Source organism: Bos grunniens, chromosome 23 (genome assembly GCF_055505025.1).
Source record: "Bos grunniens cultivar Pamir isolate PY7600 chromosome 23, Bosgru_T2T1.0, whole genome shotgun sequence".
Lineage (NCBI taxonomy): Eukaryota > Metazoa > Chordata > Mammalia > Artiodactyla > Bovidae > Bos > Bos grunniens.
Window position 1 is genome coordinate 23532659 of NC_141187.1, and position 72089 is coordinate 23604747.

At 37.1% G+C, this 72089-nt stretch overlaps 1 protein-coding gene across 1 annotated transcript; it reads right to left on the reverse strand.

Moving 5' to 3' along the window:
- Positions 1-291: 291 nt before the first annotated feature.
- On the reverse strand, positions 292-28874 carry CRISP1 (cysteine rich secretory protein 1). The gene is made up of 8 exons (XM_086370748.1): positions 28811-28874; positions 17237-17304; positions 11606-11734; positions 7865-7955; positions 6420-6568; positions 2488-2579; positions 2215-2303; positions 292-1001 (listed from the first exon to the last, which is right to left on the reverse strand). The coding sequence occupies exons 1-8, from the start codon at positions 28872-28874 to the stop codon at positions 874-876; spliced, it is 810 nt and encodes a 269-aa protein (XP_086226874.1). The 3' UTR covers positions 292-873.
- Positions 28875-72089: the final 43215 nt, after the last annotated feature.

A 72089-nucleotide genomic window follows, 5' to 3' on the forward strand; every position in this document is an offset into this window, starting at 1 on the left:
TGAAATGAAACAAAATACCAGGTATTGTGCTCTCTGTGTAGCCATATGCTTCACTAGGTTTCTTTAATATTCCAGTTCAGTTGGAAATAAAGGAGGGAATATCCTCTATGTATGGATTACCCCTTGCATGTAATCCATGCTGAATATTTATTTTGTTAAACTAAGCACTCACACAGTTTTCTTGCCCTGCTCTACAAATGTGTATAGATATGGCAGAGAAACAGTGAGACCTTAAATCACTTCCCATTAACCAACATTTACCTTTCAAGTAATGAGACTGGATTCTTTGTTTGCTTTGTGGATTATTTTAATGGTTGATTTAAGGTAGACATGAAGTTAAGAAGAGATGAATTATTAGTGTATGTTAATTGTGCAGGGAAGACAAATACCAGGGAAATTGGAGACCTGGGAAAGCAGGAGAAGAAGTTAAACAGGGAAAGACCCTCCTTTAGCACAGTTTAGTGAATCAGTTATCCAATCCATTGAATCATGTCAACCTGAGAACTAGACATCACATGATTTAAATATGAGGCAGGTGTTGAACTCTTCATATTTTAATCATATTTCATTCCATATTTCATGGTTCTATCACATTTCATCAATCATATTTCACTCAAGTTTTAAGAAAGTTTAAAACAATGTTGCTTCACAATGTATCAGAACAGGAGTGAAGGGCATTGTTGTAAATATACTGATGCCCATATATGATCCATGGGATTGCAGAGAGTCAGACACAACTGCGTGACTACACTTATATATGATTAGTGAAAATTAGTATCTCAGGTGTAATTAAAACCAGTTGAAATGCATCAGAAGCTGCTGGAGCAAAGGAAGGATGATCCAACAGCACATTACAGTTGCAAATAAAAAAGGCTATTTTATCTCAGTTTGACACATACAACTAGCTTTGCAGAGTCTTTGAACTGACAGGTGGTTGCAGCCAAGACGTTGAGTTTGTGTATTACAGTTATTGTATTCATCGTAGTAGATGCAGGGGTTCACTGAAAGGAAAGAGCAAGGTTACACCATATCGACTCAAAAGCTCATCTCTCATCTTCTTATGCATTTGTAGGTGAGTAAAAGGCTTAAGAGATGTATATTCTGTGTTATAGAGTCAATATTATTAAGTAATACTTTTTTTCTTTCTACTCTCATTTTACTTCTGTGGCATTTTTCATTCCATTCTAGACATTGATTTTGTCTCTTGGATAAAAACAAAACAAAACTACTCCATTACCCTGTAGCAAAGATAATTAGTAGATATTTTATCTTTCTTCAGCTACATTTGTTTTCAGAAATGAGTTACTAAAGTGACAGGAAGAAGAAGAAGGAAAAGAAGGAGAAGAATGACAGAGAAATTGATAAAGGAAAAGAGATTGCATTTTTCCTTGCTTTAAAAGCAAATGGAATGGAGTGGTCAGGTGAAGGAAAATAAACCTTTTAGTCTTCCAAATCTGCAGATAAAGGATATTTTTTGGTGGTGGAGGGGGGAGGTTTATTATTTCTCCATAAACTTTCTGAAAGTTAAGTTACAAACATATCCCCATGGACTAGTAAATTATGCCTGAAGAAAACTTCAAAAAAAGACACTTTTGTTACCTAAGGAAATGAACATGGAATTGGAACCCATTTAGTTAATATTACATTTTAGGTAAGATTTGCTTAAGAAATAAAAAGATGTACGGTAAATAGTATGATCATCAGCTCATGTCTTCCAATGTGTCCATGGAAACTTAAAAGTATAAGGATCACTCAGTAAAAAATTACTACCTGTTCTGATAAGTGGACAGGCAGGTAGAGGGGTTATGGCCAAAGAGCAACCTGAGAACCCTGGTAACCTGAAAGCAAGATGTCTAACTTCAGGGCTGCAATAACAGAGCCAAGAAACTTTTTATATAAAGAGCAGAAAAAAAATTATATTAACATCTTATCCAAGATGCCCTTATTATAGGGTGAGAACTTTAAGTTTTAAGGTGGAAAGTTGAGTTTAGACATGGATGTTCTAATTTCCAATCCAATAGATTTAATCATTGGTCTTCTGGGTCACTTTGGGAGTGGGGGAAGGGAAATCAGATAATGTTAATTATTCCTTTGGGATGATTGAGAAAAGAGTAATATTATAGAAAATTGTAATATTATTAAACATTTGATTTTAATGACCCATGGCTCCTAGATCAATGATCAATATTAAGCACACTGAGATGTAAAACTTACTACATAGTTTATCTTCACAGTTATTTGGACAGTCTCCACATGGACTTCCCTTATTATAAGGTACATTCTTCTTGTCAGGATCATTTCCCCTTAAAAAAGAACAAAGGAAAAAGTGGTCTAATAAAATTCCTTTTTGAAAAATGCAAATAAAATTTTCCTCACTCTTGAAAATCAGTTAAAATAATTTAAAACAAATGAATTTTGAGAAACTAGATGAGGTAAGGGAAATGTATTTCTAAAAGTTATGTGAAACTAAAGCTGTATAATACATACTCATGACAATAGTGACAAATGTAGAGATAGTGAATTCCTTTATGACACGATGACATGCCACAGCCAATAAGATAAGAAGTGGCCCAAACAACCTGTAAAGATAAGATTATTATATTAATAATTTGGTGTTTTGTTACATGATTACAATATGAATATTGTTATCCATGATTGAAAATAAACAAAATTACTAGAGCTAATCAATGAATATAGTAAAGTTGCAGGATATAAAATCAACACACAGAAATCCCTTGCATTCCTATACACTAATAATGAGAAAATAGAGAAATTAAGGAAACAATTCCATTCACCATTGCAACAAAAAGAATAAAATACTTAGGAATATATCTACCTAAATAAACTAAAGACCTATATATAGAAAACTATAAAACACTGATGAAAGAAATCAAAGAGGACACTAATAGATGGAGAAATATACTGTGTTCATGGATCAGAAGAATCAATATAGTGAAAATGAGTATACTACCCAAAGCAATCTATAGATTCAAGGCAATCCCTATCAAACTACCAACGGTATTTTTCACAGAGCTAGAACAAATAATTTCACAATTTGTATGGAAATACAAAAAACCTCGAATAGCCAAAGCAATCTTGAGAAAGAAGAATGGTACTGGAGGAATCAACCTGCCTGACTTTAGGCTCTACTACAAAGCCACAGTTATCAAGACAGTATGGTACTGGCACAAAGACAGAAATATAGATCAATGGAACAAAATAGAAAGCCTAGAGATAAACCCACATACCTATGGACACCTTATCTTTGACAAAGGAGGCAAGAATATACAGTGGAGAAAAGACAATCTCTTTAACAAGTGGTGCTGGGAAAACTGGTCAACCAGTTGCAAAAGAACGAAACTAGAACACTTTCTAACACCATATACAAAAATAAACTCAAAATGGATTAAAGATCTAAACATAAGACCAGAAACTATAAAACTCTTAGAGGAGAACATAGGCAAAACACTCTCTGACATACATCACAGCAGGGTCCTCTATGACCCACCTCCCAGAATATTGGAAATAAAAGCAAAAATAAATGGGATCTAATTAAACTTAAAAGCTTCTGCACAACAAAGGAAACTATAAGCAAGGTGAAAAGACAGCCTTCAGAATGGGATAAAATAATAGCAAATGAAGCAACTGACAAAGAACTAATCTCAAAAATATACAAGCAACTCCTGCAGCTCAATTCCAGAAAAATAAACGATCCAATCAAAAAATGGGCCAAAGAACTAAATAGACATTTCTCCAAAGAAGACATACAGATGGCTAACAAACACATGAAAAGATGCTCAACATCACTCATTATCAGAGAAATGCAAATCAAAACCACTATGAGGTACCATTTCACACCAGTCAGAATGGCTGCAATCCAAAAGTCTACAAGCAATAAATGCTGGAGAGGGTGTGGAGAAAAGGGAACCCTCTTACACTGTTGGTAGGAATGCAAACTAGTACAGCCACTATGGAGAACAGTGTGGAGATTCCTTAAAAAACTGGAAATAGAACTGCCTTATGACCCAGCAATCCCACTGCTGGGCATGCACACTGAGGAAACCAGAAGGGAAAGAGACACGTGTACCCCAATGTTCATCACAGCACTGTTTATAATAGCCAGGACATGGAAGCAACCTAGATGTCCATCAGCAGATGAATGGATAAGAAAGCTGTGGTACATATACACAATGGAGTATTACTCAGCCATTAAAAAGAATACATTTGAATCAGTTCTAATGAGGTGGATGAAACTGGAGCCTATTATACAGAGTGAAGTAAGCCAGAAAAAAAACACCAATACAGTATACTAATGCATATATATGGAATTTAGAAAGATGGTAATGACAACCCTGTATGTGAGACAGCAAAAGAGACACAGATGTATAGAACAGTCTTTTGGACTCTGTGGGAGAGGGAGGGGGGCATGATTTGGGAGAATGGCATTAAAACATGTATAATATCACATAAGAAACAAATCACCAGTCCAGGTTCGATGCAGGATACAGGAAGCTTGGGGCTGGTGCACTGGGATGACCCAGAGGGATGGTATGGCGTGGGAGGTGGGAGGGGGGTTCAGAATGGGGAACACATGTACACCCGTGGTGGATGCATGTGGATGTATGGCAAAACCAATACAATATTGTAAAGTAAAAAAAAAAAGAAAAGAAACACACATCCTTTTAGGATGCTTTGAGCATGGCTTGTTAGGAGGTCAAAGAAACAGAAAGATTCCCATGTGTCTAGATATCGTGCATACATATATGCATACTTGGGTGCCATCACTGACCCTGAGTTATGTTCTTCTTCTTCTTATCAAATCTGTATGGAAAATATAGTAACATGATGAAGACTGGTGATTGCATAAAAATTAGAGCATGGCAGCAACCTTGCTTAATCATCAAAAAAGTGTCATGGTGGAGAACAGTGAGTGGGCCCTTGAGAAAAAAAATAAGTCAGGTTCAAAATCCATCTCTGCCACTTCCTGGTGGGATGGTATTTACCAGCTTGTTTTATGTCTCGAAATCTCATTTTATTCTTTGTAAAATGAAATATAATAATACTAGCTTCTACATCATAGGTATATGGTGGGGATTGAATAAAAAAAACTTTCACGTGTTTGGAAGAAGAAATATTAAATTACTGTTTCAGAGTAATAGAGCTCATGTTCTTTTGATGGAAATAGTGGGTCTAGTCTACTTTTACCTAAAAGAAAAGGAAAGTAGGAATTGTTGTCTCACATTGTCATATTTTCAGCTCTCTGGGTAATAATTTTATTTTTATCCTCTGATAGCATAAATTATAAATAAATGGTCTGCTGCTCCTAAGTCACTTCAGTCATGTCCGTCTCTGTGCGACCCCATAGACGGCAGCCCACCAGGCTCCCTCGTCCCTGGGATTCTCCAGGCAAGAACACTGGAGTGGGTTGCCATTTCCTTCTCCAATGCATGAAAGTGAACAGTGAAAGTCTAATGTTATACTATTCTCAGATTCCTGGCACATACTACTTGTGTCCAATGATATCGATCTTAAAATAAGAATGCTATAAGCATGTCCCTGGTTGTGCAGTGGTTAAGACTGCACTTCCACTGCTCAGGGTATGGGTTTGATCTCTTGTTGGGGAATTAAGATCCCACATGCCACGTGGCCAGGTAAATAATAATAATAATATGGAAGAAGAATTCTACTTGCTAGTCTTTATTTAGAAATGTCTGCTTTGCTTTAGAATAAGTGATTAAGTTTATGTTTTTTAAATGTGCTATCTTTGTAAGCTTTTAACATTAATCTTAAGTAGGTTTTATTGTGAGTAGATTTTATTACAGATTTTGTGTCACAGCTGAGTCTTCTGCTTGGGGCATAACATTGTTTTATCATTTGTATTTCTTGCATATTAAATATTTAAATCTATCCATTCTGGATGAGTTTTGTTAATTTACATCTTGTTGGAAAATAAATCACCTGATTTAGATATTCAAAGTCATTTTTGTAGAATTAATTTATTACCTACACTGAAGCCCAGTGGTATTTTAAAAGTATGAATCAGGTTAAATCATTCTTCTGTTTAATGACTTCTACTACATTCAAAATACAAGATAACATTTATAATAGCTAATATGGCTCCAATGATAAGGCCCTTCCCTCTGTGTTCATCTCCTTCAGCTCTTGAAGGTATCATGGTTCAGTCTCCTTCTCCAACCCCTTCTTTAGTTTTTTCTAAACTAAAGAAGTCCTTGAACATACCCAGATCCCAGATAATGGTTTCCAAGTATTATTTCCCACTAAAAGTTAAGAAGTATCTTTGAAGACAGTAAATTTGCAAAAAATGGGTAGAATGATTTCCCATGGTTCTTATTTGCCTATTTTCCACACACCCTTAGAGTCACTTAATCAACAGGTATATTGGCCAGCACACAGTTTACCTGAGTGTAATGGTCAGTTGTCACGTCATCATCTGTCAATGTCCATTCCCCATACTGGAAATATTTAGACTCACTGTACCAGATCCTGATCACATTTGACCATGAGATAGGATAAGATGTCAGATGCATATTTTCTCCACAAAAAGTATCTAAGAGGAGGAAAAAGGACTAGGTTATACTTTACGAAGCTTGGAAACATTTTACAAGGATACCTTCCTCACTTTTATTTTAGAAATGTTTCACTGGTCATCCAAACAATGTTTGACAAGAGGAGGCCAACCCAGCTATATTTAGCTAACAATTTTCTTTCTCATTAATGAATAAACATGTGGTGCTCAGGTTTGCTGAAAACTGATGGTAGGAAATGATCTGCAAGCTTGGAAATCAGATCAACCAACATTTTAGTTTCTGCCATGTCCAAGCTGATGGAGAAAGACGAAACCAATCAGAACAGTCTATGAGTTGTAACCAAGTCCATGCCTCGAAAGCAACCACATGAAGTATTCATCATGCAAAGACCTTGGAATAAACATTTGCTCATTTGGCCATCCATTCACTTGTGATGTGGGCTCTCAATCAAACGTGATGTTTGGTAGTAAACTGCCTTCCTCTGGGGCAGGGAAGACTCATATTGCCAATTCACAGCTTAACAGCATTGAGTAAAGATGCCCCAAAATCTTTAAATACAAAGTGTTATTAATGTCTGCTCATGTAGGAGACACTAATGGCTTTTCAGGAAACTAGCAGTGATCAACCTAATATATATGCCATGAGATGGGTTTATTTTTGAGCATCTAAACTTGTTCTTATGGGCAGCTCCATAGAGTTGAATATGACTCACTTCTTAAATAAAGATAGCTCGTTCCAAAGGTAAACATAGTCCCATGGTAATATTGTGAGTAGCTGAAATAACTATGGGCTTCCCAGGTGGCGCTAGTGGTAAAGAATCTGCCTGTCAGTGCAGGAGATGTAGGAGCTGCGGGTTACATCCCTGGGTTGGGAAAATCGCCTGGAGGAGGGGATGGAGAGGAACCCACTCCAGTATTCTTGCCTGGAGAATCCCACGGACAGAGGACCTGGTGGGCTATAGTCCATAGGGTCACACAGAGTTGAACACGACTGAAGTGACTTAGCATGCATGCACAAAATAACTACATGGAGTGGGAACCTTCTAGCTATACAGCTTTTCATCTGTTATTATTGTATTCAACTATCCTATGATATTGAGAGCTTTGACTCTTTTCTTTTGGTGATCAGAATCAGGAATTTGAAAATTTGAATATCCAAATTCAAAAATTATCAGTAATGAAATAGTGCTATGAGTCACTATTCATTGCCATTTATGGGGTAAGTGTAGACACATGCTAGATGACTTAACTTACCCTTACCAAGTTACTGAACAATTCCTGAGGACTTTTGAGCAAAAAGGTGAGTTGTATACCTACTCATAATTCGCCTCTTGAGTGCATTGCTTTGTACCAATTCACAATCCTTTGACAACATTCTGGCATTTTGTGCAGCTTCTTCACTCCAATTCTACAAGTGAAATACAAGCACATGGCCTTAATAACATTTCTATGATAAGATTCTAGTTCATTCTTTCTAAAAATACAAGGCTAGCAATATTTTCAATTGTGTAGGCTAACAATTGAATTCTCTTAAATATTTTGGTTGGAAGAGGAAGACAAACTTTCAGTCCATTGTTTTAACCCTTGAAGTTACAAGATCAAAACTTGATAATAATATTCAGATGTAGCATCTTTTTCTGAAATATTAGCATTTAAGTAAATGCTTCCATTAAAATAGGCAAGTTAGAAATCCATCCCATTATTTATTAATAGTTTTACCTTTGACACATTATTAAATCTCTTTGAATCACAGTTTCTTCATCTGTAAAATATGCCCCCTAATTCATACACAATAGTTTGTTCAAAAATTTTAAGTTTTTAATTTGGATAATTCATGCAATACAACTATGATATAATAAATCTTATGCTACATGCTCAATAAATAAGTATTGCTGTGATTAGAAACAAATATAGTGTCACATAACTCCATCTAAATTATGAATAATAATAGCAAATCATAATTCTATCAGTTCCTTTCTCTCCATGCCCTATGCATTATTTATGGAAAAACTCAATTCCCATATTGTCTTTTAAAATGTTACTCAGTTTTACTGGTGCACTTTATCATATTATTGATCTCTCATACCTTTGCATCTTAACACTTAAATATATTAATTTTATATATTCTATATATTCAATGCTGTGCTGTGCTTAGTCACTCAGTTGCGTTAGACCCCTTGAAACCCCATGGACTGTAGCCTGCCAGTCTACATGGGGATTCCCCAGGCAAGAATACTGGAGTGGGTTGCCATGCCCTCCACCAGGGTATCTTCCCAACCCACAGATTGAACCCAGGTCTCCCTCATTACAAGCAGATTCTTTACTGTCTGAGCCACCAGGGAAGCCCAAGAATATTGGAGTGGGTAGCCTATCCCTTCTCCAGGGGTCTTCTTGACCCAGGAGTTGAACTGGGGTCTCCTGCATTGCAGGTAGATTTTTTACCAGCTGAGCTACTAGGGAAGCCCATATATTTAATACTATGTTCTAATATTTCCTCTGTATTTACCTTGAATACACAATAATAATGTCTCTGAAATCAGAGACTATATTTTCTGTTCACTCTATAAATCCTTCACTACCTCCTAGCTACACTTATTTGCTCATCTTGAAACTGAGGATTTAGAACCCTGTTTGTCCTAAGGAAGGTAAAGTGTTAAGAGCTGGTCCCTGGAGCTGGCCATTCATATTTGAATCTGTTTTTATCCAGTACTTAAGACTTTGGATGAGATACCTAATTTCTCTGATGTTCAGGTTTACCATCTGTAAAACAGAGATGATAGTATCATTTGCATCACAAGATGATTGAGAGAATTAAATGAAGTAACGCAATAAGGCTTCAGCAATATGTGAACCGTGAACTTCCAGATGTTCCAACTGGTTTTAGAAAAGGCAGAGGAACCAGAGATCAAGTTGCCAACAGCCGCTGGATCATCAAAAAAGCAAGAGAGTTCCAGAAAAACATCTATTTCTGCTTTACTGACTATGCCAAAACCTTTGACTGTGTGGATCACAATAAACTGTGGAAAATTCTGAGAGAGATATGAATACCAAGCCACCTGATTTGCCTCTTGAGAAACCTATATGCAGGCCAGGAAGCAACAGTCAGAACAGGACATGGAAGAACAGACTGGTTCCAAACAGGAAAAGGAGTACGTCAAGGCTGTATATTGTCATCCTGCTTATTTAACTTATATGCAGAGTACATCATGAGAAACACTGGGCTAGATGAAGCACAAGCTGGAATCAAGATTGCCGGGAGAAATATCAAAAACCTCAGATATGCAGATGACACCACCCTTATGGCAGAAAGTGAAGAAGAACTAAAGAGCTTCTTGATGAAAGTGAAAGAGGAGAGTGAAAAAGTTGGCTTAAAGCTCAACATTCAGAAAACAAAGATCATGGCATCCAGTCCCATCACTTCATGGGAAATAGATGGGGAAACAGTGGAAACAGTGGCTGACTTTATTTTTCTGGGCTTCAAAATCACTGCAGATGGTGATTGCAGCCATGAAATTAAAGGACGCTTACTCCTTGGAAGGAAAGTTATGACCTACCTAGATAGCATATTAAAAAGCAGAGACATTACTTTGCCAACAAAGGTCCGTCTAGTCAAGGCTATGGTTTATCCAATGATCATGTATGGATGTGAGAGTTGGACTCTAAAGAAAGCTGAGTGCCAAAGAATTGATGCTTTTGAACTGTGGTGTTGGAGAAGACTCTTGAGAGTTCCTTTGGACTGCAAGGAGATCCAACCAGTCCATCCTAAAGGAGATCAGTCCTGGGTGTTCATTGGAAGGACTGATGCTGAAGCTGAAACTCCAATACTTTGGCCACCTGATGCAAAGAGCTGACTCGTTTGAAAAGATCCTGATGCTGGGAAAGATTGAGGGCAGGAGGAGAAGAGGATGACAGAGGATGAGATGATTGGATGGCATTGCCGACTTGATGGACATGGGTTTGGGTGGACTCCGGAAGTTGGTGATGGACAGGGATGCCTGGTTTGCTGCACTTCATGGGGTAGCAAAAAGTTGGACACGACTGAGCAACTGAACTGAACTGAATGCAATAAGATTCTAGAAGAGTGTCTTTCAAACTATAGTAAGTATACTATGCTGTCAGTTACAATACTCACAATGCAAAAATGTGTATGCTGGCTGCTGGCTTTTATTATTTTGGGTTCTAAGGTGACCAAGAGATATATTTCAAGATCATTTTTCCATTTACTCTTTTCCTCCTTTTTTTTTTTTTTTTAACATTTGCCTTATCTTTTCTTATATATAAGCTAAGTTGCTTTAGTCATGTCTGACTCTTTGTGACCCTTTGGCCTGTAGCCCACCAAGCTTCTCTGTCCATTGTATTTTCCGGGCAAGAATATTGGAGTGGGTTGCCATTTCCTACTCCAGGGCATCTTTTCAACCCAGGGATCGAACTCAGGCCTCTTAAGTCTCCTGAATTGGCAGGAGAATTCTTTACCACTAGTGTTTGAAACAAGGAAATAGATTTGCCAATATTTGCTCATCTAGCTGCACCACCAGGTTAGACCATGGGCATCTTGATTCTCAGAGCATCTTAGCCTCTGGGCTACTGCCCAATGAATACAGCTATGAAATGCCTCTCCAAATGCATTGTTAAAGCATCTGTAGCATCTGCCATACTGATGATACTGACCAGCAGCACCAGCATTATCTGGGAGCTTGGAATGGTATCCATCTCAGACCTCCTGAATCAGACCTCAGAGTGTGGGGCCCAGGGTCCTGTGCTTCATTAAATTCTTCAGCTGACTCAAGCATACTAGAGTTTGAGAAACACTGTCCTAGGGTCCATTAAGAATGAAATTACACTTCCTGCGATGGATGTGGCTCTGTCACTTACTAACTCTGTGAGTTTGGGAAAGCTACTTACCTCCTCTGAGCCTCTGTTTCTTCTGCTGCTGCATTATAGGTTTATTTGTGAAGACCAGACTTTTAGTATATGGAAACCAAATAGCACTTAATAAAATCTCAGTAAACACCATTACTATCATTGGCATCATCATGGTTGCTGTTTAATTAATCTTACCATTTTCAGCATGTTGCTGGCTGGTGGAGATACTCCTCTCCTGAGGATGTTATGTGCAGTAACAATTTCTTCTTGGACAGCCTCCAGTTCTGTAAGGAGTGTATCATATGGAACTTTGGCTGGTTTTGTCTGTGACCAGAAAATTACAATTAGTCTTGCTTCTTTTAAGTGGAATTTGTAACACATAGTATATTACTTGTAGACTTCGTGAGATAAATTTATAGTTTATGTTGAATAAATAATGTTCTACAGCACTTTTCACTCTAAGACATCTCAGTAAGCTAGTTTCCGTTGCTCCAGTATTAGTTTTGAGGACTTTTGAATATCAATCTGACATTACACGAGTCTACAGAACAGTGCACTATGATAGGACTGTTTTTCAGATTTATAATTGGTATTTTGGACCATATTGAGGCACTTTTATTGGGCAATACAAACCATAGTGGAAAATGTTTTGATACTATTATACCTTTTACTGCCTGACTTCCCTTCCTTGGTGCATTCTCCACCCCATCTCCTGCAAGTGTTCTCTTTGCATCCCAAATAAACCACTCACACTTGAATATTGTTTAAAGATATGTGTCTGGGAGAATCTAAATATTCATCACTGAGTACAAAACCTTCAGCCCAGATTGTACATCTTTGTCTGAGTCATATGAGAAAACATTGATATTTGTATCAGCATATGTACACACAATATAGAATTCAAGTCAACTACAAACTAAAATGTTTCATTTGTTTACCTTTTATCCTGTAGCTTACTAAGAAGAACAATTAATGGCTTTAATATTTTAGGTTAGCATTAATTTGTGTAAAGAACATCTTCTTTTATGTGTGTGTGTGATTCACATGTATTTATACTATTTTTTTTAAGTGAAAAACTTATGTGGCATAATTTGAGTGGTATCTATGTATTTCTCAACTACCACAGGACTATCAACAGTTTCTGAATGGATAGGATTCAGCCATACTTTGCTCAAATATAGTAGTTCTTGTCTTATATTTTGTTTAGAAATTTAAGGATATTGGGAGAAGACAAAACTATAAAATCATTACACTTCTCTAGAAACTGTCCCCTGTGGATGTCATTTCTTCAAAAACACACTCATAAGGTACTATTTTCCTGTCATACTGCAAGTATCCTGGGCTAGATTAGAGGGATCAAACTGCCAATATCCAGTGGATGATAGAATAAGCAAGAGAATTCCAGAAAAGCATTTACTTCTGCTTCATTGACTACCCTAAAGCCTTTGACTATGTGGATTACAACAAACTGTGGAAAATTCTTAAAGATATGGGAATACCAGACCACCTTACCTGCCTTCTGAGAAACCTGTATGCAGGTCCAGAAACAATTTTAGAACCGGACATGGAACAACAAACTGGTTCCAGATTGGGAAAGGAGGACGTCAAGGCTGTATATTGTCACCCTGCTTATTTAACTTTTTTGCAAAGTACATCATGCGAAATGTCAGGCTGGATAAAGCACAAGCTGGAATCAAGATTGCTGGGGAAAATATCAGTAACCTCAGATATATAGATGACACCACCCTTATGGCAGAAAGCGAAGAGGAACTAAAGAGTCTCGTGATGAAGGTGAAAGAGGAGAGTGAAAAAGCTGGCTTAAAACTCAACATTCAAAAAACTAAGATCATGGGATTTGATCCCATCACTTCATGGCAAACAGATTAAGAAACAATAGAAACAGTGACAGGCTTTATTTCTTGGGCTCCAAAATCACTGCAGATGATGACTGCATCTATGAAATTAAAAGACATTTGCTCCTTGAAAGAAAAATCATGACCAAGCTAGACAGCATATTAAAAAGCAGAGACATTACTTTGCCAACAAAGGTCCGTCTAGTCAAAGCTATGGTTTTTCCAATAGTCATGTATGGATGTGAGAATTGGACCGTAAAGAAAGCTGAGGGCTGAAAAATTGATGTTTTTGAACTGTGGTGTTGGTGAAAACTCTAGAGAGTCTGTTGGACAGCAAGGAGATCAAACTAGTCAGTCCTAAAGGAACTCAGTCTTAAATACTCATTGTGAGAGAATAACAGGCAGGAAGGTTCAGTTCAGTTCAGTTGCTCAGTCGTGTCCGACTCTTTACGACCCCATGGACTGCAGCCCGCCAGGCTTTCCTGTCCATCACCAACTACTGGAGCTTACTCAAACTCATGTCCATTGAGTTGGTGATGCCATCCAAACATCTCATCCTCTGTCGTCTCCTTCTCCTCTCGCCTTAATCTTTCCCACTCCTCACACCTTCAAATTTTCCCAGCAACAGGGTCTTTTCTAGTGAGTCAGTTCTTCGCATCAGGTGGCCAACATATTGGAGTTTCAGCTTCAGTATCAATCCTTCCAATGAATACTCAGGATTGATCTCCTTTAGGATGGACTGGTTGGATCTCTTTGCTGTCCAAGGGATTCTCAAGAGTCTTCTTCAACAGCACAGTTCAAAAGCATCAATTCTTTGGCCCTCAGCTTTCTTTTTAGTCCAACTCTCACATCCATACATGACTATTGGAAAAACCATAGCTTTGACTAGACGGACCTTTGTTGGCAAAGTAATTTCTCTGCTTTTTAATATGCTGTCTAGGTTGGTCATAGCTTTTCTTCTAAGGAGCAAACATCTTTTAATTTCATGGCTGCAGTCACCATCTGTAGTTATTTTGAAGATCCCCCAAATAAAGTCTGTCACTGTTTCCATTGCTTCCCAGTCTATTTGCCATGAAGTGATGGGACCGGATGCCACAGTACTGATTTCATTTAGGATAGACTGGTTGGATCTCCAAGGCTAGGGGTCTCCAAGTTGAGGACATAGGCTTCAAGTGTCAGATGTTTTTTATCTCTCTTGAACTGGCAGGAGGAAACAAACTACAAGTGTCAGATTTTTTCCCTTCTCTATACAAAATTAACAGAGAGGGCGATGGCACCCCACTCCAGTACTCTTGCCTGGAAAACCCCATGGACGGAGGATCCTGATGGGCTGCAGTCCATGGGGTCGCGAAGAGTTGCTTTCCCTTTTCCTTCATGCATTAGAGAAGGAAATGGCAACCCACTCCAGTGTTCTTGCCTGGAGAATCCCAGGGATGGGGGAGCCTAGTGGGCTGCCGTCTCAGGGGTCGCACAGAGTCAGACATGACTGAAGCAACTTAGCAGCAGCATACAAAATTTAAAGGAGGTTTCTCTTAAAATTCTCTGATCCCATGATGACACCTGGTTCCACCTAAACTTAACTTTTCTCAAACCTTGAGCTAACCAATGCATTTTTCTTATGGAAATGTTTTTCTTAAGCTATGTTAATGAACTACATATTTACCCTAGACTCTGTCTTCAAGTTGGTTCCACCTAAGACTCAGAACTGACTTGACAAACCAGTATGTTTTACTCATACAATTGTTCTCCTAATCTATGTTAATGAAACCATATATTTGCTTGGAAACTTGCCTTTCTTCAAGAATCATGTCAATCATCTTATGGCCCTGGGGTGACACCTTGTGCCAATATTATCTCAAAATTCATGTTGTGGGTGAGGAGCCTGGTGCCACTCTGAGTTTTGAGACATTTCCTTTCTCTAATTAGCAGCCTGCTAGTACCTATATAACATCCTGCTAAAGACTAGCAAGGGAGCACTCTTTCTGCCCCCTTCTGATGTCTATGTCAGAAGCTTTCTCTTTCTCTTTTTTACTTTAATAAAACTTGATTACACAAAAGCTCTGAGTGATCGAGCCTTGTCACTGGCCCTAGATTGAATTCTTCTCTTCCAGAGGCCAAGAATCCCTGTGTCTTTCACGGCTCAGCAACAACCTTTCAATTGGAAGAACTGAAGCTGAAGCTGAAGCTCCAATATTTTGGGCACCTGATGAGAAGAACTGACTCATTCAAAAAGACCCTGATGCTGGGAAAGATTGAAGGCAGAAGGAGAAGGGGATGACAGAGGATGAGCTGGTCAGATGGCATCATTGACTTGATGGGCATGAGTTTGAGCAAGCTCTTGGAGTTGGTGATGGACACAGAAGCTGGGTGGGCTGCAGTACAAAGAGTTGGACACGACTGAGTGACTGGACTGTACTGAACTGGAAACCCACAAGAATTTCCTTAAGTTCCATATGATAATTCTCCCTGCTCCTCTTAAAATATGCTGCTTCAGTGAAATTCATGTCATTTAGCTCTAGCTATCTCACCTCTGAACATTTACTTTCCTATAGTGATTTTCCTGTGAATTCCTCTCATTGATAGAAATTGGGTCTCCTGAAACAATTCATCTTGTCTACCCCAAATTCTGCAGTCAACAGGAGTGACATCAGCATTCACATGGATGACTCAACCATCTCATATCCTGGGCTCTTGAACTTTAGTCTCTTAAACTTCTCTTCTGAGGCTTTTTAGTTTTCTACCATAAAGGTTGCAGCCTATATCTGATGATCACTTCAAAATGAAATACTTTTAACTTACCAGAGGATTTTTGGGTATCAGGCAAGAGCTCCATCTGATTTCTCATGGGGAAAGAAGTGTGAGTGATAAGATCCACATCAGCACCCCAGTAATCTCATGTATGTGGATTTTCTTTCATTTATTGAATTAAGCAGCTTTCACTTTTTTCCACTTTTGACTTTATCTAGCATGTGAAATTATAAAAACCACTCATGTTCTATACCAAAGCTATTAACTAGTTCATCATAAAAAATTTTTTCAGTACATTGCAATGTAATATTTTCCTTATATCACTGAGAATTTTTACAGGTACATATTATTGAATGACTTGTAAAATACTCAGAATTTATTTCCTCTTATATACCATTAAATGTTTCATTTCTGTTCTGTGAATGTTGAAACTCTTGTTTTTAAGTGAGATTCAAGCATCATATATTGACTCCATTGCTAACAGCTCCTCACATTTCTCTCCTTGCTGTTGGCATATTTCTTTTTTTATTTTTGGTTGTGATGCAAGGCTTGTGGGATCTTAATTTCCAGACAGGGACAGAACCAAAGCCCCCTGCAGTGGAAATGTGGACTCCAAACCACTGGACTTTGATGAAAGTCCTGGCACTTTTCATTTTATATTTAATTTGGATGTGTTAAATTCTTGTTATAGTCATAAATCAGAAAGCTCAGTTGGGATATTGATGAAATACTTACCTTTTCTGGATAAAAACTAAAAAACAATATTTTCCCCACTTTGTCATGGAAAATGTATGGATCAGTTGTAAAGAAGTAATTCCCACTCTACATTTTTAGCTTTTTAAATTATTCAGAGAAGTTTAATGACATAGGCATGGGCTTGTGAAGTAAGACTGCTTAGATTTACCTTCAGGCTCTGCCATTTCCAAGTTATCTGACCTTGGACACATGACTTAACCTCTTATGTTTAGTTTCTTTCTCTGTAATACGAGATTAAGAATAGTACTTGCCTAATAGAGCTATGGTGAGAACTAGGTGAATACCGGGCATGTGCCTCTGTGTGCTCAGCTGCTTTAGTCATGTCTGACTCTTTGCGACCCTGTGGACTTTAGCTGCCAACTGGGCATAGCATCCTCACAATAGTGCCTGCAACAAATTAAGTTCTAGCACAGAGTTAGCTCTTATCCTCCTCTCAAAAGTAATCATAAAATATACAATCCTCACATACTTTTATAATCAAAACAGGCAGGCAGCCAGCTGCAATGGCCAGAAACAAGAAGCATTTCATTGTCATCCCTGTAAGAAAAGTAACATAATTTTAGACTGTTGCCGACTTGTGGGGATAATGTTTTGTCATAAGTCTTTTTGTGAAACACTTCTACATGCATCTGCATTTTTTATTTTTTTGCAAAAAGAGACCTGCAGGATCCGAACAAGGTTTTAATATGCTAGTCATTGGTACCAAGAGAGGAAGAGAGAACTATGATTGGGAGAATAACAGAAGTTAATGTTAATCCCTGGAGTCTCTGAATATGTTACATTGTGTGACAAAAGAGAATTAAGGTAGCGGATAAAGTTCAAATTGCTTATCAGTTGACTTTAGAGTTAGGATAGTGTCCTGGCTTATTCATGTGAATTCAATGTAATCAGGAGAATGCTAATTCACTTCAATTGTGCCCAACTCTGTGACCCTATGGACTATAGGCAGCAGGCTCCTCTGTCCATAGGATTCTCCAGGCAACAATATTGGAGTGAGTTGCCATGCTCTCCTCCAGGGATCTTCCCCACTCAGAGATTGAACCCATGTCTCTTATGTCCTCCTGCATTAGCAGGTGGGTTCTTTACCACTGCTGCCACCTGGGAAGCATATGTGAGAGAGAGAGGCAGTATCAGTGATGGATGATGAGGAAGGCTCAGTTAGCCACGACTGACTTTGAAGACAGAGGGAAGGACTATGAGCCAAAGAATATGGACAACCTGTTCAAAGTAGGCAAAGGCAAGGAAATGAATTCTCCCCTGAATTCTTCTTGCTGAATCTTGGTTTTACCTCAATGAGATCCATTTGGACTCCTGAGCTCCAGACTATATAAATAGTAAATGTGTACTGTTTTAAGATTCTGAGCTTACAGGAATTTGTTACAGTAGCAACAGGAAACTGATATAAATACAGCAAGATTAGGTTTGAATTTTCTATTGCCTATAGCATACTTTGGCCACCTGATGCGCAGAGCTGACTCATTGGAAAAGACCCTGATGCTGGGAAAGATTGAGGGCAGGAGGAGAAGGGGACGACAAAGGATGAGATGGTTGGATGGCATCACCGACTCAATGGACATGGGTTTGGGTGGACTCCGGGAGTTGGTGATGGACAGGGAGGCCTGGTGTGCTGCGGTTCATGGGGTCGCAAAGAGTCGGACGCAACTGAGCGACTGAACTGAACTGAGCTGATAGCAAGGGGGTGTGATGTTTGTGCAAATGATTTACATACATGATTTAGAGATATTCTGTAAAGTCTGATCACTCTGTCAAGAATGGTTGTCACTGTGAATGGAGCAAATCATAGTGAATATACTCTCTATTTTATTTCTGTCTGATATAGTTTGCTGATGCTAGTATATTAATAAATATAGGTTATTAAATTTGGTTGATACCTTCTTTTTACAATCTTCCAAGTTTAGTTCTGAATCAATCCTGCTGAGTGGGAAGCAGAAGGGGCTAACTGTTTGGTTCTCATTTTAAAGAAGACTTTCAAAGAGCACGTTAGATGATTTGTGCAGAATAATACAGACAATGCAGTTTGCTATTGCTATTAAACTTTCCCTACACATGGCCAAACATGTTTGTATGAGAGGAATTTGTAAATCAGTTCTTTCAGGGAACATACACACATAAGCGATCTGTCCTTTACTGCATTTTCTCATATCTTTCTTTCCCTTCCTCTGTTTCTGCCTCCAAAATGTTACAAACCCTCAAACCCTAAAATACACAGTAACACAGATGAAATATACAACTTTTTCTGTTACTTAATTCTCAACAATCCAATAAAGCAATTTTTTTTCCAAGTTAACTGAAGAAAAAAATAGGATAAAAATCTTCTGAACTATATAGTACATTGATATATACACACAAGTTAGCATTTATGCCCCTTACACTATATCTCTACATCTTTTTCTAGGGGAAAATTTTAGGTGGGTGTTGTGAATGTTCATTATCTTAATTGTTATGATAATTTTGCAGATGTATACTAGCATGTACCTCAAAAAACTGTCATAAAAGTTTAAGAAATACCAAAAAAATTATTTCACACCAATCAAACAATTGGAATTGATAATTAAGATTTTGTCTTTCAAGTCTTTTTTTATGTATAAATTCAATATTCAGATTTATCCATAATATCCATAATACATACAAAAATTGTATCCTGTTTCCCCCAGAATTTCTATTATTATATATTCCTTATGATCATTGTTTTGATAATGTGAATAACCTATAATTAGCTTAAGATTTTGACTAAGTCTGATTTTAAGCTTTAATATTTTTCTCTACAAGTACTGTTATGTTATTATAAATATTTTAAATCAAATACCCTGCTATTTTCAGGATATTTTTCATAAATTATCATAGGATTTGAGCTTCAGAATTTGAAATTGATTGAAATCTTGCACTTTTTTCTTTTGACATGATACAAAACTAATATTAATAATCTAAGTAAACCTGATACATAATAAGTGCTCAATAAATATTTATTAAATAAATTATATTTTGTACAGTTGAAATAATTGCCTATTTCAGACACGCACACACACACACACACACAATCTGTTAATTAATAAATGTGATATAATAAAAGTCATACTGATCCTGGAGTTTAAATACTAATGATTTGTCCTTGGTTCTCTTATTAGCTCTGACACCAATAAATCCACAAATTCTCTGAAAATCAATTTGTTTTTGCTTAGAATGAAATCCAACATGTTGGAGATATAGATGGCTTTCAAATTCATAGAAGTACAAAAGACAACCAACTCTTGAGAGTTAACTACTACTGTTATTTTTGGAATGCTGCAATTTGCTCGGTGGACTTTATAATCCAAACTTGAAAGCCATGCCATAATTTACAAAAGGGTTATAATTCTGATAGATAGCTTTTGAAGACATACAGTATCCCCCATATTATTGAAAATAGATAAATAGGACCTGGATATTTTATATACAGATATAGTATCTTCTGTCATAAGTAGGTAAAAAATCATTGTTTTATAATGACACATAAGGAATTTGATACAATTAATGATTTGATGCTAGATATTATATCCTGTACAAGAACTGAAAACAACTTATAAAGAAGCTTATCATGACCTCTTGAGACTGTTTAGGGGATAGTCAGTGTCATCTGGGATTATTGTTACCTTAACGTGTTGGGCTCCTCCAAAGAACTTTGGTTGATGTTAGGGACAACTAAGCTAAAGGGATATGCAAATTTTGAGCCTAAGTTTTGGCTTGGGTCTGTGAATAAGTAGACTGTGTGCATTCAACTTAAGGCTTTTCAGAGATCAAGGGTACCAGGAAAATGGGAGGCTACCTTTACTTAAGATTCAAATATGCATTTGAAGAAACAGTCAAAACAGAAAGATAAAGGTTAACACTTGGGCATCAGTGGTATAGTAAGAATTTTAGAATGAGGATTGGATTCAGGTAATTATACATGTATCCTTGTTGGCCTGAAATCTTTATAAATGTACTGATTTTGGGCTCTGGAGTAGCCCTTAGAGTCTGATGCTTGGGTTAAGGTACTAGAAAGCAACAGGCATCAGGCGGAGATTTTGGCAAGCAGTGATTCTGGCAAAATGATCAATGTGCAGAAATAAATAGAACTGGAGAGCATGACTCAGAGGTTGAGTAGAGGTTGTAGGGGTGGAAAAAATAAGTGGACCTAGGGTAAGAGACTCTGGGGACCCACTGAGACTTATCCACTGGAGAATTAATACAGGAAAAGTTTCAGGACCAGGGCCAAACCTCCAGAGTGATCTAAATGATTCTCTATTGACTGGAGGTCTGAAAATCTATGTATAACAAGGCCATTTTAACTATGAAATTCCATTTCCTGTACTTAGGTAAAGGCAGTTTTTTCTGAACAGAAGTATTACAGAAGCAGCTGACATATCACCTCACTAACTTTAGCTTCAGTCCCTCCTTAACACAATTATTTCATAAGCAATAGACAATTTTAAACCCAAACTTTTAAACTCTCTTCTGATATTAGAAACTTGGTACACTTTAAAAAATTAATTTTCCCTACATTTCTGTTTCAGATTGTAGGTCTTATTAACAAATAAACAGAACTTGGCTATTTGTCACTTAATTTGGTAGGAGGAAAGATCAAAAATGAAGGAAAACACTAAGGAGAACCAAGTGCTGCCCTCTGGCATGCCCTTGGGAATTCATTCTCATATATGGATTAAATTGCTAGACCATGTCCTGCTCAGAAAGTACTTACAAGAACAGTCTCTTCCTTCCTTTAATCAAAGAGTTCATAAGAATGAACTCTACCAAATTAGGTCACCAGTCCTTTTTATCTTCTTTACCTCAGTGAATTTGTGAATTTAAAAATAATAACCACCACCAAAAGTAATATACATGTAATAGTTTCAGCACTCAAGAAAGTGCCTAATTCTTTCGAGTAACTCCCAAGAGTAAGAATCATTTCCATAATTCAATCAACTTTATAATCTTACATAGACAGAATATATATTGTTAGCATATAAACATTTTCACTTAATATTATGCCTATGAAATTCATCCATGTTGCATGTAAAGGAGTTTATTTTTGCTAATAACTGGGTAGTATGCAGGAATTAGAATTATTTGTTATTAATTAACCTTTGGTTTGTTTTCAGTTTAGAGCTATTACAAATAAAATTTCTATGGACACTTTTCTGTATGCCTTTTGGTACATATTATTATTTACTTTTTGGGGACATAGAAATGGAATTATTGGGTTATACAATATACATATATTTTCCTTCATCAAGTACTATCAAATATTTTTCCAAAGGGGTTGTAGAAATATGTACTTTTATGCTTCTACCAGCTTCATATCCTCACCCATACTTGGTATTCTTTTTTAAAAAAAATACTCATTATGTTTATGTTTCATCACGGTTTTTGATTTGTATTTGTCTACTTACTAATGATATGGAACACATTTTTATATAACTGTCAGCCACTTCCATGTTATCTTTTGTGAAGTGTCTGTCAGACTTTTCACTCTGTTATAATTAGGTTGACTGCATTTTTCTTATTGATTTGTAAGAATTCTCTACATATTCTTAATATAAAGTATTTGTCAAATATACGTACTGTAAATCTTTTCTCTTAGTCTGGGAAATGGGTTGCCATTTCCTTCTCCAGTGGATCTTCCCAACCCAGTGATTGAACCTGTATCTCTTTTGCCTCCTGCATTGGCAGGCAGATTCTTTACCACTGAGACAACTGGGAATCCCACCAAGGGCACCACCCTAGATAAATGGACCAGTGTAATATAATGGGATATGTAAACAGGATTGCATAAACTGTGAATGTGTTTTATGGTTTAACTGTTTTAAATCCATGCCTGTTTACTCCTCAGGTAAAATCTGAAACTAGCCTGCCTTCAGTTATAAAAGAGCCAGAGGGCCACTGCCTTATGACGGGCTGGTTCCTTTGGAAGCCGTGTCACATAGTTTCTGAAACAAAAGATGCCTGCCTTGGCGCTTTAAGATGTGTATAACCACGTGGTATTTGGCCCTACATGAAAATTGATTTCTTCTTAGTCTTGCTACAAGAAATTCTGGAGAATGATCTGAATAAGTAATATTACACTTGTATAGTATGTCTAAGTTTATTAAAAGCATGGAAATAACTAATACTTAATTTTCTTTTCCCCAAAGTGGTTATACTATATTTTTCAAAACTTTTTAATTGAAGTATAGCTAATTTACAATGTGTTGATTTCTGTTTATACAGCAAAGTGATTCAGTTATATATATATGTACATTATTTTTTATATTTTTTTCCATGATAATTTATCACAGGATATTGAATATAGCTCCCAGTGCTAACAATAGGCTCTTGTTGTTTATTCATTCTATATGTACTAGTTTGCATCTTTTCACACCAAACTTCGTCTCTATACTTCCCCCACTCCCCTTCCTCTTTAGCAATCACAAGTCTGTTCTCCAACTAACATTTATATTACGATGAATGTTGTTAAGATAAGGCTGTACAGAATCTCTTATTTAACATTATGACGATGCTATTAAGTAGTCATGTATCATTAATCTCACTTGTCAGGTAATTAAACCGACACTTAAAGACGTACATAACTTACCCCAGCTCACAGAGTTTGTCAGTGTTACGATGAGAAACAGATATTTGGCTGCACAGTATATTCTTGCCTTTACACAGTATTCCACATGAGAGATTTGCTCTATGAGAAAGTCAGCTCAGTGAAAATGTTTACAAGAGAGTCAGAAATTTACAGTAGACAAGTGGCATGGACACATAATAATCAGAACTAATCTAGAGCCTGTGAAGACTACCAGTCACAATTGTGGATGCGTTTCTCGTTTGTAATCCAGATAACGTCATCTATGAACCTCACCAGTCTTAAACTGCCACACTTGGAACAAACTGCTGAGATCAGCTGCATGATTTAGTGGAGCCACTATAGATAGCAGGACACTCAAAACGACCTCACGGCCCAGAAAAGAGAAGCAACTTACAGGCTTTCTTTGCATGCTTGCATCTTAGTAAATAAATATTTATTTAAATATTTACTAAGATGTTAATATGTGCCATGCCTTCCTCTAGACATAAAGAAACCTAGAATAATCAAATACATAAACTGCTCACAATTTCCTGAAGTTTGCAATCTATCACCTGGTATAAAGTACATACAATGCATTCATGGCAACTACACTATAAATACCAGACAATTTGAAATTCTGGGAATGAAAACAGAAGCAATCAATTTTCCTAAGGAACATCTTGTACAACAGGAAAGCTACCTACAATATGAGAGCATTCTAATAAAATTTTGTCTAATAAAAAATGTCCATGTCATTTATCAGACATGACATGGATTAACTGCCTTGAAATGTCTGGAAATATTAAATACTAAAGTATTAAATACTCCATATGAGCTAGATAAGGACAAATACATAAGACTTTTAAAGCAAAGAAGGACATTGCTACACAGACAGAAATTATATGTGACTGTAGAAAATCACTCTGAAACTAGGTATAATCAGATGCTTTTGTTTTATTGTTCTGAAAACTTGGAAAATGTTTGTTTACCTGAGCATCTTGCCACTTATATTGAAGTCTCTATATAGTATTATGTAAATGGAAGTCTGTCTATATATTATACACTTTCATTTATATTGGAAGTTTATTATCACTTTCTTCTTTGGAAGAAAGAAAACATTATTGTTTAATAAATGTATATTCCTTAGCTCTTTCCTGAACAAGTTCAGTTGAATATCTACAAGGGAACAAAGTAAGGGAGATAAGGTAGACAGTGTATAGTCTTGAATTATTTTGTGTTATGTGTTGAGGTAGGGGAAATGAAATAGAAAGAACAGACAGCATTCTCTGACTTTGCCAAAGAGTTGATAATGAACGCCTGGAAAACAGTTTGCGAGAAAGGATGACTAAATGTCATTCAAAATTTGCTCACCTCTAGCCATAAGAATTTGTTGTTGTTGCTGGAGATGGATGGTAGTAAGCTGGAAACATGCCAAAGCTTTTCTATAATTCTTCTAATATTTTGTAGATGGAGAAATTCACATCTCTGAAGTAAAACTCACAAATTATTGAGCATTTTTTTTTCTTTCACATGGTAAAAAGAAAAGCCGGAAAAAGAATTCTGTAACTTCATCAAACCAGCATGGTTTATAGATTGGAAATGTATGATTTGTCATTTATGTCTTGCTACACTGCTGTTTAGAAAGAAGAGTGTTGATTCAACACCAAGTCAAGTGTTTATGGAAACTTAATTGCTTTGGTTTTATCTGTTGGTCCTGTCAACTCCTGGCATTGCTCTACCCAACACAATGCTGTCTGTATTTTTGTCACTGATGTCTTCATAAAGAGTTGCTATCCAGCTTAAAATATGGTTTTAAAAGAATTTGGGACGTGTTGGAAAGCACAGAATAACTTGATTTGCATATGAGTCCCATGTATGGATGCCAGTTGGCTGCTTCATTCACATCTTTCTTATTTTCATACATTGTCCTTTTTCTGTTTAAGCTTCTTAACATAGTATGAAATAATCTGCCATGACGTTTTTTTTTTTTTTTCTAAAACAGAAGATCGAGACACATTGGTCTAACATATGATATAGCAAAATGATAGAACAGAATAGAATTGGATTTATCACAGAAAATCTTTGGGAGATAGATGAAGACTAATATGTTTATAAGCAAGCACATCATGTTTGTTAAAACATATGCATCTTAAAAAATTTAAAAACATCAATTGTTTACTTAATGATTGGCTATCAAAAATTTCAGAAAGCACAATAATTTTAAAACAGATAAATATAATGAAACAAAAATAAAAAAGCCATTTCTTCCTGACATATTTTTAGTGAGAGTGATATTTCTCGCTAATTCATAAACTGGTCATCAATACCATACAATGGATTCAATAATAACTTGAACAGACTAGACAGGCCGTTTGCACAAAGGAATAAATCTGTGATGAAACACTGCACTGAAAAATCTGGAGTGCTGGTAACTCAATTTAGTACTGCTCAGTTTGTTAGATGTGCCCACATTCATGAAATATATAATGAATAAACTACAAAACTATATATTTCATGGTTCAGTCAGTTCAGTCACTCAGTCGTGTCTGACTCTTTGCAACCCCATGAATCGCAGCACGCCAGGCCTTCCTTGTCCATCACCATCTCCCGGAGTTCACTCAGACTCATGTCCATCAAGTCAGTGATGCCATCCAGCCATCTCATCCTCTGTTGTCCCCTTCTCCTCCTGCCCCTAATCCCTCCCAGCATCAGAGTCTTTTCCAATGAGTCAGCTCTTCTCATGAGGTGGCCAAAGTACTCGGGTTTCAGCTTTAGCATCATTCCTTCCAAAGAAATGCCAGGGCTGATCTTCAGAATGGACTGGTTGGATCTCCTTGAAGTCCAAGGGACTCTCAAGAGTCTTCTCCACACCACAGTTCAAAAGCATCAATTCTTTGGCGCTCAGCCTTCTTCACAGTCCAACTCTCACATCCATACATGACCGCTGGAAAAACCATAGCCTTGACTAGATGGACCTTTGTTAGCAAAGTAATGGTTAGAAAACATAACAAAAAAATTAGACTTGGTGTCCCATGTTTGAATTAGGTTAATGATTGATGTTCTCTGCTCAAGAAGCCTCCTTTTCTGTTCCAGTTCTTGGGTAGATAACATCTTATTTTCTTTTATCATTCCTTTTGGAAAGTTAGTTGCACAGTCGTGTCCAAGTCTTCACGATCCCGTGGACTGTAGCCTGCTCAGCTCTTCTGTCCGTGGAATTCTCCAGGCAAGAGTACTGAATGGGTTGCCATTCCTTTTTTATATTCTTTTTTTTTCCTTTTTTATATTCTTATAACTGTGCTTATATCTGCTCTCACACAAAGCAAGACATGTTCCCTTTTATTAGAGCATTTACTTTAGAAAACTTGCAATTGTAAATTCTTTTTCTCCTCTTTGACTGTGAAACCTTTAGAACCCAGGAATCTCTTTCTCAAATACCTTGGAACCATACTTTGAAATGTAACCATCAAGGAAAATAGAGCCACTGCCTATGGGTCCCTGTGGGAGGATAGATGCCCAATTTCAATAAGCAACAATTAGTAAACACACTGTTGTAAATTACTAATCACATTGACTGACCTACCCCCTCATGTCCTCTAGTACTTTTCCATTAGTTCACACCGGCATTTAAAATCCTCTGTCTTTTGTTTTAACAGAATTGAGTCCAATCTTTCTTTTCTCTTGCAATATAGTCTTGACCCTTACTGCAATAGTCTTAAATACAGTTTTCCTTGATATTTTTAGCAAATGTTAGGTGAAATTTTTCTTTTCCACTATGTCTCTTATTATTCTCCATCAGTTCTTCTTCATTGTTTTATACTCCAGGTGAGAGTTTGTGAAGTCTTCATTTTAAGGAGACATCAGAGAATTGAATTAAGGTGAACTAAGAATGCATGGGGTTAGATTAACATTGAGAATGTCATCATCTTCCTATGGGAGCTTTCTTGGTGCTTCCCTGGAGCTTCCCTGGTGGCTCAGACAATAAAGAATCTGCCTTCAATGTAGGAGACCTGGATTCGATCCCTGAGTTGGGAAGATCCCCTGGAGAAGGAAATGGCTACCCACTCCAGTATTCTTGCCTAGAGAATTCCATGGACAGAGGAGCCTGGCAAGCTATAGCCCATGCAGTCCCAAAGAGTTAAGAGTTGAACAGGACTGAGCACCTAACACTTTCACTTTTTCACTTTCCTACAGGAGCAGAATTTATCCCTCCTAACTTCAGACCTGACAAAAGTCCAGGGAGAGAAAGATTTCTTTTATATTCAGCATTAAGAGGCTTGCACTGGCAGAGTAAAAAAGGAAAAAGAACAAGAGGATACAATTATTTTCAAGGAATATTGGGTAGGAAATACTTAAAGACAAGACAGCAGAAGAAAAATACAGGTCACTTAGAGAATCAGGAAAAAAGAAAGAGAGAGGTAGAGAAATTAGAAAATGTTAAATTCAAAAATGCAAAAAAGAAACAAAACTCCTTAAGCCTCCATAAGTAAATCCCTAAGTTTTGTATATTATTGGTGCACAAAATATTTGAATGCAGAGGTGGGCTCCCCAGCTTCTCAATAGTTAGTAGGAAGATTAATCTTTCTCTCTAGATGTGTAGCCAGAGAAGATAACTCACCGAACTGGAGGTAGCATAACACATCACTCCTATTTACTTCCCCAATTGCCTCTCTTTCATCAGCCTCCTCTAACCCTGGGAAATGGAGAACTATCCTACATGGGTTATATAGCATAATATTCAGTACTTCTAGATCTTAAATTTAGAATATGAATGAAAATATGGCCTCTAACTTCTAGAAGCAAATAATTTGTGACTTATTTTAAGTATTTAGATTCTCTGTTAGGATGAACAATAGAAATGCCTGAAGTAAATCTCTAATGTGCTATATTTCAATAATGTCAAATATTTGTGAAAGTACTGAATACACTATCAAATCCAGAATTCCTCAACAATTCTATATAGCTTTGGGGATATATTTCATATTATTAGTTAACAAATCACTTCCCTCAAAAGGTGATCCTACCTACTTCTTTGTTCTCACTTGCTTTCTTAACCATTTCGTCTTCATTTGGAAATCTCTGCATTTGTTTGTTGAGTAAATCATTTGATAGCTGCTTCTGGTAGGGGTGGATAAGACAGCACAATGAACATATTTGTATAATATGCAAAATCATTTTTTTTCTCCCTTTTTAAAAACCTGTAAGCTGAATTGGCTCTTTTTACTTTATAATGACTTTCCTTGTTTGTTGGCTTTGATATCTTTTATTCTTATGCTCAAAATATTTGCTGATCTATGACTGTCAGCTTATATTTAAGAGTGAAACAGCACTATAGACGCTCACTGGGAAGCTCAATCTGTGAGGGTAGACTTAGCAGCGGTAAACTTGACCATACAGGAATCAAACATCAATGTAGCTTTTCTTTTAGAGACGACCCCAAGATACCCATGGATTTACCTGTTAGTTTGGTAAAGTGCACTGATGCAGAAGAGTCCTTACTGGGATTCTTAACTACAGGCATGGTTTTCTTTGCTCCTAAAGTGAATTCCAAATGACAATTGAAGTTTTAAAGCCTATGACCCTCGTTTACTCTTTTTCCCCTCCTCTCTTCTGATTCTGTGTTTTCATTTTTGTTTCTCATTCATCACAGCCACTAAGTGATTCCCCATTGGTGGGTGGAAGCAATCATTGATAATTCAGTTTTATCATCTGACCATTTGGTGTTCTTGGTTGATCAATGGTATTAATCTGTTCTCCACTAGATGAGAGATGATGGAGAATGCAGTTTGTTAGTCATTTTCAATGATATTTCTGGTTGCCAGCTCAAAGAAATAAAGTTTATGCCTGCTGGGAAGGAATGTGCAAGTCTTCTGTGTCTGCTTACTTGTAATTTGTGGCTGAGGTTGTAGAACTGAAGCTATAAGCTCTCAAGCGTTTGTCTGCCTGGGAGCTAGTGTGTCTACAGTTAAGAAAAACCTGACTTTCCTTGTGTCAGTGTGAAATGTTTTCCTATGTCCAGAAATGACTAATTATTGTAAAAGGGATGTACATAGCTATAGAAAGTTGTGCTGTGTGAAAGACAAAGGCATAGGACAATTAAGGAGATAACTGTATTCAGCCTCCTGTGATAGGGAAACAGGTGAAGATCACCTGAAAGAAAAGGAGTCTGGAGTTTTATAGAGTCAAGTAAACAAAGGAATCATACACAAGTGTATGAGAGTCAGGAGGAAGGAGGGAAAGTGCCGTGTTTCTGAATATGTAAGAGTAGGATAGTCTTTTGTGGCTAGTCTTTTCTTGGAATCAACACATGCTTGGGGATTTCTTGATAGTTGCTACTTTCTAGGAACATAGAATTCAGATACAGTTCCACATTGCCATTCAGTTAATTTCTTCAAACGTTTGTGTTTGACTGTCAATTCTTATCTTTCCACCTTTCATGTTTTTCTCATTACAAAGGATTTAGGTAATTTTGATTAAGAGTTACAGCACAGAGAACTCAATGCTCTGTAGTGACCTAATTGGGGAGGAAATCCAAGGAAAATATGGGATATATGTGTATGTATAGTTGATTCTGTCTTTGCTGGACAGCAGAAACTAACATAAAATTGTAAAGTACCATTTTTATTATTCTCCAATAAAAATTAACAAAAATAAATAAATGTTCTACACACAAAAAATAAACAATTTATAAACAGTGTTTCTTATTAGGTTAGTTACAGATGTAGATCTTCCTTATGGATGGAGGAAATCCTACTTTTTAATTTTTATTTTAAACATTTATTTGTTTATTAATTTTGGCTGTGCTAGGATTTTTCTCTAGTTGACATGAGCAGGAGTTACTCGCTAGTTGCAGTGTCTGGGCTTCTCATTGGGGTGCCTTCTCTTGTTGCAGAGCGTGAGCTCTAGGGCACACAGGTCCAGCAGTTGCAGCACACAGATCTCAGTAGCTGAGATTCCCAGGCTCTAGAGCACAGGCTCAGTAGCTGTAGTACATGGCCTTAGTTAATCCGTGGCATGTGGGATCTTCCTGGATCAGGGATCGAACCTGTATCTTCTGCCCTAGCAGGTGGATTCTTTACCACTGAACCACTTGGGAAACCTTTAGATTTTATGTTTTTATCTTTTGTCTATGTTGCTCAACTTCCTGTTATGTTTTTTTTTTTTTGAAAAACACATTTTATTGCACTTAAGTTATAAGAAAATAAATTTTCTAAGTGAATCCAGCCATAGACACAATCCCTTTAAAGGTTGCTTTTTGTTTGTTTTCTTTTCTGCTGGAGAGGGGTGGGCTGCACCCAAGAAGAGACAAGGATGAATCTACTTGAAGAAAGCTACTCTGGTTTTTCCACATTTATTCTTCCTTTCATAATTAACTTTCTGCCTTAATCTGGTGCTATGATTTCTAAAAGGTAGGCATGTTTTGTTTCTGAGTTTGTTGGTCAGATTTTCTTCCAACAAAAGGTAGTTTTAAAGGCAAAACGTATTCAAATAGGAAACAAAGCATAGAAATCTGGGTTCCATTTTCAGTTTTGTTGCTCCATGTTGTGTGACTTAAATAGTTTTTAGTTGTTTCATCAAAATAGCATAGTCTGTGCCCTGCCATTCATCAACGTATCCTGAACAACAACTAAACCTTTCTGTGTCTCAATTTCCTTGTTTATAAATGTAGGTACTAATAAAACCTATTTTGGGAGGTTGTTATGATTGAATGAATTAATATCTGTTAAGCATTTAGATCAATGTCCCAGAACATAGTAACATCAGTATTTTGTTAAATATATAAAAATTAATAAACCTGAAAAAATGAAAGAAAAAGTTACAACTATTATTGCTAGTAAAGTCTATACAAGGAAAAACAGTGACAGAGAAATACATCTGTATGTTATTTTTTTCCCAAGGAGAAATAGAATAATTTTATCTTCAGGTATCAGTTTATTCTAGACAGTGAAATCACTGTTTGTCGAAGTTTGCTGAGTCCCAGCTTGCTTCTATGTTTAAAGGATGAACATCTTCCTCTACAGTAGAAAAGATTATTCTTTACCTTCTACAGAATGTGCCTAGATAAAATTCCTAGTCTTATCAGCATTATTTTCAATTATTAATATTTCTAAAAAAAATGGCATTACTCTCTCTCTGTTTCTACGGAAGGTGGGACTCTGATTGTGATGGGATGCCTTGCTCTGAGCTATAAAACTACCTCCTGTCCTAAAGATAGGAGAAGCTTATTTCTCCTTTGGATAAAACCAGTTCACAAACACAGGTAGCATTTGACCGCCTCCCAATCTTCTCCAACTTTTTGTCTAGCTCACCCAGCCGTTAGAAATCCTACGGCCCTCATACTTAGTTCTGGTCTCTTCTCCAGGCAATAGCCTTTCCCCCTCCCTTGCAATAATCTTTCAGTCAAAAGTCTGTCTTTACTAATTCTGGATTTATTTTCTGTTTTACATAATAAGGTTATCATGATTTTCTCTCTTAAAAATTTCTTTAAATACCTCAAATATAAAAATGTGGAGGTTTTCCTTTGCCACCACCAAAGGGGAAAATAACCTTTGAATTTAAAGTTTATGGATAGTTATTGAATTACCTGTTTGGAGGAAGATTAGAACTTAGAATTCTGATTCCATATATAGATATTATTATGAAACATCTTCTTTTAATTTTTCCATATATTTCATCTTTGCCTTGTGCTTCATTTCATACCCCTGAATCCAAAGTTCTTCTTATTTAATTTCTTTAATTTATAAATCTTCTATTTTCTGTTGTAAAGGAGTCATCTGCCTTTAGAAATAAGGAGGGTACTGGAGAAGTGTTTCAGAGATTAACTCTTCTAAATACTTCCCCCCCCCAAGTCTTTATTGAATATATTACAGTATTGCTTCTGTTTTATGTTTTGGGTTTTTGGTTGTGATGTATGTGGGATCTCAGCTCCTTGACCAAGGATTGAACCCACATCCCCTGCATTGGAAGGTGAAGCTGTAACACTGGACAACCAGATAAATTCCTCTTCCAAAGACTTAATTGATCTTCCTATATCTTATATTACAATCATTTCTACATATTTCCCAAACTGGGTTAATGTTTCTAAAATTTCATATTTCTCACTGATAGTAGTATACTACTGTTCTCATATTTGTTTGTTAATCAAATATATGATAAGCTTATAGTCGACACATTTGTTTATATATACATATAGCAAATATATATACATTGCAAAAATCTCTAAGAGTTCATTTGCTTCTTTATAACTAGTAAAATATTTTAGTTCTTAAAAATTATTTTATTATTATTAGTATTTTCTAAGCACAAACATTATCTAAACACTAAATGTTATTATACTTGTATCTGCATTTCTGCTGTGACAAATAAGACTGTTTCTCCCACAATTTAAGAAATCATTAATACTATGAAATTGTTATGTCTGAGAAGAAAGGAGAGTGAGCCTATAGAGGTTTCACAAAGGGCTTCCCTATATCTAAAAGGAGAAATGACTAAGGAATTCCTCTCTTTAGGAGTGGGGGTGAAATGTGTTGTAATTTTAGCATTGCCAAGGAGTAGTACAGATGGGAGGCAGAGATAGCCAGGCAGACAGTGCCAAAGCAAGAGCAGCAGCTGCTGGTGAGTGAGAGCTGAGCAGATGGCATGATAGCATGGGCCATGGTTGCCATCAGCAGTGAAAAGTATCAGTTCATATTAGAAGATTCTGGAACAGCTGTCCTGAACCTAGGACAATATAAAGTCATTAATTTCAATGATTATTTGTTAGTGTGCCTGGTGTTGAGTGTTAGGTAAAAACAGCCAATGGTTATTGATCAGAAGGATGCCTCTCTAAGGATACAGTCATTGATTCTTATTTTCAGTTATCTGATTGAGTAAAGCAAGTGCTATTCATTGTATATATACTTGGAGAGATAAGAAGGATACTTAATATTTGTACCAGACAATGTTATTGATATTTGTGGCTGATGTTTTTCAAGTACTATCAAAACACATAATTTCTTAATCCTTAAAACCAATTTTCCTTAAAGTATGAAAATCTCAGATATATAAGAAACACATGAAATATTGGCTAAAAAATGCAAATTCCTGGGTTCTTTCCCCAAATTGTTAAAACAGGAATTCTAAAAGAAAAGCCATAAATCTGTCACGAACTTCTCCAGGGATTCTTATGCACACTAAATTTAGAATCCCTATCTTAAGAAAATGTAGGGGATAATTAGGAAAATGAAAATATAAGTAAGTATATAAAAGTATAGGCACAAGTAAAAGAAATTATTTGTCATTTTTATGTGAGAAGTCAGATGGTATAGTTTTGACTTTAAGTATGGCCAGATCCAGTTGCTCAAATGTTCTTTCTCCTTAAATTTCTCAGCTTCTCAGGTCTGCTTGTCTCTTCAGGAGGGTTTATCTCCCAAAGAATTTCTTTACTCTTAAAAATGACTGTTCTGAACTAGCAAATGTTTCCATCCTAGACAGCAAGAAGCCCCAGGTCTGCAGGGAAATGTTATCGTAGGTTTGCAAGTGTAGTGACTGGTGGGACAAATGAATATGAATCACTTGAGATATTGAATATAGCTTGACTTAGTGCTTACCAGAAAAAGATGGTGGTGAAAAATCAACAGAAAGCAGATCAATCTTCTAGAATGCTACAAAATCTGAACTTTATTCTTGAAAAAAATGAAAATATTTAATCAGGCAATTGACAGCTTCAAGTAATCATTTTAGAAATATCATCTTTATCACCCTTGTATGCTTAGTTATAAATATTGTTCAAAAATTCCCTGGAATTTTAACAATTATTGAGAATGGAATTTTAACAACTCTTGAGAATGGAATTTCTCTTACAGCCCCACCTTACTACCTCAAAATGTGTCCTTAAAATTGACAAAGCGTTAAAAAACATTTTTAAAGAATTTACTATGGGACCCAGAATTTATAATTATGCAATATTTACTTTTTGAACAAGTGTAGTAAAGTGTATTGTCACATTATAAAAGAAGGAATCAAAGAAAGAATGTTTTTCATATAAGGAATTTATAACTTTGTGCCATGCTAGCACACTTGATTGACCTGAGTCTCTGTAATATGAAAATGTCCCATCTTAAAATTGATTTTTCACTATATCCTATTCTAACTCTTAGAAAAAAGTTAAAGATTAAAATATGTCAAAAAGTCTTTGACTTTGTGACAATATAAGAAAAATAGATCTCCACTGTTGAGGGTCTACAACATATTAACAGCTTAGCACATGTCACTAAATTCTCAACCTTTTTACTCATTATGACCATCATGTCAGTGATGACCAACTTTATCCTCCATTTCCTAATTTATCAAATGGATATAACACTACCAGCTTAGTCGGTAATGAATCTGCCTGCAATGCAGGAGATCTGAGTTCAATTCTTGGGTTGGGAAGATCCCCTGGAGAAGGAAACGGCAACCCACTACAGTATTCTTGCCTGGAGAATTCCATGAACAGAGGAGCCTGGCAGGCTGTATAGCCTATGGGGTTTCCAAGGGTCAGACACGACTTAGCGACTAAACCACCACCACCCATAGGATATCTGTGAGTATTAAATGAAATACACACAAAGTGACAAGGCAATAATTTAGGCTCTGTAACATATAAACTGGGCTTCCCTGGTGGCTCAGTGGTAAAGAATCCACTTGCAGTGCAGGAGACAGCAGGATACTTGGGTTCAGTCCCTGGGAGGGGAAGATCCCCTGCAGGAGGGCATGGAAACCCACTTCAGTATTCTTGCCTGGAGAATCCCATGGACAGAGGAGCCTGGTGGGCTAAGGTCCATGGGATCATAAGCATTGGACAAAACTGAGCGATTGAGTACGCCTGCACAACATGTAAACTCCTGCACTGCTTTGGGTTTGGGAGAAATATGAACAAGCTAGTAAATATCAATTACTAGTTTGCTTATACTTACTAGTTTGTTTATATTCTTTGACCAAGAAGTGACTATTACCACGTTTGCTCAGAGTTTAATGACTGGAGATACCAACATGGTCTCACTATCTTCTGGGGGGCTGAGTAGTGATGGATTATTTGATGAACACCATTGTCATTCAAAGAAAGTCAATGAAATTATGTTTTGATTTCAAGAAAGGATTGTTATGATATAAATCTTAATTTTACCTCAAATATAAATACAATTATAAGGGTATTTAAGTTGAGGAGGAAAGGTCAACCTAATTTTCAGATGCTTTGTTATATAATTCCATCCTTTATAATATCTTCATTTTTTATAAGAATTCTTACTTTCTAAATGGTCATCAAATTATAGTTTGTTTTTTTCAGAAAAAGCAATTCTGATATTTATGTGTGTTTTTATTTTTACAGCTAACTATAAACTACTTGGCTTTTCACACAACATAGTGAGATTTTATATTTCTGGTTTTAAAATCTGAACAGTTGAACTGACCAAATTAGAGGCTATAAATTTCTGCCTCTTTTTCTCTTTAAGAACTAGGTTTTATAGGTGTCTCATGTCTCTTAATTAGCAAAATGCCACCGGACTCCATTTTTAAAAGTAGAGGGTCTAAGTAAAGAATAGCAAAACTGTCACTTTTGATTTTAATTTTAACCATTCTATATAACACATCGTCATGCATGGGAATTTTTTCCCTTGACTCTTATGCTGTGATTCTGAGCTTTTCTTTGCTTATGATTTCAAGAGCACATTATGAAACCATGGTTAATGTTTTGCAAATATGTACTCAACATGATTAAGAGCTCCTTTTGCCAAGAATCTTCCTACTTCGTTACTTTTTGTCAGTACATAAAAACCATAACTAAGGAAATGATTTTTTTTTTATTCCAAGAATTCCTTTAGGAATAGCTTATTTTTCTGTCAGTGTTCATGAATACTTGCAAATATGCCAAAACTAACTCATGGGAGATTGCTGTTTGTCAGGGTATTAGCTCCAAAATGGGTTATTGTCAGCATTTAGCAGATGTGAGGTGATGACACAGTGGCAGGTCATATTCCCAACTAGACTTGGCATTCCTTTGAGTAATGAAAGCCAAGACATGTTAGCTTCGACTTAGGTTAGAATATGCCCTAAAATTTCTTCTTACTAACACATAAGCAGTCAAGGCTTCTGTTCTCTTCTTAAGCCAATAAATATATCTAATCTCAAAGGTAAATAACCAAAGCAATGAACTATAATTAACACCTGTGTTATGTATAAACTGCATCTTCAGAGGATTTACTTACAAAGAGTAGCCAGCTGACTTGATGAGTGAAGTTTTTTCTAGACAGAAGGATATGAAACTTGTCATTTTATCAAGTCCCTTTGTACTAGAGGATTTGTGTTATTATCATGGCCAGTTAACCTAAAACTTGTTTCTACGTATTTTACGCTTATAGATATATTAGCATGATTCTAAGAAGTTCATTTATATTAGGGGAACTAATTTCAAAACACCTTTACTAAAATATGATATTTTTCTAGGTTTGCAAAATGAATTCATCATTTAAAAATACTCATTAATTTTTTCTTTACTCTGTAGATATTGATTTATTGATTTTAATAAAGTAAAAGGATTGAAACTAAAAAGTTTATATTTATTAGTAGACAGTTTCAATTTGACAATATATTTTTAAGAAAGCTATAAGAAAATATTACTTTTGTTGTTGTAATCAACTAAGCTTAAATCTGTCCAGAGGGATTTTCTTAGTTACCAACGTTCTAGCATGCTTTTCACTCTTTATTATAGATCACTCAAAGAATATATTTACCATATATGAACCTAGATGGCAAGATGTGCTGTGCTGTGTGTTTAGTCGCTCAGTTGTGTCTGGCTCTTTGTGATTCCGTGGATATAGCCCACCAGGCTCCTCTGTCCATGGAGTTCCCTAGGCAAGAATACTACAGTGGGTTGCCATGCCCTCCTCCAGGCGATCTTCCTGACTCAGGGATTGAACCCAGGTTTCCCGCACTGCGGGCAGATTCTTTACTGTCTGAGTCACCAGGGAAGCCCAGATGGCAAGATGGAGACTCGTTATTTTACCTTTAGTATTAATGGGTGGCTCAGTTGGTGAAGAATTTGCCTGCCATGCACGAGACGCGGGTCTGATCCCTGGGTCAGGAACAGCCTACGGGGAAGGGCGAGGCAACTCACTCAGGTATTCTTGAAACAATGAAGCATGCACGCAGGCACCTGTTTTTGTGGGTATACCTGCAGTATAGATTTTTTACTCTTCCCTTTTGAATATGTAACAGCTTTGCAAAATATTTTGTGAGCAAAATAACTCAGTTCTTGAATTTTGATTGAAGGGATAGAGAAAAGGCATACACTTTTAGAGTAATTTTTATGGTTGTTGTTTAGTCTCTAGGTCATATCCAACACTTTGCGACTCTCTGGAATGTAGACCACCAGGCTCCTCTGTCTATGGCATTTCATAGGCAAGAATACTGCATTGGATTGCCATTTTCTTCACCAGGGGATCTTCAGTCTAGACACCAGCTCTTTGGTGGAAGTCAAAGGGCTATGCTTTCAATTAATAAATTAGAGATTGACATATAAATCAAAATATATAATATTGGAGATTTCTCAGGGGTGCAGTGGTAAAGAATCTGCCTGCCAATGCAGGAGATGTAAGAGACTCAAGTTCCATCCTTGGATTGGGAGGATTCCCTGGAGGAGGAAATGGCAACTTGCTCCTATTCTTGCCTGGAAAATTCCATGGACAGAAAAGACTGGAGGGCTACAGTCCATGGGGTGACAAAAAGCCAGACACGACTGAGCTACTAAGCACACATGGTTAATTCTATTTATTTCAATCATGGTGAATTTCTTCCACCAAATGAGATTTATTCTTTTACTGTAAAGCAAGTTTACACAGTACCTTAATATTTGTGTGTATGTGTATGTGTTAATCACTCAATTGTGTCCAACTCTTTGCGACCCAAAGAATGTAGCCTGCCAGGCTCCTCTGTCCATGGAATTCTTCATGCAAGAATATTGGGACAGGTAGCCATTCCCTTGCCCAGGGGATCTTCCTGACCCAGGAATGAAACCCAGATCTCCTACACTGCAAGTGGATTCTTTACCATCTGAGCCACCAGAGAAGTCCTACTTTAATACTTAAATATATACTTAAATGTTTAATCTTCAAGTAGTGATGTTGGTTGAGTATGTAAGCATCAACGTTTCATATTTCATGCATCTTATTTTACAAAAGGCTCTTGTTATCCTTTGATTTGGGTTTTTTTGAAATCAGTCTATTTCTCATGTAATATTCTTTCCCAGTAGAATGTTTGAAATTGGGTTACTACAAGTGACACATTTGCATGTAATTTGAACTTTCCGCTCAGCATGGCAACTAGAAGGGAAAGAAATTGTAGAATAATGAAACAGAAGAGATAGGAAATAGAAAGCATTAATATTTATTATGCTGCTGCTGCTGCTAAGTCGCTTCAGTCGTGTCCAACTCTGTGCAACCCCATAGACAGCGGCCCACCAGGCTCCCCCATCCCTGGGATTCTCCAGGCAAGAACACTGGAGTGGGTTGCCATTTCCTTCTCCAATGCTTGAAAGAGTGTTCTTTAAAAAAGATAAATAATGATTAAAAGATGCAATCTTATAATGTACTGAAAATAAATTCAGTGTGACTTTCAAATTCTCCTCTTTCTCCTTTGAAACATCTCAACATAGTGTAGCCTTCAGTGGTCAACAAGAAACTACTGTCACCTCAACAATCTCTTATTTCTTACCATCCCAACGTCCTTCAACTCAGAATGAGAACCAGCTTACTGATACATGAAAGTTTGGGATAATGAAAGCAAGGAAGTTAAACTGATTTTGGATATGCAAGCCCTGATATTTTAAAGAAAAGAACAGACCTCTAAGAAAGATCATGGTTGAAAGTCTCAAATCAAATCTCCTTTATAAAAACATGTTTCATTAGAAAATAAGCAAACAATGGAAAGGGTAAAATTAGGAACAACCAGGAGAAATATTGACACAGAAAATCACTGTGACATAATCTGTTATAGTCACTCTTGGAAAGACATTGCTTTACACATGTGGAGTTTCTTGTGTTCTCTGTAAGTGAGAAAATTAGTTTTAAAACTATCAGCTATAATGTAATCATTTTCATGGGTTTCTCATTTGTTTAAATTTGTATTCTTTTTCTTAAATTCTTTGTTCTTTCATATTTGTCATTGCATTTGAATATTATAAGAATACATCTCAATTATTTAATTTAATAAATATTGATAGCATGCTAAGTCTCTCAGTCGTGTCTGACTCTTTGCAACCCTATGGACTGTAGCCTACCAGGCTCTTCTGTCCATGGATTCTCCAGGCAAGAATACTGGATTGGGTTGCCATGCTCTCCTCCACGGGATATCCCGACCCAAGGATTGAACCTGCGTTTCTTGAGTGTCCTGTGTTGGCAAGAGGGTTCTTTACCCATAGTGCCACCTTGGAAGCCCAAATATTGATAGAGCTCCTACATATAGAAAGTTGATATACCATGTTCAGATGCTCTAAGGGATAGAAAATTCCCCAAAGATAGGATGCTGTGTAGACAAAAATAGCAGATGATTGGCAACAAATGTGACTTATTTTAAGTTCCCACAAAACTTAGCTGTGCTCCATACAGAATGTGTGCATGCTTGCTCAGTCACTCAGTAGTGTCCGACTCTTTGTGATCCCATGGACTATAGGCACCAAGGCTCCTCTGTCCATGGGATTTTGAGGCAAGAATACTGGAGGGGTTGCCATTTCCTCCTCTAGGGGATCTTCCCAACTGAGGATCAAACCAGCATTTTCTGTGTCTCTTTCAGTGGCAAGCAGATTCTTTACCACTGAGCCACTTGGAAGCCATCCATAAATATCCCTAGATACTCGTTGGCTAAAGAAACAAATGGTTCAAATTTATTGTTATACATATTGCCACATTGTCATTGGAAAACTAGCATGGAAAATTTTCAGACTTTGGCTCAACTGAACATTTGAATTGTATTACTATTATTACCACTAATAAGATCAATATAAAAATATTAAAAATAAATGGATTTTTTTCCAATGGAGGGAAAAATTATTCCACCTGTTCCTGAAGAGCATGTATATTTCCTCATTTGGTTTCTGCAATTATAAGTTAAATAAACTAGAAATAAATTTGACTCACCCTACTTATTTTAAATTGCCACCCTGCTTATTTAACTTATATGCAGAGTACATCATGCGAAATGCCAGGCTGGATGAAGCACAAGCTAGACTCAAGATTTCTGGGAGAAATATCAATAACCTGAGATACGCAGATGACACCACACTTACGGCAGAAAGCAAAGAAGAACTGAAGAGCCTCTTGATGAAAGTGAAAGAGTAGAGTGAAAAAGTTGGCTTAAAACTCAACATTCAGAAAACTAAGATCATGACATCTGGTCCCATCACTTCATGGCCAGTAGATGGGGAAACAGTGGATGCAGTGGCAGACTTTATTTTTGGGGGCTCCAAAATCACTGCAGATGGTAACTGCAGCCATAAAATTAAAAGATGCTTGCTCCTTGGAAGAAAAGTGATGACCAACCTAGAAAGCATATTAAAAAGCAGAGACATTGCTTTGCCAACAAAGGTCCATCTAGTCAAAGCTATTTTTTCAGTAATCATGTATGGATGTGAGAGTTGGACTATAAAGAAAGCTGAGCAACAGAATTGATGCTTTTGAACTGTGGTGTTGGAGAAGACTCCTGAGAGTCCCTTGGACTGCAAGAGGATTCAACCAGTCCATCCTAAAGGAGATCAGTCCTGGGTGTTCATTGGAAGGACTGATGTTGAAGCTGAAACTCCAATACTTTGGCCACCTGATGTGAACAACTGACTCATTGGAAAACACCCTGATGCTGGGAAAGATTGAAGGCTGGAGGAGAAGGGGACGACAGAGGATGAGATAGTTGGATGGCATCACTGACTCAATGCACATGAGTTTGAGTAAGCTCCAGGAGTTGGTGATGGACAGGGAAGCCTGGCGTGCTGCAGTCCATAGGGTTGCAAAGAGTCAGACACAACTGAGTGACTGAACTGAACTGAGCTGAACTTATTCTAAATATTTATATTAAAATTTTAAGCTTATTTTTGTACTGAGAAATAAAGTGCTTAAATGTGATACTAGATTTTTAAAACTTCAAATTTTTGTGTCAAATATTAATTATAACATTTTAAAATATTTTTATACAGTATAATATTTCATGGAGTAAACAATTTTATAAAACATTTTATAGAATAAAGTATTTTATAAGACAAAGTCAATTGTGCTTTATAGCTTTCTCAACGTGTTTTTTGCTGAAGAATTATACACCCAGCAATCACATATTCAAATCTCAGGATCTCTTAAACCCTGGTGGTTTAGATGGTAAAGTGTCTGCCGACAATGTGAGAGACCCAGGTTGGATCCCTGGGTCGGGAAGATCCTCTGGCGAAGGAAATGGCAACCTGCTCCAGTACTCTTGCCTGGAAAATTCCATGGATGGAGGAGCCTCGTAGGCTACAGTCCATGGGGTTGCAAAGAGTCGGACACAACTGAGCGACTAAACTTTCATTTTCACTTAAACTATGCTCATTGTATCTATCTATTGATTAATTGATCAATCAATTGAAAGATTCCAGTGAGTATGATTTGGCACTTTAAATTTTATGTCCATAGATTAAATATATTAAAACTAAAATATCCTGTGTACCTGTCTTAAAATTTATATTCCAGGTTACTCCACACTTGTACCTAAATGCTTTATACTCAGGTAAATATCCTGCTGTTTGAGACATAACATATTCTGTATTATTTCTAATCTTTGATTTCTATAGAAAACATAACTTACTATCAAACTGTTCAATGCTAGATAAACATGTATTTTAAAAAATCCTTTTTGGAGGCCTTCTGGCAAATACCTTAAAAAGAGTGTACATTGAATTCTTATACTCAAAAATACAACATGACAGTTGAAACATTACTGGTACACATTTTAAAAGACATATTCATGGTCAAAAGAAGATTAACTCTTCTGGGGAGCAGAATGGAATGTAAATGCCAGAAAAATATCTTGAAGAAGCAAGTCTAAGGCTCCACTACTGTAATTGATTCGTAACATCATTGTGTTCAACTCTCATGAGATGTAGCTTTTCCATTTGCTGTGACGAAACAGAGAACTAGGTCTGCAGTTGGAGGCTGGAAATATAATAGCTTGGACTCTGGTTAGGATCTGGCAATAACATATGAGCAATATCCCTGGAGTGTCAACGAGGGTAGCTACAATCCTCCAACCATAAGCTGGACCAAATGACATCCTGATTTTCCAAACAGATAGGTTATGTTTCCTCAAGACAACAGTACAGAATCAGAGGTATAATACTTGGTTCCCATCTGAGAACCCTGGGGTCCTGGAAAAATAAGTACAGAGAAATCAAATATGGAGGAGTAAGCATGGACGGAAAATATCCAACCAGTCAAGAAATTCCTTCCCAAAATACGACTGCCATGAGAAAAATTAATTTAATGGAAGGATCCCAGTGAGAGATCACTTCTGAAGAAACATAAATAAAAGAATAATCTGGAAAGGAATTAACATAAACTGAAATATTTTTTCTAAAAATATATGACTAGCATTCTAAAAATAAACAGAAGGCTATGAAACAAAAACAGTTGGATATGAATCAAGAACTGTTGGATATGGAAAAAGAAAGCATTAGTAATCTCATAAACAAGAAAACTCAAATGTATTATCCCTAGCTTGTAGATGAAATAGTTTGCTCCTTTGAGATTGAATGGATGGAAGTGAACTTTGTCATGAAAAAATCTGGAATTTCACAGGGTTATTATCCACTAAACAACCCAAAATTAGATCCCACCAATAAAGCTTTAACTTTGCCTGGTAGAAAAAAATAGTTAAGATTCGACATCAAGCTTTCCTGAGTCAATGAAGTATTTTCCTCCTAAACCATATTAATAACCCTTAACCTAACCGAGCGACTTCACTTTCACTTTTCACTTTCATGCATTGGAGAAGGAAATGGTAACCCACTCCAGTGTTCTTGCCTGGACAATCCCAGGGACGGCGGAGCCTGGTGGGCTGCCGTCTATGGGGTCGCACAGAGTCGGACGCAACTGAAGTGACTTAGCAGCAGCAGCAACCTGACAATGCTTTGAAAAGCCCATGTTAGTTGAGTTGCCTGGTGAAAATCAGAGCTGGGAAGGGAAAAGAGCAGTATATATCTAAAGTATTTATTTAAAGCTAACTAAACTGGTCATATACTAAGATTTCCTAAAACCCAAGATCTTACAGTCACCTACTTGGAAGAGTCACACATCTTAGGCTTCTGCTGAACTCTGATCATCATTTGCTACTTTCAGGGTCCTCCAAGCTCACTGGGCCACTACTATTCCATTTAGACACTATTTCTGGTGGGAGGTGGGCTGGGGAAGTCATCTGTCAGATGGCTATTGAAGTACTATTTTTACAATAAAAAATGTAATGATTGCAATAGCTTAAATGGTTTCAGAACATTTGCTAAACCATTTTATGCATACAGGACTCTACTTAATACTAAATAAGAAGAAAAGCATAGGTGCAGCCCATTTAGGCCCTCGGGGTCTGGACCGTGTGGTATGTTAACAATGTTCAGCGAGCCAAGAAGCTGTCACCACCACGATTGCTGGTGCCAAGAGAGGCCTGAGCAGACTGCTCAGCGCTGGCACTCTTCTATTCCTGACAGAGATACTGATGATGACAAGGACACCACTGCTGTTGTTCTGGTCCTTGTCAGAACAAGAAATCACAAGTACGTTTCCTTGAAACAGTCTCTCAGTACCTTCTAGGAACCAAATACAAAGCACTCTTAGGGGATCAGAGATAGGCTGAAGGCCACAGCTAAGCACTGTAGACACAATGCTTTAACGTCTATGCTTCTTTCTTTTCTAATAAACACAGAAGAATTTGAGAAGAGAGTCACCCTTCTACCTAATTCCCCAAATTATAATTCCAATTCTATTACTAAATTATTTACATAGAAAATAAAAGATCAGATAATCAGAGTTTAGGCAAGTATTCAATACTTATAGCCAATAAAAGAAAAAAAAGTAAAGCATAATTAAGTCAATTCAGTCACTCAGTCGTGTCCGACTCTTTGCGACCCCATGAACTGCAGCACACCAGGCCTCCCTGTCCATCACCAACTGCCGGAGTCTACCCAAACCAAACCCATGTCCACTGAGTCAGTGATGCCATCCAACCATCTCATCCTCTGTCATCCCCTTCTCCTCCTGCCCTCAATCTTTCCCAGCATCAGGATCTTTTCAAATGAATCAGCTCTTTGCATCAGGTGGCCAAAGCATAATTAAGGTACCGGTCAAATTTGAGACAACCCGTTACATAAGAATTGACAATATCCTATCAAGGCGGGCATTTAGCAATAAGAATGTTATAAATGATTTTTCTGTAACCAGTCAGTTATAAAATGTATCACTGAGTATAATTGATATTCTTAGTTTTAATACATACAGTTTGTATAGCATTATGAGGATATGTTTTGCAACTTTCGTCTTAAGATTGTAGTGCTCAGTCACTTAGTCATGTCCAACTCTGCGACCTTATGGACTGTAGCCAGCCAGGTTCCTCTGTCCATGGGATTTTCCAGGCAAGAATACTGGAGTGTGTTGCCATTTCCTCCTCCAGTGGATCTTCCTGACCCAGGGATGGAACCCTCATCTCCTGTATTGGCAGGCGGATTACTTACCACTGTGCCACCTGGGAAGTCCTTAAGATTGTAGATCAGATAGTATTATTTCTTCACCTTCACGTTAACAACAAAACCTACAGGGAACACCAGTCATGATATTGATAAGATTCTGAAATTTTTCAACAACAAAGAAATTTCTGTGCTTTTACCATTACTTTGTGACCTCCTAATATGTACCAGGAAAATTTAAATACATATATAATTATATATAAAATATATATGTATGTACACTAAATAGAAGCTCTGCCTTCTGAGAAAGTATGAATTCTGGATTACTGAGGGGAGTATTTAGCATACTGAGAGGAAAAACTGGCAATATGTCATGCCCACAGTGCAATTTATTTTCTTTTATTAATTTTAAGGAGAAACTCTTGAATTAAAAGATGAAGGGATTTTCCGAATGGAATTATTTTTAACCCTGTGCCATTCTAATGAATTTTATCACATATTAATAATGATATAATGAAAACTTACTGTGTTTTGGAGGTTGACTATATTCGAACATGTAATTTGTTCTGGGAATAGTAGTCATGGAATGAAGTGAGCAACCTTTATCTTATCATGATTTGTTATTTACAATTAGTAAAAAGAAAAACTTTAAAAGGAAAGATGATTTCTACTTTTTTGGAGTTAAATATATGGTGCTAATGGTAAAGAATCTGCCTGCTAATGAAGGAGACATAAGAGAGGCAAGTTAGATCCATGGCTGGGAAAAATCCCCTGGAGGAAGACATGTCACCCACTCCAGTATTCTTGCTGGAGAACCCCATGGACAGAGAGCCTGGCAGGCTATGGTCCTTAAGGTCACAAAGAGTCAGACATGACTGAAGCGACTTAACACACACACACATACATACTATACAGAATTCCAATAACAATAGTACAAACACATTTTTATTACTAATTCACTTTTTCTTTGTTAAAAGAGAAAATTTGGGGGAATTTAACTTGTTCTCTTTCTCTTTTCCTTCCTTCCTATCTTTTTTCTTTTTCTTTATTTTTTTTTATCATGTTGATCTTTTAAATTGTGTCACAAAGCTCATCTTTTGAGGAATTTCATCCTCTTTGAAGAATTAATAATTTATCATCTTTGCATCATTACACAAATTAACCGCAATACAACATCTTTCTCTGGGTAACCTTTGCAATTGTAAATGGTAAAATTGTTTTTAGCAGCTTGCACAGATCATTAGTCAGGGAGATTTTAATTAAGTATTAAGTGATAATTGCCCTTCATAAGCAAATTTAGTATGTGGGATGTAACAGATAAACAGAAAAATAGATATATTGGTTTTGTTTATTTGGGTTTAGCTGTATTGAGGTCTTAATTGGTCATAGATCTTCAGAGGAGCTAGAAAGTATAGAAAAAGGTAGTACATGTTGTAGCATAGCTTTTGTTTTGTTTTTTTAAAATCCCACACCTAAACAGCACTATTAGGAACATGCTTCTCTTCTTAATGTGAGCCTCGTGATGGTGAAAAGTGAAAAATTGACAACTTTGGGGAAATAAGTCTCCCATCCGGAGAAGGGGGTCCCAGATTGACAGTGACAGGGCTAAAGCTTTCTATCTCACCTCCACCAGTTCATCTCAGCCAAGCAGGAGCTGACAGCCTCGGAAATGTCTGCTCAGGATCCACGTCCCAAGACCCTCTCAGCTCCTGGCCTCTCTGCAGAGACAACCAGCAGGGGAGCTAATTACTGCCAGTGTGTAATGGAGACCACCTCATCCAGGAGTAGCTGAACTGAGGTCATTTCTCTGACAGCTATCCCATGTCCTGACTGTGAACAGCTATTAACCAATGAGGACTTGTTCCCAGTAGTGTTCAGGTGGGGATTTACAGGGGAGACCCAGAAGTAAAGACTCCATAATGAATCCCTGGAGTCATCCAAGTGTCCACTAGTCTTATTGCCATTCTGAAATGAGATCTTAAAAATCCCTGCAGATTCTTTTTCACTTTACTGGCTGTAGATTATACTCTCTGGTCTCCATTTCTCTCTGCATAAGCAGTTTTAGGCTTTATTTAAGTGTTGCATTTCCAAGCGTTCATGACTCTGTGCAGGGCTCACCACACATCACTCATGCCTTATTTTACAGGGTGAGCGAGTAATTAGCATCTTTCACAATTAGCCAGGATTTGCTCTGCTAATTTCATTCCCCGATGAAGGTGCTAACTTGGCGTGAAACTGTAATATGTTGGGTGATTTATTAATTCTCCACTGATGGGTGGAAATCACATGTCTGTGCCTTTACTGTTGAGAAAGTTAACAGCATCCATTTGTAAGAGATGGTATTTGAAAAGTGATGTTGGTGTGATTGAATGTGTGAATGTATAATGAAGTCAACCCAGATAGCCTCTTTCAGATTAAATTGTATTAAAATTATGTGGCAGTTGTTTGGAAAGAGACTCTTAAGAAAGAAATATGCACTTATCTTTTAAGAGTGGCTGTCAGTCATGGTGTCTGTCACTGGGGGCTATAGCAGAAAAAGTCATACCTGTTTTTTAAGCAACAAATAGAAGAAACCATACTGATATGAAGACTGTTTGCCTAAACAAGCTGTAATATACAACTTTTAACAGCACAGGGAGCAAACTCCTTTAAGAAATTCCCCAATTAAGCAATTTGACACATATACTGTTAGATTTACTGTTATGGGTTTCCCTAATCCTATTTCCACTCAAAGCATAAACTTTTGATATTATGGTTGAGAATTCAAAATTTCTTGACTATACTGAAAGCTAGGCTTCTGACAGAACTTCTCCTGTTGTTTCTCCTCACTGATCCTGAGATTCCAAAAGAATATTAATTTTTTTTTAGACAAAGTTATTTTATCCAGGAGAAATCTGGAGGACATCACCTTAGTTCAGTTCAGTCATTTAGTCGCATCTGACTCTTTGAGACCTCATGTGACCCTCTTTGCAGCAAGTCAGGCTTCGCTGTCCATCACCAACTCCCAGAGTTTGCTCAAACTCATTTCCATGGAGTTGGTGATATCATCCAACTATCTCAGCCTCTGTTGTCCGATTCTCCTCCTGTCTTCAAGCTTTCCCAGCATCAGGGTCTTTTTTTCAATGAGTCACTTCTTCTCATCATGTAGCCAAAGTATCAGAGCTTCAGCTTCAGCATCAGTCCTTCTAATAAATATTCAGGATTGATTTCATTTAGGATTGACTGGTTGGATCTCCTTGCTGTCCAAGGGACTCTCAAGAGTCTTCTTTAACACCACAGTTCAAAAGCACCAATTCTTCAGTGCTCGGCTTTCTTTATGGTTCAACTCTCACATCCATACATGACTACTGGAAAAATCACAGCCTAGACTAGAAAGACCTTTGTTGGCAAAGTAATTTCTCTGCTTTTTAATATGCTGTCTAGGTTTGTCATAACTTTTCTTCCAAAGAGCAAGCATCATTTAGTTTCATGACTGCAGTCACCATCTGCTATGATTTTGGAGTCCAAGCAAATAAAGTCTCTCACTGTATCCATTGTTTTCCCCATCTATTTGCCATGAAGTGATGGGACCAGATGCCATGACCTTAGTTTTTTGAATGTTGAATTTTAAGCCAGTTTTTTCACTCTCCACTTTCACTTTCATCAAGAGGCTCTTTAGTTCCTCTGTGCTTTCTGCCATAAGTGTGGTGTCATCTGCAAGTGTGGAGGTTATTGATATTTCTCCTGGAAATCTTGATTCCAGCTTGTGCTTCATCCAGCCTGGCATTTCACATGATATACTCTGCATATACGTTAAGTAAGCAGGGTGACAATATATAGCCTTGACGTACTCCTTTCCCAATTTGGAACCAGTCCGTTGTTTCATGTCCAGTTCTAACTGTTGCTTCTTGACCTGCAAACAGATTTATCAGGAGGCAGGTAAGGTGGTCTGGTCAATGATGGGGAAACTGACATTATGTGCCATTTGGTGAGAGGCTTTAAGAAGAACATTTTGTGCCGTATTCTTGCTCCAGATTAGAGAATCAAATGTCAGATACTCATTGAAAAGAAATAGCAGAACTCAAGGAATATACTGCAAAATAACTTTTCCTAAATAATTTTGACATAGTCTTTAACAGGATTAATGTCTGGAAAGAAAATGAATGGTTTAGGAATGGTGTCAGATTAAAGGAGACTGAGAGATATGAAAACTAACATGGGTGATTTCCTGTTCAGTTCAGTTCAGTTCAGTTCAGTCGCTCAGTCGTGTCCGACTCTTTGCGACCCCATGAATCGCAGCACGCCAGGCCTCCCTGTCCATCACCATCTCCCGGAGTTCACTCAGACTCATGTCCATTGAGTCGGTGATGCCATCCAGCCATCTCATCCTCTGTTGTCCCCTTCTCCTCCTGCCCCCAATCCCTCCCAGCATCAGAGTCTTTTCCAATGAGTCAACTCTTCGCATGAGGTGGCCAAAGTACTGGAGTTTCAGCTTTAGCATCATTCCTTCCAAAGAACACCCAGGACTGATCTCCTTTAGAATGGACTGGTTGGATCTCCTTGCACTCCAAGGGACTCTCAAGAGTCTTCTCCAACACCACACTTCAAAAGCATCAATTCTTCGGCACTTAGCTTTCTTCACAGTCCAACTCTCACATCTGTACATTAGATCCTTGTTGGAGCACACTGCAAAAGAATTTTTTATTGAGACAATTTGATAGCCCTTGAATATGATTTTACATTAGACAATAGTATTGCATCAACTTACATTTAAATTTTTAAGTTTACTGTGACTTTGTAAGAAATGTTTTTGTTCTATGAAAATACACAGTGACAAATTTAGTGGTAAATGGTCATTAGATCTAAAACTTACTCTCAAGTGATTTAGTAAACAAATAAATAAATAAAATGCATGTATGTCTATGCACTGTGTGTCTATTAAGAGAAAGTGAAAGAGAAGAAAAGCACACACAGGGAATTATAGCCATTATCCTGTAATAATCTCTAATGGAATATAATCCACAAAAATACTGGATCACTATGCTGTACACCTGAAACTAACACTATATTTTTAGTATTAGTGTCAAGTATACTTAGCAGCAGCAGCATACTTCAATAATAAATTAAATTATGAAAAGCATGAATGGCAAGTTGATTTTTTGAAACTTTACATGTTGACAAATGACTTTTATTTTAACATCATTCTCTATTTGCATCTTAGGTGGGTAGACAAGTCTTACTAAGACTTCCAATCTTTTCCAATATCCCTTCAAGTCCTAAGAACATGGAACAACAACCCAAGTGCCCGTCAACTGATGATCAGATTTAAAACTGGACTGTCTATACGTATATATATATATATTATATATATGCATAAATATATAATGGAATATTACTTCACCATAGAAAATAATGAAGTTCTGCCATTTGCAGCAACATGGATACACTCATAGTATATGTTGCTTACTGAAATAAGTCAGACAGAGAAAGACATGTACTGTATAATATCACTTATATGTGGGATTTTAAAAAAACACGAATGTATATGCAAAATAGAAACAGACTCACAGATATAGAGAACATTCTTGTGATACCAAAGGGAAGAGGGAAGTGATAAGAGACAAATGAGTATGGGATTAACAAACTACCATACACACATTTAAGGAGTGTTCTGTCTGAAATTTTGTAATAGATGAAAAAGAAATTTCTAAACAAATATGAATGGTTGCTATTTCAAATTAAGCCCACATAATGCATATAATCAAAGTATTTTCTCAATATGATATTAATCACAGTATGCCATTAAACATCTGAGAATTTTATTTAATCATAATAATATATACACTGGAGAATGAGATTTAAAAATAAGATAAGACTTTTCTGGGAGGATAATAAGAGGTATAAGTTTTGGATCATGCAATGATTTTTTGAGTGTAATTCTTCATCCATTACAGAAACTAATAAAAAACATCTAAAACTAAATCAAAAATGGTAATATAAATACATTATATAGAATGTAAGGTAGTAAAAAATCAAACAGTCCAAAGCCCCAAGGAATGGAATTTAGGGCTGGGAAAGGGTGGAGCAGAGGCTACTAATTTTTATCAAAAATCTAAATTACTATTTGATCTTTTAAGAACATGTACATCTTGCTGGGAAAGATTGAAGGCACAAGGAGAAGGGGACGAGGATGAGGTGGTTGGATGGCATCACCAATTCAATGGACATGAGTTTGAGTAAACTCCAGGAGATGGTGAAGGACAGGAAGGTGTACTACAGTCCATGGCATTGCAAAGAGTTGCAAAGAGTTCGACACAACTTAGCGACTGAATAACAACAACAATAATATCTATCATTTGGATAAAAACAAATTTAAAATTAAGCCCACTAAATATAAAAGTTAAAACAAAAATATACAAAAGAATTCAGGAGTTATTATGTACAAAGCCCAGTAAAAGGAAATTTGCATGTATTGTCTCATCCAAAAGTCAAAGCAAAGTATAAATATTTATTTTCTTTTCATATTCTCTACATAGTTCCTATGAGAAAGGAGAATCCTCATAGCTTAATAACTCACCAGGATCATACAATATGACTGAAATGAGAACTCAAAATTGTGTCTGTCAGATTTCCAAACAAACTTCTAATAAGTACAAAATGCTGTTTTAACCATCTCATTGATTCACTTAATAAATATATACTTGGACACTTACTATGTTCTGGGCTCTGAGCTAATGCACAGTTAGCTAACTGAGGAGTTAAATGAATTTTGAAAACATCATGTAGTTACAATTTGCTGTGTTCTAAGAAGAAAGCACCACAATCCCACCCCTAGACATTACTTTTGGGTGGAATAGAATCCTTCCTTCCTATCCCAGAGAATTCTCTGACAAAAGATGCAGGTTGCCACAGAATTCTTCTTACTGTCCATAATTGTATTACCCAGCAATATGGAAGAATGAACACAGTATAGGTGAAAACTTTGACCAGTAAGAAATGAGTATTGATGGATAAATTTATTCCTCTTTCTTTTCTTGAAGCACAGTCCTGAAACATAGTTAGTAGTATGGCTGCTCAAAGACTGGCCCCATGAGATAGAGAAGTGTCTACATAGCAATGTCTCAGCCAGTAATGACTGTTTACATTGCCTTTAAGGATCCAGAACAAACAGTTTATAAATAACCAATTTTTATTTTATTTTTTTTTCATTTTAATTAATTTTATTTTATTTTTAAACTTTACATAATTGTATTAGTTTTGCCAAATATCAAAATGAATCCACCACAGGTATACATGTGTTCCCCATCCTGAACCCTCCTCCCTCCTCCCTCCCCATACCATCCCTCTGGGTCGTCCCAGTGCACCAGCCCCAAGCATCCAGTATCGTGCATTGAACCTGGACTGGCATCTCGTTTCATACATGATATTTTACATGTTTCAATGCCATTCTCCCAAATCTTCCCACCCTCTCCTTCTCCCACAGAGTCCATAAGACTGTTCTATACATCAGTGTCTCTTTTGCTGTCTCGTATACAGGGTTATCATTACCATCTTTCTAAATTCCATATATTTGCGTTAGTATACTGTATTGGTGTTTTTCCTTCTGGCTTACTTCACTCTGTATAATAGGCTCCAGTTTCATCCACCTCATTAGAACTGATTCAAATGTATTCTTTTTAATGGCTGAGTAATACTCCATTGTGTATATGTACCACAGCTTTCTTATCCATTCATCTGCTGATGGACATCTAGGTTGCTTCCATGTCCTGGCTATTATAAACAGTGCTGCGATGAACATTGGGGTACATGTGTCTCTTTCCCTTCTGGTTTCCTCAGTGTGTATGCCCAGCAGTGGGATTGCTGGATCATAAGGCAGTTCTATTTCCAGTTTTTTAAGGAATCTCCACACTGTTCTCCATAGTGGCTGTACTAGTTTGCATTCCCACCAACAGTGTAAGAGGGTTCCCTTTTCTCCACACCCTCTCCAGCATTTATTATTTGTAGTAATATGTGGAGGAAGAAAACTTAGTAAAGGAGTCAACAATGTTAGTACTGGGAACCAGGTGACAGTTGCACCAAAAATAGAAGTAAGTGAAATTTAAGGAAGTGAGCTCCTCATCTGGATAAAATTTAAAGATACTCATAATGAGAGGCTTCCCTGGTAGCTCAGCTGTTAAAGAATCCACCTGCAATGCAGGAGACCCCAGTTCTATTCCTGGGTGGGGAAGATCCCCTGGAGAAGGGACAGGCTACACACTCCAGTATTCTTGGGCTTCCCTGGTGGCTCAGACTAAATCTGCCTGCAATGCAGGAGACCTGGGTTTGATCCATGGGTTGGGAAGATCCCGTGGAGAAGGGAATGGCAACCTACTCCAGCAGTCTCTCCTGGAGAATTCCACGGACAGAGGAGCCTGGCAGGCTACAGTCCATGGAGTCATAGAAAGTTGGACATGACGGAGTGACATTCACTTCATAATGAGAAAGACAACTCAGAGGTAGATGAAAATAAGACGAAGGAGAGTTTTTAGAAAATAAGAGTAATTTAAATGGTTTCTGGAATGAAAGGAAGAAATCAGAATAGAGAGAAATGGAAAACGATTGTTGACATGTCAGAGAAATACTAGGGGATGGACTTTCCCTAGAGATCAGCCTCAGGCAGGGGAAGCCCCTCACTGCCTGAGACACCTTGGAAGACAGTACCAAGAGGGCAGAGATAGACACAAAGAAGTGCAGTTGGGATAGCCCATGATTGGTAGACATTTTATTTTTCCTTTGGGTTAGTGAAGAAGGATGCTGAACTAGATTTGAAGATGGCTGGAGGGTAATCCCCAGGTGGCCCCGTGTTAAAGGATCCACCTGCCAATGCAGGAGCCACAGGAGACACAGTTTCCATCTCTGGGTGGGGAAGATCCCCTGGAGGAGGAAAAGGCAACCCACTTCAGTGTTCTTGCCAGATTGAGCACTGATGCACAGAGGATAATCAGGGAATATCCATTTTCTCCAGCAGCATGCAGCAACAGAGTATGGAAGAGTAGAGACTGAATCTATCTAAGGTTAGAGTATTTCAGGGTGGGTTGGGCACAGGAGTTGAAAATGCTGGCAGGAAAGTGGTTAAATTTATCATCAAAGGTAATAGGGAACCCTCTTACACTGTTGGTGGGAACGCAAACTAGTACAGCCACTATGGAGAACAGTGTGGAGTTTCCTTAAAAAACTGGAAATAGAACTGCCATACAACTCAGCAATCCCACTGCTGGGCATACACACTGAGGAAACCAGAATTGAAAAAGACATGTGTACCCCAATGTTCATCGCAGCACTGTTTACAATAGCCAGGACATGGAAGCAACCTAGATGTCCATCAGCAGACAAGTGGATAAGAAAGCTGTGGTACATATACACAATGGAGTATTCAGTTCAGTTCAGTCACTCAGTCGTGTCCAACTCTTTGTGACCCCATGAATCGCAGCATGCCAGGCCTCCCTGTCCATCACCACCTCCCAGAGTTTACCCAAACTCATGTCCATCGAGTTGGTGATGCCATCCAGCCATCTCATCTTCTGTCGTCCCCTTCTCCTCCTGCCCCCAATCCCTCCCAGCATCAGAGTCTTTTCCAATGAGTCAACTCTTCACATGAGGTGGCCAGAGTATTGGAGTTTCAGCTTTAGAATCATTCCTTCCAAAGAACACCCAGGACTGATCTCCTTAGGATGGACTGGCTGGATCTCCTTGCAGTCCAAGGGACTCTCAAGAGTCTTCTCCAACATCACAGTTCAAAAGCATCAATTCTTCGGAGCTTAGCTTTCTTCACAGTCCAACTCTCACATCCATACATGACCACTGGAAAAACCATAGCCTTGACTAGACGGACCTTTGTTGGCAAAGTAATGTCTCTGCTTTTGAATATGCTATCTAGGTTGGTCATAACTTTCCTTCCAAGGAGTAAGCATCTTTTAATTTCATGGCTGCAGTCACCATCTGCAGTGATTTTGGAGCCCCAAAACTCAGCCATTAAAAACAATACATTTGAATCAGTTCTAATGAGGTGGATGAAACTGGAACCTATTATACAGACTGAAGTAAGCTAGAAAGAAAAACACCAATACAGTATAATAAAGCATATATTTGGAATTTAGAAAGATGGTAACAATAACATCTGTTATCTGTATGCGAGACAGTAAAAGAGACACAGATGTATTGAACAGTCTTTTGGACTCTGTGGGAGAGGGAAAGTGTGGGATGATTTGGTAGAATTTCACTGAAACATGTATATTATTATATGTGAAACAAATTTCCAGTCCAGCTCGGGGCTGGTGCACTGGGATGACCCAGAGGGATGGGATGGGGAAGGAAGTGGGAGGGGGGTTCAGGATGGAGAACACATGTACACCCGTGGCAGATTCATGTCAATGTATGGCAAAACCAATACAATATTGTAAAGTAATTAGAATCCAATTAAAATAAATAAATTTATATTTTAAAAAAAGTAATAGGATTCTGCTGGAAATAAACTGGGATCGACTTTTTCTGTTTTTGGTTAGCTTTCCTTTGCTGAAAGACGCAATCCAGGTCTATTATAAATGCAGATATAGTCAACATTGTTTGACATGATGCCCAGAAGTTATATGTAATCATGAAATAGAGATAATATGGTGAAAATTAAAACTATTGCGTAAATGTGCTGCCCATTGCCCTTTTCTATCAGATATGAACAGTTTTGAAGCAAGATGTAGTAAGAATCATGTAGGACTTTTTTTTTATTATTGCAAAATTTTTTATACTATTTTGACATGTATAAATGAATAATTTTTTTCCTTCCGATCTTTCTGTGGTGAGAGAGTATGATTGTGTGTGTAGCTTGTGTGCGTACACATCCATGTGCAGGTACCATAATTGTGATCTGAAGGCTGGTTATGACTTATGCATGAGTCATAGATTTCTACTTTGGTGCCACTGCCAGCCTTCCCTGTGACACCAGTTGGAGCTCTGCTTATATCTCTGCCTGACCTATTGTGGCTGAGACACAAGAGGAGTTTCTCATTAAACATGCTCCACAGCTGGAATCTTGTCTGCAGTATCAGCCAAAGGACTCTAATCTTTCAGACTGGACTCTAGAAGGCTGTCTATTCAGTTTTGCATGCTGCTTAATCAATTGCTGTTTTGGACATAAAGGACATCTGTCTTTGGAAACAAAATGAAATTATTTCTTCTTTGGTAATTTGTTTGAATCCATTTTTTTCCTGTTAATTATATATGTATACATATATATAATCTAAAAGGAGAGGCTTAAATGACTTTTACTATATGCATTATAGAAAAACTGTGTTTTAATCTTTTTGAAATAATGAAAAAATTTACTAACATCACTTTCTCTAAAACACAAATGACTAAAAAGAAGGACAAAATTATAGTGTCGAAATTTATCAGCTTTTTTTTCAAGATGAAGAATTATAAAAACTCATAATTCTTAGCTTATACACTCTTTTTAGTAAAACTGCTTAGGTTTTATGAGACTTTATTTGCAATAATAAAAATAATATTCACAAATTGTACAAGCAAGAAAGCTGTTTTTCTTACATTCTATACATTTCATCTTCAAAATAATTTCTGCTTTGCATTGAATATATTGAAGAAATTGCAGGGAATTTGATATCTATATGTATAGGATTTCTGTAAATAAATTAACAGATTAGGAAGAATATTTTTAATGTACTGTATGGCTTGATTTTCTTGTCCAGACAAATAAAATCCAAACAGAGTGAGATGAATCCTTAACTTTGTTTCAGTTCTGATTTCTCTTTCCAATTGTTCCACTGACTTGAATATATCATTTAATACATTCAGACTTCAGTTGCTTCATCTGAAAAACTGACAAAGCACTTTCTCCTAAAATACAGTGGTTCCATTCTTGCAAAAGGAAATGACCACTTTCCTATAAATTCAAGTTCTCTTCTCAGTTATCATCTTAATGACATCTTTTACAAGTTTGGTGCATTTCATCCTTCCTGAAACTCCTTGCCAGGGCTGCTTCTCCTGTATACAGTGCTGCTTTGAAACTTAATGGCATTTGCATCTGTTACTGCTCTTTTCTGGTCCTTTCCCCCTTTTAATAACTCCCATTTCTTCTTCAGCCCTACTTCTGAGTGTCCCCATGACACTTCCCTGGATACAGCTGATCAGCTCATTATGGCATCTTCTTTTGTTTCTTTGTATTTACTTTCCTCATTCTGTTAAGAATAATGCTTAGGATAATATTTTAAGACATAGAAGATTTGCCAGTGGAAAATAACAGAATACAATAAATTAATTGGTTTCTCAAGGTGGAAGGAAATAGGTGATTTAGATTTTTAAGATTTCAGTAGTTTCCTAAATATTCTAAAACAAGCCAGAAGCACCAGTGAATTGTTCATTCACTCTTACATCTTTTTATTCTCTGCTCACTAGAGTGGATATTAGAAAGAAAAAAAATTGATTTCTTTTCCTAGAGTAATTAGAAGACAAAAGCCGGGTTGGACTGAGAGAAATAAAGAGAATCGATACCAATCACTTTCTCAGTTTTTTCATTCTCCAACCATGAAGATTGCAGTGAGGTTACTTGTATTCTTTAATGCAACACTTCTTTTTTTCAAAGAGTAGCTTAAATCAACATGCATGCAGTCAATATAAGTTAATTAAAACTTTAAAAAGAGATGCAGTTTTGATTACACAATTACTAATTCTGTCACTGACTGCAGTGGTTATATTTCCTAATTTCTGGAATAAGGCACATATATCTAAGAAAGTCTTGTTTCAATAAGAATGGTTTGCTTTCTTAATCCTGAATATTTCATTTTTGATTACACAATTACTAATTCTGTCACTGACTGCAGTGGTTATATTTCCTAATTTCTGGAATAAGGCACATATATCTAAGAAAGTCTTGTTTCAATAAGAATGGTTTGCTTTCTTAATCCTGAATATTTCATTTTTATTTCTAATGCCTTTTTTCATATCTTCATTAGCTCTTTTATAGATGACTTCCAAATTTTATTTCCATCTGCAACTTCATGACTGATATTTACACCCTATTACAAAACTATTCAGGGACTTGACTAGCTCACATTTTCAATGTGAGGGTATATGAATTTGAATAATTTATTTAAAGATGGTATCATCACATTCGCTCCCAAGAAGGTTCTCCTTCAGATTTTCTACAGTGATGTACTTCAACTCAACACTTATTCAGTCTCTTGTGCTGAGAAACATGGAGCTAACTTTGATTCTTTCTTTTCCTTCAACTCTTTTTATCTAGTCTGATCTCAAATCATGACATATTTTTCTTCACAGTATCCCAGGGAAAACAGACCTGGAACTTGAAAAGAATGGTTACAAGTCCATACTTTAAGAGGAAAATAAAGAGAAATAACTGGGTGTTCAGCTCATAGCATTCTAAAGATCACAGAATGTCCTTGGAAGAGGTCAAGGGACCATGGGACCTAGTCGGTGAAGAAGAGTAAAGACAAAAGTAAGGAATTGGGGTAATGTAATGTCATGCAAGTTTAGAGAGGAAACTAAACAATATTTGGAATTTTCTAAGATCAATCTATCTGTTATGTAGAAAAGATTGAAGAAAGGGGAGTTTGCAGTGATCAGGTGTGTGTTTAGAAAGACAATGAATAGAATGGTTTTGCACTTTTATTTTGTTGATGCAAATTGTAGTAGAAGGTTTTCTAATGTTACAACATCTTTACATTTCTAGATTTATTAAATCACTGTTTTCTTAACGACGTAGCATCTAAATCTCTTTGTAATATTTGACCCTCTTACCCTTTTCTAACACCCTTCTCTTATACCTTCCCTGGTGGTTCAGATGGTAAAGAATCTGCCTGCAATGCAGGAGGCCAGGGTTTGATCAGATTGGGCAGATCCCTTGAAGAAAGGCATGGCAACCCACACCAGTATTCTTGCTTGGATAACCCCACGGATGGAGGAGCCTGGCATGTTACAGTCCATGGGGTTGCAAAGAGTTGAACATGAACGACTAACACAACTTTCATTTCTTTTAATTTTCTTTAAAATTTGTATAAAACATTTGCTTGAAGTTTTCATAGAACTTAGCCAAGTTTTTCATTGATCTAGATAGAGGTAAGGTGGGTAATTCATTGAGATATCTTGAAGCTGCTTTTGTGGCCTATGTTTACCAATGTAAAGAAGTAAAAATTAAGTCTACACTGGTAATACTGGAAGACAATACCGCTACATAGCTGTGATGTTTTTAATAATTGCTGTTATACTGAAGAATTGATGCCTTCAAACTGTAGTGTTGGAGAAGACTCTTGAGAGTCCCTTGGACTACAAGGAGCTCAAACCAGCCAATCCTAAAGGTAATCAACCCTGAATATTCATTGGAAGGACTGATGGTGAAGCTGAAGCTCCAATACTTTGGCCACTTGATGTGAAGAACTGACTCATTGGAAAAGATGCTGATGCTGGGGAAGATTGAAGGCAGGACGAGAAGGGGATCACAGAGGACAGGAAGGATGGCGTCACCAATGGACATGTGTTTGAGCAAGCTCTGGGAGATGATGAAAAGTTAGGGAAGCCTGGCGTGCTGCAGTCCATGGCGTCACAATGAGTTGGAGATGACTGAGTGACTGATCAATAACAACAATGATATCCTCGGCTAGTGATCATCCTCTTGGTAGGCTTGGACAAGATTTATTCGAGCTCTAAGGAATGCCTAAAATCATGACTTCACAAGAGTACAGTTGGGTACTGTTAGTAGTTTGGGGTTCAGCAAAATAATCTGCAATATTGTCCCTTTCCCAAGATACACAAAGTTACAAGAATGCCCCTGAAAAGTGTGCTAGTCTGTGACAGAGTACACACATATCCAGGATGCTCCGAAACACTGCTGAAACCCAGGTCTCCCTGCACCCCCTTCACTGGTCTACTTCTAATGGTTGTAACTGACATGAGAGAGAGGTCAAAGGCAAGGAAAATTCAGTTTACCTTTCATAATATTATTTTTTTCTTCTCTAGGAAAAAAAGTCCTTGCAGCAGTTTGCTAGAAGCAAAGTCACATTCAGCACAGGGACCAGTATCTAAAGCTAACTCAATCCAGGTGTCCATGGAAACTCATATCTCAGGATTTTCAGAGATTAAAATGCTTTATGTCAGAGTTATTTCAGACTTATGCTCAGTAATGTCTTGCTTAAAATTATATACAGCTTAGAATCGAAAGAACTACCAAAAGTCATTCAGTTTAACTCTGTTTTGTGGATAGGAAGACTGAGAACAAGAACAGCTAAATGAAATACCCCTGCCAATGGCTACAACACAGTTTTGAGAAAGGAGAATTTCTTACAGTCCAGTTCCAAACTTAACCAAGTTTATTTTTTCTTTCTTTTCTGCTTCGTATTCCTTCTGTGTAGAAGAGTTGAGAGACTGGAGAAAATTAATTTAAAGAAACCCTAAATCTTTTGCCATCTTTTTTCTTATAAATATATGAGACCATACAATCAGCTCCTGAACTTTCTAGTTCTCCCTTTTATATGTTCTGTGACTTCATACACTAGAGGCTGTTTTATTTCTCTGAGTTTATACTTCAGTCTGATTAAGTGTCAATGTGATTTTGAAGTTATGGTAAGTCTGCCTCTTCAGAGAGCTAACAAAGAAGTTACTGACTTGTATGGAGAATAATACACAAGGTAAAAGATAATGAAAACTTCTATAATGGTTGCATCCCTAAATTTTCCTGAAATAGAACATTTTTTTAAATGGAAAGACTTTTAAAATTGCTAAAATGTATAACCTTATGTCTACTGTAGTACAATGTGATATATGAGCACAGTGAAGCCTCTGATGGAGATTGTGGATGACTGCTCCCACAACACTCATTCTAGTTCTTTACCAAGTCCAACCCAAGGGAGGTGAGTTGCCCTCCAGCCTTCCCTGAAGTAAATCAGTTATGTATACAAAGCCCCACTGCTCCATGGCAGCTTCTCTTCTTTCTGTCTTGAGTAATATTGATAGCTATCAACAATCCAGAAGGAAGAGGGAGGGTAGGAAGTGATAAAGGAAGGAAGCTTAAACTAGTAGAAGAAAGAAATTCTCATAATGTAACCTTGACCAAATCAGTTATTAGCAGTTAGAGGATTCACATCAGTGGAAACACTTTGAACTTCTTAAAATGTTGCAATGGAGAGTTAGTGGCAGGCAGCGAGGATCTGAGTTAATACCCTTTACTGAACATACAGATCAACAGGACATTAGGTAACATGCATAGTTCAAAAATATCTCTAATAGAGTAATACACAGCATTAACATAAAAACATACATATATATTATACATAATACATATATGTAAATCAGGGAAATAGTTGGCAATATACAGATAAGCAAAATCTGTTTCTGAGATGGATATAGTTTCTAGACAGGTACTCTCAGTTTTCCTTAATTTTGCTCTGTATGTCAAATCGTGTCTGGAAGAAACTTGAGAAGGAAAAATTAACTTTGCTAACTTAATGAGGGTTAATTATCCCTAGATAGAGACATACTTTTGGTTGTGATAATTACATTAGACTGTATGAGTAGATAAAAATGAATCCAAACAGGGGAGGTGTTTCATCACTAGTCACACACTGCCTGGAATCTTGCATTTGATTCTAGAAAAGAGAATGGAGTACTGTGGAAATCCCCAGGCAGTTTCTAGGCAGCAGTGCATGAATGGTATGAGGATGTGAAACCATATTGTATGAAAAAGACAATGGAGGGTTTAGCAAAAGAAATGTAAAATATAAGAGAGACTTTGGAGATAATGGCACCCCACTCCGGTACTCTTGCCTGGAAAATCCCATGGACGGAGGAGCCTGGTAGGCTGCAGTCCATGGGGTCGCTAAGAGTCGGACACAACTGAGTGACTTCATTTTCTCTTTTTACTTTCATGCATTGGAGAAGGAAATGGCAACCCACTCCAGTGTTCTTGCCTGGAGAATCCCAGGGACAGGGGAGCCTGGTGGGCTGCCATCTATGGGGTCACACAGAGTCAGACACGACTGAAGTGACTTAGCATAGCATAACATAGCATAGCATAGCATCAGATATTTAAAAGTTGGACTTGAGAAGGTGATTAAACTTGCTAAATAAAATCTCCAATTATAGAGCCGAGATGTGAATACTTCAGGGGAAGTGAAGACTGATCATGGGGAAGATGATTTTTAGATCTCTCAGATCAGCTATCTAAAAGTGGAACCAGTCAATCCTGGAAGTTGAAATTTCACTGTTATTGAGGTTATTCAAGAACAAGTTGAACAGTTACAAGGGTGACTATTTGGTGGGAACATGTTTGAAAGAATTCAAGCATCAAAAGCAGGATGGACTCAAAACAGAGACTGATATCTTTTAATCTTAAATACTGGTTACAAATAAATGAGCATGAAACCTGACTATTACTCCCACAAAGAACTATTTGTGTCTGATTAGTCAATTTGTATGCCAAAGAACATGAAGGATACATTTTGTGCAACCATTGAACTAATCCTACTGGAACACTTGGATCTCTAAAATGAATTCTATGGTTAGTATTAAAGCATTTAGTTGTGAGTAAATTTAAATATTATTTACTCTTCTTTTTTATTAGAGTATGCTGTTTTACAACATTGGATTATTTTCTGTTGTATAATGAAATGAATCAGCTGTATTTATACATATATCCCTTTCCTCTTGGACTTCATTCCCACACCTCCTCCCCATCCAGCCTACTTAGGTCATTACAGAGCACTGAGCTGAGCTCCCTACTTGCTCTTCTTTCTGAGCTCATGTGTGTGTGCGTGTGAGAAACAGCTAATTAATAGTGATTTTCGAGTGCCTGATTTACAACAGGCTTTACTGAGTATTAGGGGTATACCAAGAATGTAGAGAGTTTTTAACCTGTTTACCTTATTTCTCTTTTCTTTTTTATTTTCCTTTCTCTGCATATTTAGACACTCCAAACATCTTGACTTTTAACTTCACACTACATATAGATTTTAGTCCAAGTTTTGTCATTTATCAGCTGAATAATCTTGGTAAAATCCCTAATGTCGTTAAGTTTTAGTCCATTTTTGTGAAGGATGATAATAGAACCAACTTCACAGTGGGAGCTCAGTGAGATATGGACATATTTCTTAGCATATAATTAGTGTTCATCCAGTCATTGCTATTGATAGCTATTACAGTATTGTTCAAACTCACTGTCACATCTACTCTTATAATCTCTTATTAAACCCTTCTTTTTCTGGGTTCATTAGTGTCTCCAACAAACCACACTGTTCACCTCATTGTCATCACCCACTCTCTTCCGTGGTTATTCTATCTTGTTATGGAAAAAGATGAGCTTTCCACTTCAGTTTAAACCTCTACGCAGTCATACCTCTACTCTCAACTCTTGCTTTACATGGGGAGATGGACAAATCTACTTGATAATGTCATAGAGTTCTAGGTGTGTTAGTAGCTCAGTCATGTGCGACTCTTTGTGACCCCAGGGACAGTAGCCAGCCGGGCTCCTCTGCCCGTGGATTTCTCCAGGCAAGAATACTGGAGTGGGTAGCCATTCCCTTCTCCAGGGATCTTCTCTACTCAGGGATTGGACCTGGGTTTCCTGCACTGCAGGCAGATTCTTTACCATCTGAGCCATCAAAGAGGTTGGTAAAACTAACTTATTTAGTCAACCATCTCATTTTAGAGATGAGTAACCTGGGATAACTCTGGGAGTTGGAGTTGGACCGGGAGGCCTGGCATGCTGCGATTCATGGGGTCACAAAGAGTCGAACATGACTGAGTGACTGAACTGAACTGACCTGGGATAACAAAGACAGGTCTGACATTTTTCAGATAACAGAGCAGTTAGTTAATAGGAGCAAGTTATTAACAGAGTAAAGTGCTCCTCTGCTTTGATCCAAACAGTTGTGAGTGAATTGAGACTAGGGAGAAAAAAAGAAGAAGGTCAGAATTTGATCTATAGTACTCGGTAGCATATAGGCCAATGTTTTGAGTATGAAAAAAGGAATAAATTAAGAAATAAAATAACATATTTTTATATGTTATTCTGTCCTGAGCACTAAGATAGTTTCTTTATATATAGTGCATTATTTAATCCTCTACAACAAAACCAAAACATAGAAACAAACTTTCTCTTCATTTCTTAACTGAGTCAATAAAGCTCAAAAAATTATATTTGGCTAATTTAAATACACTAATAAATAGTAGTGCTACAATTTTAACCTATGTTTTTATGAATGTAAAATTTGTGCTCTTTGGCTGCTTTTATACCAATGCTCACTCTTCCCAATCTTGGCTATTATATAATCCTAGTCCTCTAAGGCAAATAAGTCCACTTCTCCTAGGGATGTCCAAGACACTTACAGTGTATTTGTCTTCGGGAGAAGAGATAGGTATAGAAATTAACTAGGTAGGCTGTCATTCTGTGTGGTTTCCTGGGCACTAGGAAGTGTAATTTAAACAACTCATCAGGGTGCTTACCCCTAACTTTATTCTACAAGAAGTTGGATCTCACTAAGAGAGATGGGGCAAAATTCCTCAAGTTCCAGGAACACGGAGAATTATTTAATACCAGAGAGGGAAAGAGTGTGGGCAAAATAATTTTTTCTATGAATATTAAGAATTGTTGGAATCTTAGATTTTTCACTGGTAACTTCAGATAACAGGAAACATTGGAGTGGCATATTCATTCTGTATGTTATTTCTGCTTAATGCACTATCGTTTCAAAGAGAAACATTTACAAATCATCATTCAACTTTTGGAAAAAAACTCCACAATTCTCTGGTTTGTGGTATTGGTTAGTTTCTGTGTAATAAATACTCCTACATTACCTGTTTCAAGGTACCAGCATGAATTTGCTGACTGCAGAGTTGAAAGAGATATACACATTATCTTTGGTGAACCCAGTGCAAGTCCTTAGGTGCATATGACATGGATATATGGATATTTAATATAGGTACCTGAATATTTTATGTGTATGCATAGAGAAAAAAGGTCTGGGAAAATATGCAAAAATTATTTTATCAGTTTGCTCTGGAAAAAAGAGTGGGTTTAAGATAGGTTTGACAAAAGACAACTTTCTCACTTTATTCTGTATATTTTTGAATCTTTCTAAAAACATTTTATTAGCATGTATACATAAAAAGTACATGTACAATAAATTTATAGTTCAGTTTTCATAAGCTGAACACTTCTAAATAGCCACTTATCCAGATCCAGAAACAACATTATCAACACTATTCATATCTCTGCCAGTCATTTAGTCCTCAACATCCCAGGAGTAACCATTATTCTGGTTTCTAACATAATAGATAACTTTGTCTGCTTTTGTAATTTGCATAAATGCTGCTGCTGCTGCTAAGTCGCTTTAGTTGTGTCCGACTCTGTGCGACCCTATGGACAGCAGCCCACCAGGCTCCTCTGTCCATAGGATTCTCCAGGTAAGAATACTGGAGTGGGTTGCCATTTCCTGGTATAACATAAATTTTGCTAGTTACTTAACTCAAATATTCAATGACATAAACATTAATTTTAATTAATGATAATAAAGGATCATTATTGATAATGACAAAATAAACTTTTTATTTATGTTAAATTCTTTTGTATATAAATTCTTTTTTATAACATTTTTGTGAAATTCATCATTAAACATACCAAGAATTCCCTGGCTGTCCAGTGATTAGGACTGGAAGCATTTATTGCCCCAGGCTTAGGATCGATCCCTGGTTGGGGAACTGAGATTTTACAAACCATGTGGTGCAGTCAAAAAAAAAAACAAAAAGACAAAAAGCAAGCAAAAGACATCATCAAACTTCTCAAAATAGACAATAACAATCAATAATGCTATGTGTAGTTGAAGGCCATTCATTTTTATTGCTGTATAGAATTCTATTGTGTGAATATAATTCCATTTATTAATCATTCCACTGTTGACAGCCTCAAGTTATTTCATAAATGGAGACTGGCTACACCTACTTCTATTGATCTCTTTCCCATTTTTCTCACTACTCCCTTGGACAGCTTGAATTTAATGTAGCCCCTGAACTCTTCGTATTCTTTGGGATAAAGGCGATTTCTCTCGGAGGCCTTGATGAGTATGGTATGTCACCTCTTCAGAGACATTATGTAAGAAGTTTATAATCCTGGGTCCAGAAAAGTCAACAGAATTCAAGGTGTATTAGTAGCCAAATGGATTGGGAAAACGTATCTTAAAAAACAACAACAACAGCAAATCAGAGATGCAGCTCTATTTCCTAAGAAGTATTAAAGAAGTGTTAAAGAAGGAATGACATCTAAGAGAAAAGGTAATTTTGACTTTGGCCAAGTGAAGGATGAATAGGCTATAATTTTTGTGGCTGTATCTATTTAGATGAATTTTATATCTAGGTGCTTTATATTTAGGTTTAAGTTAGAATGTACCCATGTCACTGGGGTTTCCTTCATTGCTCAGTGGTAAAGAATTCACATGCTTATGCAGGAGACACGGGTTTGATTCCTGGGTCGGGAAGATTCCCTGGAGAAGGAAATAACAACCCATTCTAGTATTCTTGTCCAGGAAATCCCATGTACAGAGGAGCCTGGTGGGCTACAGTCGATGGGCTTCCAAATGGATCAGACATGATTTAGTGACTAATAGCAGCAACTGTGTCACTAAGGAGGAATGGCTTGGTGATTTTAATCTGCCAACCAGTATGATGGGCTGCTTTTAATAATTTATGGTAAGGCTAGGGCAAGTAGCTGTGGAAATATATTGATTACAGACTGTTGTTCAACTGTATTACCTGGGGCCTGAATCAGCACTGCTTCAGACCAATGTACAAGAAAGCGTATAGGGAAGAAAGCACAAGAGGGAGTGAGAGAGGGAGAAATTCTAATTATTTCCCTACAGGACAAATGGCAGGTTCAGGCCCCTGGAGATCAAGGAAGACTTGCAGGTGATGGCTATGCCTGGTGGTGTACTTTCTGAGCAAGTACAAGCAGCAGAGATGTGAAGAGGAAAACCGACAGCCTTACCTGGAAGGAAAATAGGAGGATTCTGGTTTCATGGGTAAGTCTCATATCATTCCAAGAGTCCTACATACTTCTGTGGAGTCTTGGCTGTGACTATGAGCTAGTGATATTCAGGAATTAATGGTACTATGTCCACAAATATACCCATAATCTGGAAGAGTACTAATGATTTCTATTGAATCCATACTTCACTTATAATGAAACTGAGTCTATGAAAAAGTTGGAAATCCAAAGAAGTATGGTATGGCAGTTCTTGGAATCCCAACAAGAATGCACGTAATAATAAGAAAAAATAATAATGTTTTGATTGTGTCATGATGATTTCACAACTTTTGTCTAGAGAGGAAATTCTAATATCTTTTTGTAGCTTTAGCCACAGTTTGCAAGTGATACTGGGATATAAGACTTCTTTCTAATGATCTCATGCTGGTAGTATTGGAACCTAGTGTTGAGGCATAGAATTACTTTAGAAGAGATTCTGAAACAATAGGTTAAAAATAGTGCTTTTTCTATCAAAATGGATGAAATTTTTTGGTTGAATAAAAGATATATTCTAGAGATGTCACTCTTCCTTCTACAATTCTCCTTGTCTCAACCCAAATATAGAAAGTGTGATGTATCTCACAAATATCTGTACCAGATCCTTGCAGAATCAATTTTTCAAAATTTAGTATAAATGTATAGCCTAACATACTTATTAAGAATTTCCCAAATAGAGACATTTTATAAAGCAAAGATATATGCATAAATAATACTTCTTTTATTATGATTATAACCTTATGATGAATATTTCAGGGAGTTTATTATTCAGTGACCACTTAATAGAAAAAAATGGAGGAATAGTAAAATTATTTAAACATTTTTTCTATCACAAAGAGGTTTGTGGTTTCGTGTCAGAGAAAAACACCTGGGAAATAATTCTGAAAGCTATTTTTCTTTTCTGGTCAAATTTAGTATATGGATATGTTGCTAGGATAGAACATAGGTGTCAGTGTATAACTACACTCCAAAATAAATATATACATTATATAAATTTACTAAGGTTTTGTATATTGGAGTTCTAGCTATTCAAGATTTTCTGAGGATCACATTAACATAATGAATTTTTAATCATCAGTTTTTTTTAGGGTTTCTCATGGATTTAGGGCTTCCCTGGTGGCTCAGAGGTTAAAAGCGTCTGCCTGCAATGCGGGAGACCTGAGTTCGATCCTTGGGTTGGAAGATCCCCTGGAGAAGGAAATGGCAACCCACTCCAGTATTTTTGCCTGGAGAATCCCATGGACGGAGGAGCTTGGTGGGCTACAGTCCACGGGGTTGCAAAGAGTCAGACACGACTGAGCGACTTCACTTTCACTTTCATGTGGATTTACTCTTTTTGATGCCACAATGAGAAAATTTCAATTTTAGGATGCAAGACATAATCAGAAGGTTTTTTCATGTTATAACTACAGAGACTATAATCCAAGTATTATTTCATCCAGGAAATTTTAAAAAACTGGTTTTAAGGGGTTTTATTTTATATTATGGGTGCTGTTAAAGCCAAAGGTGGAGAAATAGAAAACTCTTCATAAAAATATAACTATCATCATGCAGTCTGAAGAATGAGGAATTTCACAGGCTAAAAATAAGAAAGAATATTTTTAAAAATATAGCTCAACAAGTAGTCTTGCAGCTCTGTATGTCACCAGATGTGAGGCGCTGAAAATATTAGGAAGAATAGGCCACTGTGAAACTGACAGAATAAATATTCTATACAAATGAGAAATCAGCATGCTTAGGATTGAGAGTGGCTTTAGAAATTTTCTTTTCTAAAGATATGCCTGGGGAAGTTGTGCCGCAACTTCTACACTACTGGCCAAAGAGAAGAGGGGCTCCAGACAATCCACACTGGCAATTAGAACAGAGGAACATCCAAAATCCAAACTTGAAAACTACAAGGAGTATGATAAATCCAGAGTCTGACTGGATTCTGAAATTAGAAACTAAAATTGTCATGAAAAGGAGAAAAATTGTCCTAAAGTTTCAAGGACACAAAAATACAGTTCAGTAGTAATTTAAGGAAACAGGTAAGGGTTGATTACCAAAGCTCACGTAAAGATGATTTTAGAAACAGCAAAAAAGAAAGGCCGGACCTGAACTACAGCTCTGGCAGGAACTGTTGAGAGAAGTTGGCTGAGGCTGTGACTACGGATCCTCCTTTGGGATGGGGGTTGAGATTAGTATTTGTGGCTTCATTATAAAGTCACTTAAATGAACTTTCCACACAAAGCTGAGTTTGACAGTCAACCTCCAGTCTGATACTTAAATAACTTTCTAGAATCTTAAGTATGTCACCGAGGAACACTAGAAACCTAGTGTGAGCAAGCTCGTCTTTTACCTGGTGGAGAGAAGGAGGAATTACTGCACTACCCATGAGGACTTCTGGACTATTTTGTCCTAATTAAGATTCTGCCACCCATGTGCAGCAAGCTTCATCTAGTTCCGCTCATCTCCATTGTAGGAATGCACTCTAACACCATCTCTCATTTGTAGTTCTCCAACAGCCTCTGAATTTATCTAGATGTACACACCCTTGGTCTTCCATTCCCTACACAACAGTCACAGAGCTCTCTTTTGTTTCACTTTCTGTACTCTTCCCCCGTAAGCTCTCATATACTTCCCTTGACCATTCACAACCTTGGCTCACCCAAGCGTTCGCCTTCATATATTTTTCTACTACTACTCTTCCTTCATTCAGCAACCACATTGAATTTTTCTGTTACTTGTACTATGTGTTTGCCCTTTTCTACCTCAGGACTTTATACATTTACCTACTGCATTTACCAGAAATATCTGTAATTATTCTTCTCAACATGTGCCCCTTCTCAACTCTATGGTAACATCCAGCTTATCTTTTTCATGTTCTTCAGATCCTAGTTTAAATGCTATTTTCTCAATACAATCTTTCCAGAGCCCCTTACTTCAAGGTAAATTTAGAACTTAGATTTCTTCTATTTTAGCACATGTCATACTAATAAATATATATTTAATAGTTACAGCTTTCATGGAAATTATATTCTTTTCCATTCAGTGTTACACCCCAAGTGCCTAACCCATGTTGACTGATTTATTTTTTAGTTTAAAAAATGTATCCATATATTTACTGGTGTCTTCACCACACTGCATGTGGGATCTTGGTTCCCCAATCAGGGATCAAACCTAGGAACCAGCATCGAAAGTGCAGAGCCCCAGCCACTGGACTGCCAAAGTATTCTAATAGTGATTGATTTGATTCCTATCGACTCTTTCTGTAACTTAAGTAGGGACTAACCTGAAAGACAAACATCACATTAGGTATGTGCCATGGACATGGGGAAGCAGGGCTGACTATAGGGCTGGAGCAAGTCTGTATTGGCAAGAATTGAAAGAGCAGTTTCAAATAGTATTTATGGACTGGAATAAATGTACTTATAGATGGAGATGATAAGGAAGTAGTCTTGTCCTTTAGGTGATGCTAACAATGATCACAAACAATATAGGGGAAGTCAGGATATGAGGATGAGAACAAGAGAAGACTGAATTATGCTGATAGTGTTGAATTTAAGAAGTCTACAGAGTTTTCATGGGAGAAAGCAATGGCACCCCACTCCAGTACTCTTGCCTGGAAAATCCCACCGACGGAGGAGCCTGGTGGGCTGCAGTCCATGGGGTTGCTAAGAGTCGGACATGACTGAGTGACTTCACTTTCACTTCTCACTTTCACACATTAGAGAAGGAAATGGCACCCCACTCCAGTGTTCTTGCCTGGAGAATCCCAGGGACAGGGGAGCCTGGTGGGCTGCAGTCTATGAGGTCCCATACAGTTGGACACGACTGAAGCGACTTAGCAGCAGCAGCACAGAGTTTTCATAAGATATCCAATAGGCAGAGTTGCATCTTGAGCCAAAGAAATAAATGAAGATTAGAGACACAGAGTTGGGATTCATTTCAAGTGATTGAAACAGTGCTTATAAATACGTTTGTTCAGGACTTTATTCTTAAGAAGTAGGCTGAAGGTGTGCTCCTGGGATGTTGACAGTGTTTGTTCTATTGTGACACAAGAAGCCCACAGAATTTAATTATGCTTGAGAATAAAATGATTAGAAACTCTTACATTTTTCAATATTATTATTATCTGCCCCTAAATCTTTAGCTTAGCAAAAACAGTTTGAATTTGGAGATTTTAAAACATAAACATAGCCACTATTATTGTTCATCTTTTGGCTTGCTATTCTTTATTCTCCAAGAGACTTATGACTTGGGAAATATTAATATATAGTAACTTAGAGTAAAGCTTTAAGTTTCTTGTCTTTGAGCTTTATCACTAAGTTATTCTAGCCTGCTTCCCTGATAGCTCAGTTGGTAAAGAATAGTCTCAATTCCTGGGTCTGGAAGATCCTCTGGAGAAGGGTTAAGCTACACTCTAGTATTCCTGGGCTCCCCTTGCGGCTCAGCTGGTAAAGAATTTGCCTGCAATGTGGGAGACCTGGGTTCGATTCCCTGGAGAAGGGAAAAGCTACCCACTCCAGTATTCTGGCCTGGAGAATTCCATGGACTGTATAGTTCATGGGGTTGCAAGGAGTCCGACACAACTGAGTGACTTTCACTTTCACTATATACCAGATAGTGTTTTACTTGGATTAGCTCATTTAATTTTGTCAAAGTTATTCAGTGAGTGTATTATTATTTTTATCTTATAAATAAAGACTTTCAGGCATAGAGAGCTGCTAATAATTTTTGTTCAAGCTAATAATTTTTGTTCAAATCACATGGCTCAGAACATAGTTAAGTTGAGAATCAAACTCAACAAATCTAACTTCAGAACATGAATACTTAATCACTATGGTAATACTCTTCCCCCACCTTCCTGACTCAAGTGTCTTACTCCTAGAGAAACCTCTAGCTTCTTAATCCCTATTTTGGAAACAAAATAAAATTATTGGTTCCTCAATCAAACCTTTAGCCATCAACAGATATGCACAGGGACAGTGCATATCTTTCACTCATGG

Bases quoted from the DNA above. Each gene is read 5' to 3' on its own strand.
- CRISP1 (XM_086370748.1), bottom strand. From the start codon at position 28,874: ATGCCTGTAGTTAAGAATCCCAGTAAGGACTCTTCTGCATCAGTGCAC. The intron at 6,569-7,864 runs GTAGGTATACAA...TCCTCCTCTTAG, and splicing joins ACTCAAGAGGCGAATTATGA to ATACTTTTTGTGGAGAAAAT. The intron at 2,304-2,487 runs GTATGTATTATA...TTCTTTTTTAAG, and splicing joins ATTTGTCACTATTGTCATGA to GGGAAATGATCCTGACAAGA.